Below are 72089 nucleotides of genomic sequence, written 5' to 3' on the forward strand. Positions count from 1 at the left end.
AATCCAAAAAATAAAACTATATTAATTTCGGACATTTATGATAAAAATCCAAAAAATCCAAGCATATCTATAAATCTGATATAGAAAACAATTTCAAAGATTTTATTTATTTTAATTGGGTAAAAAATATTTAAATTAATATAAATATGGTTTTAAAATTTTTATGCTTTTAATACACACACAATTATTTGGGGAAAAAATAACAATACACAGATAATTTCTGTAATAATACTACTATCAATTTGTTGCTACTATTATTATTAAAAATCTTTTAATTAATACTAATATATTGCTAATAAATTAAAATAATTTGCCTAATTTTCTTCCTTTAAGATATTGATTAATATTGTTTTCTTAATAAAAGTAATTTTTTAAGCAAATTTAATTTTGGTGACTGAATATAAATAGTTCAAGCGAAAGCCAAACCTCATTGTTTGCACATTATTTTTCTTTTCGGGTTTTTCTCTTCATTTTTTTCGGTTTCTTACAATCTAGAATTTTGTTGTCTAATTTATTTTTATTGTTTGTTTTGCATGTAATCAATAGGTTGCGGTGATGGGAGGTCAATATTAATATTTTATTGGTGGTATGTTTCTCACCCATTTTCAATATAGTCCATGATGTTTATGGGTTTGATCTTTTCAGAAATATCAAAATATTTAGTTAACCATCTGGGGTTAGTCCAGTTGGCCAGGAGTCTGACTCTCAAGTAGGAGGTCAACGGTTCGAGTCTCCTCTCAAACATTGGAGATCTCGTGTAATTATTACTAACTTACTGTGGAGAAGGGGGGCGAGTTTGCTCAGGGGGAGTAAACCGGTGGCTACGCTGCCAGGGGGCAGGACGGGCCTATGCCTAGTAAAACCTAATAGTGGTACTCGATTTTAATTTATTTTTCTCAAATCCAAATATATTTTAAAAACCAATTCAACTAACATAACTAACTGTTTTTGATTTTAATAATATACTCCCTCCGTTACTTTTTAATAGGATGGTTTGTTTTTAAAGAAATTTAAGGAAATTAAGAGAACTAATCATTGAAAGTGGTCCTCATAACACTTGTCAATAAAAGAAGTGGAGTGAAATGGTCCCCATGACACTTGTCAACAAAAGAAGTAAAGTGAAATGGTCTACATGACACTTGTCATCAAAAGAAGTTAAGAGAAAAGTGGTACCAGAAAATTAAAATAACATTTGACTTTCCCAATTAGGAAACCAGCCTATTTTTTTGAAACATTTATTTATAGAAACCAGCCTATTAAGAGCAATTCCAATGGAATGAACAAACCTGGAGTTTGTTCATTTTGCTCCCATTATGGAATGAACAAATATGAAAAATGGATGTTCAAACCATCAGATTTGTTGGTTTGAACATCGAGTTGGTAGAACCAGCGCGTGTCTGTGGTAAAGACGGGCGTCATGTCTAGCAACGCTGTCGTCAGATAGAAAAACGCCAGCTTTCATATAACCAACGCGCGTCATCAATGAGGACGCCAACATTTGTAGTAAAAGCGCCACGTTCTTTGTATGAGCGCCAACTGCTACTCCCATCCCAGCGCCATTTTTCCTTTCCTTTCCCTATAAATTCAGTTCGTCTACATACTTAGACTGACACCTTCCTCAACATTACACAATTTTCATACCGTCTCTAAATTTTTCTTTTTAAACAAAACTATTCATATTAATTCAATCTTTCAGAAAAATTCTCAAATATGGCATCCTCACAACAAGGATCACAACAACGATCACAACAACAAACATAAACACCATAAGAAACAAAACAAGAAACACAACAAAGGAACACAAGAATTCGTAGTCCCAAGTATACAATGGATGAAGACGAGTCACTTTGCAGAAATTATGTATTATATACATTAGATGAAATCAATGGTATTTATCACGAAATTTTTTTTTTTTATGGTAAGATTTTGCAAAAAAATTTGTGAAGAAACCGGTAACATTCGTAGTCGTGATGCCGATGGGTTGTCTCATCGTTTTTGCACAATTTCAGCATCCGTTACCGAATATGTATCTTCGATCACTCAAATGTGGAACAACAGAAACAGTAGTGAATGCGAACCGGATGTGGAACGAAGATGTCGGGAAGAGTGGCAAAGATCCCACAAAGGTTCAAGCTTCCAACATGAAACTTTTTTCACCATTTTGAGGGTGCTTAACAAGTTTAATCCATACTTGCTGGAAGGTCATCAAGTGCCTGGAAAATCACCACACGGTCCAATCTCACAGGATTTTCAGAATGGAGGGCTTGCTTCCTCACCTGATGGAACTCCAGGTAGTCAGGAACAACACAACACTAATCTAGACGTTAACACCAACTTTAAGAGAAGAAGAGGAGGTGGTCAGAAAGTTACAAAAGCAGTGAGAGACGCATCCCAACGAGCAGCATAAGGAGGTTCAAGCGAGTTCAACTATGCTGATCACAAGGCAATGGAGATGCAAATGGAGGCAGATAGAGTCAGGGACCATGCCATTTCTTTAAATAATCAACAGAAAAGTCGTCTTACGCGAGAACAACACTACAAGGATTGTAATCTAAGAAAGTTACTCTCCTTGGACACCGACAAAATGAATGAAAGACAATATGCTATATGGACTAAGCAAATGGATGAGACCGAACAACAACAAGTCAAAGCCCAAAAACAACAACACTAACAAACTGAAGTCACCCCTCAACAAACTGGCCAGTGTGTGAATTTGAAAGAAGACGAAGATGATGTCTCGGAAGAAAACGAAGAGGAATTCAATCTTGCTAATGAATGAACACAATTTTAACAATTCAATGTAGTTAAGTTTAATTCAATTCGGTTTAGTCATTTTAATTTAATTTAGTTTAGTATAATTGCCTCAATTTTAACAAACAACTTTCAATTAAAAAACATAATAATTAAACAACAACTTTTAAATATAATTGCCTCAATTGTACACGTTTATCTCCCTCTTCCTCTCCCTCTACCTCTCCCCCCAGCACCGTCCGCTGCTCCTTTTAAAGCCCAAAGGTGCTTTGTTAAATCTTGTCTTAGTTGTGTATAGATTCCCCGATTGTGGAGTCTGTCAGTGGCAAGTCTATATTCTCTTGCCGTACGCCCATGCTCCACCACAAGATTCGGCCTCAAATCTTCATCTGGAAAACTAGTCCAGGTTGGGTCACGCTTGGTTTCTGCAATGACCATGTTATGCAGAATGATACAAGTCAGCATAATTTTGTTCATTTCTTGAATATTAAAAAAGCGCGTCGGGCCAGCTATGATGGCAAACTTCCTTTTCAATATGCCAAAAGCGCGTCGTCCCTGAAAATTCTCATTGGAATACACACAGTCATGATTAAAATAATCATGCATCATCTTTTCGTGGTAAAAATGTCGATTCCGCCACGTCCATCTTCTAGTCGCAACTTCATATGGCTCTAAAGGCTTTGGTATGATCCGGGTTTGTAATTGCAACATAAAATTTCATCTTCTTCTATCTTGATCTGCCTCTTCATCCATTTGATGCAAAAACTCCATACACATTTCTTCATCTTCTTCGTACAACATGTCATCCATCTCCATATCCTCCTTTGAAGAATCAAAATCAGAATTCATGGTTGAAAATTGAAAGCAATTGACAAAAAAGATTGATCGGATGAAATATTGTTGTGAATTTGTAAGATCAAAGTCGAGCCATATTTATGGAGGAAAAAACTAGAAACTAGCCGTTCCGGTGGCTGTTGAAAAGTAGTCGTTGACGACCTTGGTTCAAACGCCAGCGTTCATGCGACGACCGCCGGCAGTTTACCTACGATCGCTAGCGTTTCTATTACGGTCGCGCGCTTAGTTGTCTAACGTCCAGTTCTTTACCATAATGGAAAACACAGTTTGTTCATCCACGTGGCCGAACAAAAAAATGGATTTGTTGATTGCCATAGAAATTGCCCTAAAAAGGAACGGAGGGAGTATCTCCAAAAACAAATTGAGACGACCGTCCAAATTTGAACCAGAATCTCAATTTGATCCGCTCATCTCAGATTGAGACGCCCGGTTCAACCTGATATATTTGAGGATTTATCCGTCTATTTTACTTGTTCAATCCGGTTGTTTACTAGACCCACTGAACCTGTTCTAGGTCAATTTCTTTTCATGAGTGTCAATTTTTTTTGTTTGACCCAACCCTGAGTTGCCCTAACCCCTGATTGGCAGCCAAAAAGGAAAAAAAGGAACAAAAAGATCGTATACTGCTCTGGCCCGGTAGCTTCGTTACTCCGCCTAAACGTGAGCACCTAAGAAAGGAAGAATAATTGAAGATTCAGCGTGGTGATGGGATCACAGCATACCCAGAAAGGTTTGAAAATGTAAAGCAAATCCAAAGTCAATAGACCAAACTCAACCACTGACACATGTTTTAATAGATGACAAAAACAATATACTATAGTAAAATATAAATAAAACTATGATATCAGCAAAGTACAGACACACGTTTGTTTTTTCCTTGACCTAAAAGACCAAAATACCCATGATCTATGTGCCATCATAGCTACCTTTTATTGACAACTGATAAAAACTTTCAGGTATCTACTCAACTTCCAAATATATACTACTTCCTCACTTTCTGTTCAGTCAAAATTATCACATTCTTCATCTAAACTCAAAGCAGTTCGTATCATTAATCAATAAAAAAAAACACACCCACATTTCATAACTCCTGTTCTGAGTTCTGGTGCTGTGTTTTCATGATATTTTATTTCAGAATTTCAGAATTTCCAAAACAATGGGGATTACAATTAATTTCAGAAAGAGCCCAATGGTAATATTTCTTGCTAATCTTTACTTGCTATCTTACTATCTATTTCTAGTTTGTTATGCAGCTAATACAATCGGAAAAGGAGAATCAATTAGAGATGGACAAACCCTAATCTCAAGAGATCAAAATTTTGAATTGGGTTTTTTTAGTCCATCACATTCAACTAAACGTTATGTTGGGATTTGGTATTATAAAATCACAGAAAAAAGTACTGTTGTTTGGGTAGCTAATAGAGATAATCCAGTATTAGATAAATCTGGTGTGCTTACACTAACAAATGATGGTGATTTGATGGTCTTGAATGGGGCTGGAAAATCAGTCTGGTCTACAAATACTACAATTGCATCAAGAAATGGTGCCCTAATTTTATTAGATTCTGGAAATCTAGTTTTGGAAAAAAATGAAGCTGAATTTGATCCTAGTAAAGCTTTGTGGCAGAGTTTTGATTTTCCCACCGATACATTTTTACCTGGTATGAAAATTGGGGTTTCCAAAACTGGGTTAAAAAAACAAATATATACTTCCTGGAAATCTAAGAATGATCCTTCAACTGGGAATTTCAGTTCAGGTATTGATTCTTGGAGATCGCCGCAAATTGTGATTTGGGAAGGTTCTAAGCGTCTTTGGAGAAGTGGGATATGGAATCAACAGATATTTACTGGTGTTCCGTCCATGAGAGCTCAGTATTTGTATGGGTTCAGGTTAATTCCTAGTGATGAAGGGGATATTTATTTTACTTACTCTTTGCCGGATGCTTCTGTATATATGAGGTTTCAAATTCAATCGGATGGTACAATGGAAGAATTGCGTTGGAGCAACGACAAGAAAGAGTGGACTGTTTATTGGTCACAGTCGATTGCTGGATGTGATCTTTTTAGTAAATGCGGTGCTTATGGGAGTTGTACTATGTTGGATTCAGTGAATTGCAATTGTTTAGATGGGTTTGTACCGAAATCAGATGGTGATTGGAAAAAAGGAAATTGGTCAAGTGGTTGTCAGAGAAAAAATGATTTACAGTGTGAGAAAAACGGTGGGCAAGTGGGAGGAGATGGGTTCTTGGAATTGGATGAGGTCAAGTTACCAGATTTAGCTCAAATAAAGAGTCAATTTAATAACAAGGATGATTGTGAAAACGAATGCTTGAACAATTGTTCGTGTAAAGCATATGCTTCAGTTAGTGGGATAGGATGTTTGACATGGGATCAAGATTTGTCTGACATTCAGAAGTTTCAAGCTGGTGGAAGTCAGCTCTATATTCGCCTCAACAAATCCGATATAGTAGGTAAGGTTGCTTTCGTTAAATTAAGGCCAATTGGTTTAGCATACTTGAGCTGTTTTAGTTTTTTGTTTTTAAATTATGTTTCCAAGAATTTTGTCTATACAACACATCCATAACTCTAATTCTTATGAACCATTGGCTGTTTCTTGGCTTTCTGATTCAAATTTTACCTGGTTTGTTAAATTTAGCAATAGACTAGGAGCTAAACTGTGAATTATTTATTTGTTCAGATGGTAAAAGCAACAAAAGAAAACTCGCAATCCTGATAAGCGTAATACTCGGTGTAGTATGCTTAAGCATCTTTGCTTACTTACTGTGGAGAAACAAAAACAAACCAAAAGGTATACTAATTTCATATTTTTCCTGAAGTGTTCGATGGAAGCATTAATGCTTTTCTTAGAAAGTTCTCATAAAATTGTATTCTCAGATCCATGTAAAAGGAAAAGAAAAGAAACGGGAAGTTCTGATCAGTTAAGTAAGAGTAAAGAAATGTTGAGAGACTTCTCAGGGGAAGACGTAGGTGAAGGCGAAGAAAATGGACCCGAGTTACCTCTGTTCAGCTTCAATACTATTGAAACTGCTACAAACAACTTTTCTGTTTCAAATAAACTTGGCCATGGAGGTTTTGGTGATGTTTACAAGGTAAGTCTCATAATAATATCTTCGTTAAATACACTGAATCATGTGTCCTTTTCTGGTTCATACTTTGGAATTCAAATGGGTGTATATAATGTTGTTTCACTGATTGGAAAAGAGGAACTTATTGAATGGCATGGTGGTTATTGTTTTCTAGGGAACCATGCCTTGTGGAGCAATAGTAGCTGTTAAGAGACTTTCAAGGAAGTCAGGACAGGGATTAGAAGAGTTCAAAACCGAGATTATCTTAATTGCCAAACTACAGCACAGAAATCTGGTAAGGATTTTGGGCTGTTGCATTGAAGAGGAAGAAAAGATGTTGGTCTATGAATACATGCCTAACAAAAGCTTGGACGCCTTCATTTTCGGTTCGACCTTTGCTCTTCTTTTTCCCTCTATATTTTCGATAGTGTAATTTCATCATGGCATCATTAATAAATGTAAACAAACTTTCAATTATCATTATGAGCAGATCCAACAAAACAAGTGTTATTAGATTGGGGGAAACGTTTCAATATAATTGAAGGAATCGCCCGAGGGCTTCTTTACCTGCACAGGGATTCGAGGTTAAGAATAATTCATAGAGATTTGAAAGCTAGCAACATTTTATTGGATGATGAAATGAACCCGAAAATTTCAGATTTTGGAATGGCGAAGATCTTCGGAGGGAATCAAAATCAAGCAAATACAACCAGGGTAGTTGGAACATAGTAAGTCTCACTGATAAAACCGTAATTAACACTTGAATAACATCATTTTGACTCTTTACTAATTTTTCTGTCTTATAATGTAGTGGCTATATGTCTCCTGAGTATGCAATGGAAGGGCTATTCTCCATAAAATCTGACGTTTATAGCTTTGGAGTACTACTTCTTGAGATAGTCAGTGGCAAGAAGAACTCGTATTTTCGTCATACTGATAAACACCCAAACCTTCTTGTACTTGTAAGTTTACATCTTTTAAAACCAACACTCTTTGTCTACTTCTTCTTTAACCCCGCTCTCTCTGTAAAGACTTTGACGAATAAATCCAATACTGGAGTATATGAGTGATAAGTTGGTGTCTTTCTTTACAGGCATGGAATCTATGGAATGAAGGGAAAGTAATGGAATTCGCAGATCCATCTATAAGCAATTCATATACTTTATCAGAGGTGTCTAGGTGCATGCACGTAGGAATTTTATGTGTACAAGATTCTGCTATCGATAGACCTGACATGGCTGCTGTTGTTCGAATGTTAGAAAGTGAAACTGCACTTCGTCCTGCACCAAGACCACCTACATTTACTATTGGAAGAAGACCCTCGGAAATGGATTTATCCATGGAGGAACATGAAATAGTATCCACAAATGATGTAACAGTTACTGTCATTTTAGGAAGATGATTATTTTTGTTGATATACAAGATTTTGGCAAATCAGTTTTAGGCCATCTCATAGGGTTGTATTATAACATATAGATAATTTGTATAGCTTCCTTCTTTTTTTCCTCTTCTTGATTTTTGGTTACGATGGATAAAGTGCAGTGTCTATATTTATCAGGGCTGAATTAGGGGCCATGGAAATTAATCGGGGGCCATGACACATTTTATACTCACACCCAAAAATATATGGGGGCACCCAAAAATATATGGGGCTTCCAAAAATGAGGGTGAAATGCCTATTTTATCCTTCTCTAATAACTAAACCTAAAATCCTAATACTAATCGAGTGAGGGCCCCATTCTCTTTCCAAAACAAAACTCTTCTCTTCCTCCCCTCCCCTCTCTCTGCACCTCCATCTTCTCCATTAACGGCTCGGAGGAGAATTTTCTTTTTTCAACCGATTCTTCGTGTAATCGTCGATTAATTTTAATCGACGATTAACGATTAACTTCTTCTAAAAACATGGCTCGTACAAAGTAGACCGCTAAAAAGGCAAATCAAATACCTAATCTGGTAGATGCAGTTAATGCAGCGAAGGAGCATCAGAGACTGAGAAAAAAATCAAATCAGCCGGTGAAGGAAATGGCTCCAATAAGAAGGTATGTTGACTAAAACCCCCAACTGTAACTTGGGTTTGTGTTTAATTTGATGTTCTACTGAAAAATTAGGGTTTGAATCGGGAAAATAGGATTCTCAGAAATTGAGTCGTTAATCACTGGGTTTTATTTCTAAACGATTTTGCGGATGCATGTAAATTTCATCAAAAATCGTTAACCATTAGGGTAGCGGAGAAAACGATCCTTGCTGTAATTTTTCTTAGAGGTTAGAATCGTTAACAAATATTTTTTTTCTTAACGATTTTTGATCTGCATGTTAAGTTAATAAAAAATCGTTAACCATTAGTAATATGTGAAGACGACTCTAGTTAGGTTGTGTGCTAGTTTCTATAGACGACCATTTTTATTCATCAACGACTCTATGATATGCCTAAACACATCTCTGTCCCAAATAATGAAAGGGTCGTTTATTTTTTTTTTAAAATCCGACGACCCTATGGTATTCCTAAACACATCTCTGTCCCAAATAATGAAAGGGTCGTTTATTTTAAAAAAAATATTCTGACGACCCTTTGATATGAGTAAACAGATCTCTGTCCCAAATAATGAAAGGGTCGTTTATTTTAAAAAAAAAAATCTGACGACCCTTTGATATTTCTTGTTTTGTTGTCTTTGACCTATAGTAGCAAGAATAATAAAGATAAGCTTGCACTGGTAACTCCTCCATCCAGACCTCCTCGCAACACAAAATACCTAAATGCCGGTCTATTACGAGGAAAAACACCGAGTGAGGTAGCCTTACTTATCCGCGAACCCAGAGACCCATGTGATGATTCGTCTGAATTGTACTCTTCATCCTCTACTGTTATATCTGCAACTGGAAGCATAGAAGAAGAAGTCGCAGAATATGACGAAATTGCTTTAGGAGGTGAATATGTTGCTTATGATGATGATGATCATCATCATCATAAGCAAATGTGGTTGAGGCAGTTGGGTCACTCAATTTTATAAGTAGAGACCCATATCTCACCTCTTCCTTATCAAAACCCTAATTATCAACCTTCTCTTCTCCTTCTCAAAACAAGAGAAAACACCATGACTACTCCCTACACTTCCGAAGAGAATTACGCCATTGCGAGAGCTTGGTTGACAGTCACAAACCACTTTGAAAGTCTAGACAAAGACATTGATGAAACATCAGATGCTTGGTGGAACAGCGTATTCATCGTTTTTGTGGCATTGGACGGAAATCGCAATTCAAGGTCTTTGAAACAAGTCAAGGAACGCTTCAAGGAAATAAAATTCGAGTGTGATGTTTTGAAAAGAGAATTAACGGCCGTAAGGGAAGCCTTTCCGGATATGCTGAGTGTTATAAGAGTAAGTATTTAAACAAGAGGTATAACTTATCCAAAGCTTTGATCGATACTAACTAAGTATCTTTCCGTTTGCGTTTTCAGATGAAGAAGGCGTATGCATACTACAAGCTGCTTCGTGGAAAAAAGTTTGAGTTAGACGATTGCTACTTTATCTTGAATGGAACCAAGTATAATTACAGGCTTTATGATTGAGTGTAGAAGTGTACCGTTATCATGTATTGTATTTAACCATATGAAAGATGAATGACTTTTACAATTCAATGAAATGGTTCTATGAAATCAGAAATTATTAAAAAAAAAAAAACACTCTCAGTCGTCAATATTAGAGATGTGTAAAAAAACGACTCTCATTTATTATGAAAGGGTCGTCCATATACAGTAATGCTTAACTGACGACCCTTAGAGTGATAGCTACAGAGAGTAAAAGGTTTTTTAGTCGTTCGTAACTAAATATATAGAGTTAACGACTCTATATGACCTAAAAGATGGAGTCGTCATCTTTTAGGAACCTCATTGACGATTTTTCATAACTGAACAATGGAGTCGTTTATTTTGGTGCCAATTCATTGATGACTCTAAAGGGTCGTTAGTTAATTATAATCACGACCTAACGACCCTCACACTGAGCTGTTGCATAGTGACCATGAATCGACCACTTGGAGCACCATTCATGCGATTTGAAGAGTATAGGAAGTTTACCTGATTGTTTAGAGCTTGGAGTTCCTCATTTTGAGTGTTGGTTCCTTCATTTTGAGCAATGGGATATTCATTTGCACCATTGTTCATAGCTTCCTCTATCAACATCTCCTCATCAAACATCCAATCCATATGATTAGTTGAGACAATCTTTCCATCAACGCAATCATTGTTTTTGTTTGAAGCTTCACCAACATCATTTCCTCCACTAGAATCACTCATTTCAAATAGCCCTAAGTTTTCCCCCAAAACTCAACTTCTTCTTCTCCACAACACAAAAACACAATTTTTCTTTTATCAATTTTTTATCCCTAAATCTGATTTTAATCTACCCAAATTAATTAACATCTAATCAACACTCAATTAACACTAATAATCCAGAGGTAGTTTAGCCATTTCTTAAAAAGTGGGATAAGGGATAACTCCCAATTACTATTTCATGACCTTTTTTATCCTGTAGCTAGGGGTCCCCAATTACTATTTTAGGACCCCCAATTCAGCCTTGATATTTATCAATAACATTATTTGATTAACAGTTGGTAATCAGGTAAATGGGTTTTTACCAAAGCTTGACAATCAGGATTGAGTTTCTTTTGTTGTTGAATGGAGAAGGGAGACTGGTTTCTCTTTATATTATTCTTTCGAAGTAAAAATAAAATGAGTAAGAAAACAAATGACTTCCCACTTTTCAAAATTTCATTTTCATTTTTACAGTGCAATTGGCACAGTTCGGTAACCACTGGATTGGCAAACGTTTTTTATCCTTTGTTGCAATGAAAAAAATATTTTGACTGGAAGAACTTTCAGAAAGTTATGTAGAGTATATACAGAGCTCCCTGATTATACATGTGATTCCTTATTACCGACCTACCTGGTACAGAACTTGGATGGTGCTTATAAAAGTCATGTATTTGGACTCTGTTGCTGCGGAAGGACGGAGACAATCCTCAATTGAGTACCAGTTTACCATAACTAGTTCTTCAAAATGGATAAAATTCATCTTTGAATGGGAACTAGTACAGGGACCAACCTGCCTGATATCCTCTACTTCAGCTTCAGGTTGGTCTGGCCAGTTTTTTGTACCCCATTAAAATGGTGTATGTGTGTACCACACAAGCTATTCCTAAACGGTGAAACACGGTTTATCGAAGAAACCCATATGTTACTACAGAAACCCGTTTGGTTTATTAAAGAACCCCATGACCTATTATAGAAGTCCAGTTGGCTTATTTTGGAAACACATTATGTTTACCAAAGAAACCCATGGCTTATTATAGAAGCCCAGTTGACTTATTTTGAAAGCTCATTCGGTTGATTGAAGAAACCCATGGCTTACTATAGAAGCCCAATTGACTTATTTTAGAACCCCATTTGGTTTATTACAGAAATTCATGGTTTATTATAGAAGCCCAGTTGGCTTATTTTGGAAGCCCATTCAGTTTATTGAAGAAACCCAAGGTTATAAAAGCCCAGTTGGCTTATTTTGGAAGCCCATTCGATTTATGAAAGAAACCTAGTTGGTTTGTTGAAGAAACCTAATTGGCTTATTTTGGAAGCCTGGTCTGGCTTATTATAGAAGTCCAACGGACTTATTAGGAAGTCATTTCGAGATAAACACAATTCTGAAGATAGAATAATGTAAAAAGTGTTGAATTTGCAGGAGTGGCGATGGTTCCATAAAATCTACAAGGGCGTAGTTATATGGTAATTCACAAATTTTGGATACACAATGGTAAAAATGAGTATGTGAAACAATGTTTTTATATAAATTATCCCTAATATTTTCTTCCTATGTTACTCTAGAGTAATAGTTGGCCACAAAAACAGTAACATAGGATTTTGTAATCCAGATAATGATTTTAACCTTCTTAAACATGTAAAAATCATAGTTAAATTCAGCCTACAAATTTAAAATATTAATATCTCGAAAACCCTTATTTTTAGAAACAAAAATTATAAACAGAAGGAGTATTCAACTAACATGGTAATGGGTCCCATGACAGAAGGAGTATTCAACTAACATAGGATTTTGTAATCCAGATGATGATTTTAACCTTCTTGAACATGTAACAATCATAGTTAAATTCAGCCTACAAATTTAAAATATTAATATCCCGAAAACCCTTATTTTTAGAAACAAAAATGATAAACAGAAGGAGTATTCAACTAACACGGTAATGGGTCCCATGTCATTCTGTTGGGACCCCCAATACCTGTTTTCCATTCCTAAATTAGGCTTTAGTTTTTTTATTATTGGAATTTATTTATTCTTAATTATTTTTTTGTGGCGGTGCCTTTCTAGACCGACTATTGTGGAAACTAGGAATAAAGGCATCTACATAAAGTCTGCATATAAACGGTAAAAAGTAGTTTGTCCTCCACCCTTGGTGGAATGCATTGATGTAGGATTTTCCTGTATCCAACAACATCTAGAGATAGGCCAGCTATCTCATCCTTTTTTTTTACTCAAAAGGGCTGAATATATTGAAAATAAAGACCTGGCTTCCGTAAAGAAAGCTATCAAGAAAGCGTGTTACAAAAAAAACTACAAAATAGCCGTGAACACCAAATAAACAAAATAAAAGATAGTCTGAGCTAGATAAGAGAGAGAAAACCAAAAACAATGTTGCCAATATGTTTAACTCATACCCATCACCCTTCCCAGTTGAACAATAAACTGTTTAGTGAGATGTTCTCAAAAATCTTGGTACCTAAAGACCAATTGTATGAGCAAACACTTTACTTCGTTCAAGAGTTAATTACTTGTATCTTCCTTGATAGAGTCTTCCATTTCTCTCGTTCCAAACAACCCACCAAATAGCAAAATGAATCATACTCCACAATTTATTCCCAACGGTATTACCCTTTTTCATATTCCATTCCCAAATAGTTGTTTTTAAATCATTCCTAAAAACCCAAACTAACTTGAAACTAGTGAAAGAGAAGTTCCAGAATTCTCTTGTCTCATCACAATGAAGGAACAAATCTGAGTTGGACTCAGCATTCTTCGTGCACATAATATAACCATTTATAACAATGGAATTATGAAGAGTATCTAGTGTAGGGGATGCATTATAGCATAAGTTCCAAGTAAAGAGAATCACTTTTTATGGAACTCTCGGATTCCATAGGCTTTTTGTGAGGAAATCTGATGTATCATGCAAATTCAATAGCATCATAACAAGATTTTACAGAAAAATTATTACTAGAATTCCAGAGAGGTAATCATCTCCAGACTCAGTTCGATTGGTGCATTAATTTGACCCAGCAGTTCTGCAACCATTTCCACTTCATCGTCCTTAAGGTTTCTCTTATAAAAGTAGGTTTATTTATGGATAATCTGTAAAGAAAAGGATATAACCTTGTTAATGTATGTTTTTCGATCCACACATTAGTCCAGAAAGAGCATCTATTGCCACTCTGAATGTGCACTGTAGAGTGTTGCTGAATAATGCTTTTGGGTTTTAGGATGCATGCCCATAAATTTTTTCCCACAAAACTTTTAGAATCATTTGGAAGTAGAACATTGTCTGAGCCACCAAAATTTTGGTGTACGATTGACCTCCAAAAAGCCATTCTCTCTGTATTATATCTCCAAATCCACTTAGCATGTAAAGCTCTATTAATGAGTCTCAAATTTTTTACACCAACACCATCTCTTTGCTTATATATAGAAAACTTTGTTCCAACCCACCAATCCTTTCTTTTTTCCAATACCCCGTAGGAAACTTCTCATAATGATGTCCATTTGCTATTCTACAGAAGCAGGAATTTGGAAAAGGGTCACCTTGTCTTACCCCTTTACTGCTTCTAAATAACTCAGAAAAGGAACCATTCAAAGAAATAGAAAATCTAATATTTGAGATACACTAGTGAATCCACTTCCTCCAAAAATTCCCAAAACCAGACCTAGACATTGTGTATTCTAAACAATTCCAATTTATGTTGTCAAAAGCTTTTTGTAGATCCATTTGACTACTAAACCTGGAGTATTTGATCTTTCTCTTGCATCTATATGGAAATTAGGATTCCATCTATAATCTGTCTCTCATCTGAAAAAGCTCATTGGAATTTAGAAATTATAGTTGTCAGAAATTATAGTTGTCATATTACAAGTTTTACTCTATTAGAAAGATACTTAGAGATCATCTTATAAATGCCACCAATAAGACTAATGGGCCTGTATTTGTGCATAGAAATTGCACCCTCACACTTTGGTAACAGAATAATGTTGGTGCAGTTGAGCCCCCAATCCAGAGTACCAGTAAAGTGGAATTCATTAAAGACATTCATTAACTCAGGTTTGATGATATCCCAAGTAGCTTTAAAAAGTTCCATTATGTACCCATCAGGACCTGGTGATTTTTTCAAACCATAACATTTGATCACATTTTAACTTCTTCTTCAGTAAAAGGTTTCCCCAGCATAATGATATTCTGCACACTTAGAAAAGGAAGAGTCAAGCCATCAAAAGTTGGTCCTAGAAGAAATTCTTATGTGAATAAATCACTATAAATGTCTTTGCTTCAGTGTTGCTAGAGTCCATGTCATGACATACAGTATTATTTATGACCAGAGAAGTAATTCCATTTGCTCCATATCTACAAGAAGCATTTTTGTGATTTTTTTTTGAATTTCTTTCACCATCCATGAGCCATTGAACCTTAGCTCTTGCATGCCATTTTCTTCCTAGATTTAGAGAAGCAATCTTATTTTGGATTCTGAAAATCCTCCCTTTCAGCATAATCATCTTGTGATAACCCGTTTATCTCTTCTAAATTATCTATCATATCAATAAGATTTTCTAGTCTATCCACTTCAGCTTGTAAAGAGCCAAATGTTTCTCTCCGCTATTTTTTGATAAAGAAATTAAACCTTGAAGCTTTTTTGCAAGAATATAACTTGGCTTACCAAAAAAAGTTAGATTGTTCCACTAAGACTTCATACTATTTAAGAAATCTAGATGAGATAAGAAACAATTCTCAAATCTAAATGGAGATTTGAAAAAAAAAAATATCTCAATTACAGCTCAAAAAGATAGGAGCATGGTCAGAGATAGGTCTTTTGAGTCTTGTTTGTACCAAACCTAGACCTTTATCCTCCCATTCCATTGATATGGCAAATCCGTCTAGTGTTTGAAGAAGCGGATGATTTTGAGAGTTTGCCCAACTAAACCTTCCTCATGCCACTAGAATGTCCAGCTGATTCTGAGAATTTATAAAATGTCTGAATTTTTTCTTGTTTCTTTTTGCACCACCAACTTTATTTCTATCAGCCTGACACAAGATAACATTCCAATCACCACTTATACACCAGGGTTCATGCATTATAGTTCGAATATCTTCCAACTCTTGCCAGAATTGTGCATAATCAGCTGGATCAGATGCATTATAAACTGAAGTGAAAATCCATATAAATCACCCTTGGTATTCTGAATCTGATTATCAAAGAGAATTCCCCTAAAAGAACCTCCTTCATAATCACATTACCACTGTTCCATAGAGTTATACCTCTAGAATTTCCTTCGGAAGGTAAAAAAGCATACTCACAGTTGTTATTGCCCATAAGGATCTAATAAGAGCAGCTATCTCACCGTTGGTTTTAATGTTCGATAGTAGGGACAACATGTTTAAATTTTAGTATGTAGATCAAAACTAATATGAGTATCATTGATGATCAACAATAAGATAAATCAATGATTAAAAGAAAACGATATAGAAGAAATAAATCTACATACCAAAACTATAAAGGAAGACGATGTTTAACGTGGTTCGGTCATCTCGATTTATATCCATGGAGGAACCCCGTAGAGATGATATATTATTGATACAGATATAATTGGATAATTTATTTTATATTCACACGATACTCTTATATATAAAATTGAGAAGATATCCTACAATTCAATGAAAATAATTATCTATGAATGTAAAATATTACAGAGTATCTTCAGGATATTTGACTTATTTTTTTCTTCCTAAATATCTTTTATGTATGTGCCTTGATGCAGATGAAGTACCTTGATTCACATGAGTATACAAGACATATTCATACAAACATTATCGTAACCAGGTTTCTATGGTTTCAGGTTACGGTAATTTTGACATCAATGTCTTTTTTTCCTAAATGTGTTAATTTTGACACCAATGTATTTCTTTCCTAATACGGTAGAAATGTAAAACCTACTTTGGATCACAAAATTCTCAAGGACGGTCTTGTCTAAACCTACATGTGCCCATGTGCGCCTTTAGGGAGAGTATATTAGTTTATGCCGACTCTGAAAGACACTTCCCAACTTTAAGAGTACGCTTCAAAAAAAAAAAATCCTTTAGGGGTAAGGAGGAGTCGAACCCCTGAGTCCAACTTGGGCACTGCCAACTAACCCAAGTGTGTTAATTTTGACACCAATATTTTTTTCCCTGATACATTAGACATGTCGAACCTATTTGGGGCACCAAATTTTCAGGGACGGCCTTGACTAAACCTATATGTGCCCATGTGCGCCTTTAAGGAGAGCATATCAGTTTATGCCGACTCTAAAATACACTTCCCAACTTTAGGGGTACGCTTCGGGAAAAAAAAAAGAAAAAAAAATTAGGGGTAAGGAGGAGTCGAACTCCTCGAGTCCAACTTGGGAACTGCGAGTTAACCCAAACGTGTTAACTTTGACACCAATGTTTTTTTCCTGATACAGTAGAAATGTAGAACCTATTTGGGGCACCAAATTCTCAAGGACAATATTGACTAGACCCACGTCTGCCCTGTGCGCCTTTTGGGAGAGTGTATTAGTTTATGCCGACTCTACAAGACATTTCCCAACTTTAGGGGTATGCTTCAAGAAAATAAAGTTAGGTGTTGGGAAGAGTCAAACCCTTCGAGTCCAACTTGGTCACTACGAATTAACCCAAATGTGTTAATCTTGACACCAATGTTTTCTTTCCTGATACAGTAGAAATGTAGAACCTATTTAGGGAACCAAATTCTCAGGGATGGCCTTGACTAAGCCTACATGCACCCCTGTGCACCTTTTGGGAGAGTGTATCGGTTGATACCGATTCTAAAAGACATTCTCAACTTTATGATTATGCTTCAAAATAAATAAATAAATAACGGATAGCTAGATCAGCTGGTCAGCCCCGATGGTGCAATATTACAGAATTTGACATGGAAGGTAGAGTTAGGTTGCACCCTTGCTGACATAATCATCCTTCTATCCGCTTCGGTTTCCTTGGCTGGTTTCTCATGAGGCACGCTGATAGGCTAGCACGACAACCTGTTAAATTTAGTAGTGCGTTGTCGGAACTTATCTTGTTAGGCTTCCAACTAGTTTCATGTAAAACGGGCAGCTAGCTCAGCTGGTCATCCCCGTATCCCAAAGTTTCATGCGCTCCAGGAGGTCCCAGGTTCGAGCCCTCAGTGACGTAATATTATAGGGAATTAACATGGAAGGTAGAGTTAGCTTTCCCCCCTTGTGACACAATCTCAGCCCCCTCATTCCCTTCAGCTCCCTTGGCTAGGTTACCCATGAGGCTCGCTGGTAGGCTAGCACAGCAACCCGTTCAATTAATATAGTAGTACGTTGTTGGAGCTTAGCTTGTTAGGCTTCTAACTAGTTAATGTAATAACTCGGTATCTAATAAAAAAAGAATTATTGCAGTCGGAATATATGGAAGATAAAGAGGCAGAGAGAAGTTTGTATTGATCTTAATAATCTGTGTTACATAAATATATTCCTTTATATACAAGTAGGAAGAGAACCCTACATACTATATTGGGACGCACATCCATAGGCTACAACCCTTACAACACTCCCCCTTGTACGGTCCAGTAGAACTTCATATGCAATGCTTCGAATATAGTTCTTCAAATGTCGTCCTCTCCTTGATGACTTGTGCCGAAATCAATTGCCTCATTAAATATTTGACAAGGAAAAATCCAGTGGGACAAAACCTTGGTACATGTATTCACATGTTGTCTCGTATTTTACATATAGTTCATTACATGTAATATGATCTTCAAAGATCGCTGAGTCTAACTTAATTGTCTCGTTAAGACTTCGTCAGGTTGACCCTAAGGGACAAAATCTGAACTAAAGAAAAAGAGTAAAATATTACGTAAACTTAGAACATAGTTGGATGCGTATACATTGCCTCATTAAAACCTTGACGAAGGTAAAAGAGTACAACGTGACAGGTGCAAGTAAAGGTGATCCATTGTAGATGATCAATTTGCTCCGTTGAAGTTGACTAGTTGCTTCACAACTCCTAAGGCAGAAAATCATTGTGGGAAAGAAGGTTAGAGCATAGTTCGGTTGAACCCACCAAGTGTTGGTATGTCAAGTTTGGTTGTCATATTTTAGTGAACCAAAACTCATTTAAAGAGTCGTTTGATTATATGCTAGAGTCAACTTCTTATAGGTTAGCTAGAAAGTTACTAGGATATGAGACTTACAAGTATTACATGAAGACGTGAAGAATGTGAAGAAGTAAAGAGCTACAACGACGAAATCATCCTTCCTCTTGAGGTTAGTAATGTTTGACTTGAACTGTTTCATTCCTAACGTATCTTTTAAGTCATGCATATTGAAAACATAACTGCGGAGCTGTGAATATTATACTCTAGTTAGACATCTTATTACGGAATTACAATACGAAGTATAACGTCTATCGTTTGAACTTCGTATATAAGACATCAACATAATCATATGAATTCTATTGTGATTATGTATGAGTATGGGTGAAGATTTCATCCTACGAAACAATGTTTTACATTCGTTTAAAGGAAGTAAATTCATAAACTTGTTTTGTGAATCGAAAGGGAAATCACTAGGCTTATTGGTATTATTATTCATTGCAAATATTTTGAATTCCCAATATGTGTGTTTAGTATAACCGCTCATAACTTGTTTATGTATCTTGGTAATACTATTCACAAGGCCTGACTTTTGTATCTGTATGACTTTTATTAGTAAAACCGACCTTAAGTAATCACCTGAGATGGTAAGATCGGTATCTTGAAATTGGTGTGACCGATCACAAGAGAGAGTGTAATTGATCCTTGTAAGAGGTTTAACAAGTTTTATTAAGTTGGTGTAACCGATCCTATAACTTGGTCAACCGATCACAAGTTTTACCATAAGAAGTGATAACCGATCCTAGTACTTAGTTAGCCATTTTATGGTAACTAGTGTAACCGATCCTAGTACCCACTTGGAGGTAGAACCAGAACTTTATGCTGAGGTAGAACCGTGAAACCCATTAATGGTGATTTGATAGGATAATCAATCACATAGTTCTTGGAAGTCAGATGAACAAATTCTAAACTTGTTTGGAAGTGTGGCAAATCGGTTCCAAGATTTTAAATATGAAAAAGGATTTAGAAAGTAAAGATGTCGACATACTTTGAACATGTGCAGTAAATCTTATCTTTTATTGTTCAAAGATATTCCTTAATAGCTAAAGGAGAATCCCGGATCGAAATAAATTGAGAATCTTTTAATTAAGGTTTTTAGTTTTATATGCTTTTAATTTCCAACAATTAAAATGCACATCTTTAGAAAATAGAAATTAGTAATGTACATTTACTAGTTGGGGGTTTTCTACTGAGTTTTCAGTCAATATTTGGACAAAGCATTTCCAGGAATTATGAAAATCGTTTTTGCCCTTATTGCATATCTTTGAGAATATTCGGTTTTGGAAATTCCTTGGTGTCCAAACTTCCTAGTCTATAAATACTGAATTTTGCATTTCAAGCAAACTAATCCTCAGAGCCAGTAAAACTACCTAGTTGTGTTGTTACTTGTGGAGCCGTCTATTTGGAGAGGAAAGTATCCTAATTAGGAGAAATCTCTTATGGCAGCTCGTTTTAAAGACTTTTTTGGAATTGGGATGCTCTACGAGTACCGTTGGTGGGAAACTAGATAATTGTATTTTATTATTAGTTTTCGATTGATTTGATTGACTAACGGTTGTTGAACTTTGATTGCACCTCGTTTGTTTATGCTAGAGAATCTTCTCTTCTAATATAAGATTCACTCAAACTAGTTCGAAGTTTCGACGGGGATCTTTAGACTGTTTGTAGATCTAAAGACGTCTTATGATAATCCATTGTTACAGACTTCGTTTTGTGTGTGATTGATCATAAGAGATTCAAGTTGATTGTGTGCAGGAGTTTATTGAAGATCTATGAAGATGAAGAAGATGAAGAAGATTTAGGATTTGGGTTCATAATCTTTGGTGTGCACAAAATTTGATCTGCTGGGAATCCAACTATAATCGGTTTATCTTTGTGATAACCTTGATTGATTAGTTGAGTAGATCGACATCAATACGTTTCTTTGTGATTCGAAGTATTGATTGCAAAGTCTTGACAATTAATTTGGTAGTTGTTATTGGATAGATCTAAGAACTTGACAAAGGAGTTTATTGCGATAAACAGAAGAGCCTTTTGTCAAACTCATATCACTTGTTTGAAAAGAGTTGTTACCGAACAGATTTGTTGTTCCCTGACTGTTTGGAGTACGAACCAAAGGAATTGTTCCAAGTGAGTGACTTATTGCAAGTTGGAGGCGCAGGGATACATACGGAACTAGGTAAACTATAGGTTTAGTTGCTTGGTCTCAAATATATGAAGTTGGTTTAGATTTTGTATAGCGGATTAATCGTGAGAGTATTCAATTCTGGACAAGGTCCCGGGGTTTTTCTGCATTTGTGGTTTCCTCGTTAACAAAATATTGTTGTGTCTTTTACTTTTCTATTTCCGCAATTATAATTGTTTTTATTATAATTATAAGTAAAATATACAAACGTTAATTCCTATTTACTTGATATCAATCCTATTGTGTTTGGTTAAGTCCGAACCTATTATCAAGTAAACATACTTCGTTGTTGTATTGTCTCGATCTTGTATCCATAGTCAATCACACAAGTTATTTTGTTGTTGTATTGTCTCGATCTCGTATCCATAGACGATCACACGAAGTATGAACCGATTAGTTGTATTGTCTCGACTCAGTCCATAGACAATCACTTTCGGAGAAAGGACTTATAGGTGGAAAAGTTTTATATTGAGGTATATTTGGGTACCCTCGTCTTTTCAAAGACAATAGCCTTATCTTGGAAATTACATTTCCGGTGTTTGTTTTTGTCAAAACCTTACCGAGTAACAAAACCCTGTGGAACAAAGTAACCTCAGTGGAGAAAAATAGTTTAACACACCATTAGGTGCCCCCCTGACGTCAGACAATTTTCATTAGTCTAATGCAGTCAAAAGGAGTTTATCACACTTTCCTTTGGTGACTTGAATGTTTATAAGACCATGTTGTTGATTCTGGAAGTTACGTTGCTTAACAGACTATAGCGTTTCATTTCTTTGATTCAGATATTTTCATTAATATCAACACGATCTTTATGTCTTCAACGTTCAACATACTTGATGTTTTTAGTGTTGTCTCGCGAAAACCTTGTCGAGTAACAAAACTCTTTGGGAAAAACTATTCTCGATCGAAGGAAAAAAAAAGTACAACATAGCATCAAATTCGAAGTAAGATATGTCGACATCATATCCTTGGATCCTCCCCCTGATGTCGGCATATCCTCCTGATTACTTTCAGAGTTGTTCCAGACAGTTCCTTTAGTCATATACCTTTCGAAACTAAATATCGGTAATGACTTAGAAAATAGTCTACTATATCTCCCCCTGATTACTTTCGTTGTAGAAGAGATATTGTTCTTTCATAATCAACAACTTTTGAATTGCACTTTCATTAGCATTACTTTTAATGTCTTTGTAGGGATAAAACAAATTTATGTCAACGGTTAATTTTAAGTACATGATAACAATAATCTTAGTTTGTTCATGATAACATTCACTATACCAATCTAATGACGTCGCGTTGGCGCTGAGCTATATCTAGCTAACAAGTTCCTTGAGAATGTAAAATTTAATCGAGTACATTATTATTCTAAGTACAAAAATGCGTCTATTGTACTTATATATAGGAATTTCATCTCCCAACACATCTTCGTTTAGACGAAATGGTCATTTACTTACATTTGAACCTCGACTAATCATGGGGGTGCCATCAGGATGCATGTCTTTGTTAAATTTCCTGACAACTTTAGACATATGCAAACTGGTGGAGTAATATACCACAAGCTCGGTATTCGGTCGAGCTTTCCCCATATTTTTCATCTCAAATTCGGATTTCAAATAGCTTTTAAGGTCTCTTATTGCATCAAGAGTACCCATCGTGTTTGTACCATCGACATAGATAACTACAATTCCAAATCAGGAACTTTCTTGTGAATACGCAAGGAAAAATAACTTACTTGTCTATCCCCTCCAAATCAAATAGTCACTTAGACGGGTATACCACATACGCTTGATTGCTTCAATCTATAAGTGAGCGTTCTATCTAACTGTAAACGCACTATGTGGTTTAGAGTCACTTGATTTGGGAAACAAAAGGCTATCAAGTACTTTTGTAAATATCTGCTATCTCTTGATTCTTTCAGAGATACATAACAACCACATAGATATGCTGCATTTCAAGTCCTTTTGAAATTACCAAGCTAACTAAGTAACGGAACACTATAACGTTCATTACAAGAGAACAATTCCAGGGATTATGAGAAACTTCGCGCCACAAGGAGAGTCTTTATACTTTAAGACTGCTTTCTTCTCATTATGCTTTGTGACAAATTAATCATGTATGTCCAATAGGTTTTACACTTGGTTGGTTAGCACTACCACACCAAATACATGTATATTTGTCAAAGAACCAAATTTTACCTGGATTGTATATGCCAAATATGCTCATCCTTGAAATTAAGCAACAAGGAGCTTGGTTCGATCTCATCTTGCTCTATTTCCTTAAGCAAGTGTATATGAAATTAATCATCAATATGCTTGCAAGATTTTTCCATTGACTCGTGCGCATTCTCATAATCTACTTGGGATGTCATTGTTCTCTGGAATCATTAAACTTCGGAGCATTCTCCAGTTTGATTCATGGACATATTCAGAGACAATATTGTGAGATGATTTCTGATGATATAAGTAAGTTGTGCCTTACTCACCTACTTCCTTTCTAGGTGAGCATTGATCGAACCTGGTGGTCTCTCTATTTTCCTTTATGGAGCCACGACCTTAACTACACTTCCACCAAGTGTTGTCGCAACAGCTTAATCTATGGTGTACCCCATACTGAGGATTTCTAACCTTGCAGGTAGGTTTGCAACAGGTATATATGATATCATCACTTTAGTGACATCAATGTTTATTCTGAAAATCGATTATTCTTTGTCACTTCACATTTACATTTGTGTAGTACAAGAATCAATATGATACACAGTGGGAACACATCACGACAATTCCTGTAGTTCCCTTAGAAAATACTTTTTCTTATCTTCCCCTAACAACGGGAAGACTGTCTTATTAAAGTGATAACCCGCAAATCTAGCGGTAAGGGATCTCCTGCCCAAAGTTTTAAAATGCGGATAATTGTTGGGAACTCATTTCCAACATAACTACTTAACAGTTTTGAAGACCCATCATAGTATGATGTGGATTCGTAATGGCACATATATAATGCAACCAAAAATGCGTAAGAACACAAATGTCAGGCTTAAATCCAGTTACCAACTGATACGCAAAAAAAGGTTGACTAATATTAGGTTTTAAAACGAATTAAGTAAAGATGTGTGACATATTGCATATTCCCAAAGAAATAAAAGGTAGGTTGGTACACATAACCTATTCCTTAGACACCATCTGTAACCTTTGATGGTAGCTTCTACGAAACCATTGGGTATAAGATTCTCTATATTGATCCTATTAAACATGCAATATTTATCAAGTCCTTTTGATGTAAATTATTTAGCATTAACAAGGGTGGTGAACCTTTGCACTTCGCATTGTTGTGAGCAATAACTGATTCAATGCATCGAATCATCCACCAGAGCCATAAATCACTTGAATGGTCCGCATTCTGCATGGATATATATTCACTAACAACACTTTATTTCTTTGAAGAATGAGTTATTCAACATTTGCATCTAAGTAAAACATGATGGTCTCAATCATGTTTTACTAAAGAAAGACTTTATAAGATGGGTGACGTGCTTTCTTATTATAAAACATAATGGGGAGAGGCAGTGCAAATCTAGTAACTTTAGAAATCACTGATTGTGATAGATGCCGTAACTTTGCATTATATTAGTTCATTGTCTTGTACATTCAAAAGAAGTGATGCCCGTGTTAGTAATTTCAAAACGGAACATCGTGTCACAACTAATGTACCTTATGGTTATGTCAAAGTCTTTATGAGTCAATCCCAATCAGTTCATTGTTGGGGTTAATATGGATCCAGTAATTCAAGTTCCAGTGATTTACAATTCGCTAGATTAACACATTAATTTTCTAAGAATATGCTTCGTTTCACATTCATTAGAAATGGTTTATAGATGCAATCAACTTCATTCTCACTGTAAGTTTACAAAAAGGTAAGTAATCGTGCTCGCATGAACATCCTTTGCACTTAAAAAGGTGTGATTAGCCCTTAGTACATACAAAGCTTGACATTGAGTCTTGAGAGATTTAATAAGTGGTGTGGCCTTATTACGTAATAAAAGTCGGATTCAACTTAATTACTTTAGATCGACTATATGTAACGTTTCATCCAGAAATATCTCAAGTGGCTTTAGAGAATCTATGTCTCATGGGAATAATGTACTTTTCATTCCATAAGTGCAGACATTTGATCTAGTTCAATTATTGGCCAAACAAAGTTCTTCTTGTCATTAAAGTTGATGTCTAAAGCATGACCTCCTTTAGAAATTGGTTACTACTATGATACACACATTACGTTGTATATACCAACACCCATGACCAGGTGCATTTCCAACTCTTTCATTTATTATGGGAGCTAGAATTACATTTTAGTTGATCCCATGTTCGATTGATACTTGTGTGTTGGTGTTATTACTACCGAAGACAAAAGTACATTTTTGTCTCATGATACATGTCCCTCTGCACATATTTTACTATGCCAGCAAGTGGATTACATCCCACGAAACACTCAAATTTGGGGGAAATACCAAGTATCCAATAATGGTGCTCAAGTACTTCTAAGTCCCAAATGAATACGCATTGGAATTGAGTTGGTACAACCAATTGAACAAAAAAACATCCTTCAACTATAGCCAATATCATATTCAAGAGAACAAAATAACAATAAAACCAAAATTCTTAACGGTAGAGATCGACAATCATAGATTACGTTGACCGTTTATGTGATATGGGCTTATCTTAAGACAAAAAAATAAAAATAGAACTGCGCATATTCTAAAAAAAGATAAATAAGCCCAACAAATCTTCAATATAAAACCCCACATTAGTTACATATCTCAAACTTTAGTTCATGTTATATATAGATGGAATCAGGATAGCCCTGGTCGCGCACATCCATAAACCAGAATAGAAAACGGGAACACAGCTGAAACGGTTCGGAACATGATAGGACAGGTCGGTTCGGAACAGGACAGATTGGACCGGGTTGAGCCGGGATTTTTCCTTTTGTGTACTTGGAGAGAGAAAAAAGGAAAGAAAAGAAAAGATAAGAACAATACAAGCTACAATGGATCTTCCCGGATTGTATTTACTAAAAAATTCTCGCGGTGCATTGCAGTCGGAATGTATGGAAGATAAAGAGGCAGAGAGGTGTTTGTATTGATCAGAATAATCTGTGTTACGTACACATATTCTTTTATATACAAGTAGGAAGAGAACCCTAGATATTATATTGGGCCGCACATCCATTGGCTACAAGCGCTACAACAAAAATATTATCGTTATAAAATAAACGGTCCGCGAGTTATAACCCCAAAGGTATCACTATCCATCCACAAAAAACCCATCAAAACAAAAATAACACAAAAACCCAAAAAAACAAAAGTAACACAAAAACTCCAAAGAATTTGATGAAACATCATAAAATTTTAATGAAACCAATTTTGAAATTTGGGATTTTTATATCAATTTTTTAAAAATTTAGGGGTTCTGTATCAATTTTGTTTAAGATGGAGTTTTAATGGATCCCAATATTTAAATGAGGTTTTTGTACCACAGATTTGATCACCTTGGATTTTTACGACTAGTTCTGTAAAATAAAAAATGAAATCAAAACTTTAGGGGTAGGGAGGCGAACCCCTCTGCATCCAACTTGGGAGTTGGGAGGTCAGTGAGAATCCACTCCCAATTTTCACAACATATTGAAGTCCGAAAAAAGCTCATTCCTGCTTCACCTATCCTTCCATAGAAATAAAACCGAGGTGCGAAAGCTGCTCGGTGTAGAATTCATTTAAGAGTAAAATATGATATCTGATTTAAGCATCAAAACATGTTCAGCAGTCGCAGTATTACTTGTACCAGTTTCCCCAGCACAAGCAAAAAACAAACACCAGAATTCAGATGGCCAAGGCTATTTTAGATTGAATGCTCTGATAAATATAACCGGGATTCTTACATTAATGAATGCGTCCATGACTCCGTGCTATGGAGGGTATATGCTTACAGAGTTACAGTACAATGCCAATACATTTACAAGAAAAGATCAACATAATTTCAAATCATAATTCTATAATCCTCCGGAAAAATAATAGTAGAAACATTACGTAGAATAATTTTCTCATGGATGCGAGAAAGTCAAGACCTGTTCGTCCACATATTTATGTATTTAGCTAATAATTGAACCAAAGAAAAATCTTCGAAATTTCAAAAAAAGGTTACTTGGTTGAATAAGGTGGGGTTTATCACTTAAGAAAAAACCAAAGATCTCAGCTTGAAGTCTTTGAAATAGCTTCAAACATGGCCACCAAGAACTTTGTCTTATATAGACACTCTATATTTAGAGCTGACACTAGTAAACAGATAATACATCAAGTACTCTCCAATGGTGATCTTTCCAGTCCTAGTTCTCAGTTACTGTTTCACTTTGTTTCTCTTCTTAGAAATATCATGTGCAGTAGACAGCATAGCTTCACACCAGTCTATCATCGATAATGGTCAGACTTTAACTTCTTCTGGTGGTCGTTTCGAATTAGGTTTCTTCAGTCTTGGAAACTCAAGAAACAGATATATTGGTATATGGTTTAAAGATATACCATCTACGGTTTTATGGGTTGCAAATAGAAACAACCCAATTACTAGTTCATTAGGAGTTCTAAAAATGAATTCAGATGGAAACATTATAATTTTCAGTGGAACAGAAGATGTGATCTGGTCTTCAAATTCATCAATGACAGTGAAGAATCCAACTGCACAACTCTTGGATACTGGAAATTTTGTTCTAAGGGATGACAAAAGAGAAAGCTATATATGGCTTAGTTTTGATTACCCATGTGATAGTCTGATTGCAGGAATGAAACTTGGATGGAGCTTAAAAGAAAACCGAAGCTGGAGTATGTCGTCGTGGAAGAACGCAGATGACCCTTCTCCAGGAGATTTCACTTACAAAGTTGACCATAATGGGCTTCCTGAATTCATTCTTCAGAAGGGATCAGAAATTCTGTACCGAAGTGGGAATTACGATGGGATCAGATTCGGTGGAGATCCTGAGATTAAGAGTACCCCTGTATATGATCCCATGTTTGTCTACCATGCAAATGAAATGTATTACATATTCGAAGACATATATCCAGAAAAATCAAGGTTTGTCTTGAATCAAACAGGTTCAATTGATCATCTTAAATGGGATGATATTAATCAGGAGTGGATTGTTGTTATAACATTGCGTAGAGACAGCTGTGATAACTATGATCCATGTGGTACACATGGTACATGTAACATCAATAATGTGCCGCCATGTGAGTGCTTAAAAGGCTTTACACCAAAATCACCACAACAATATAGTGATGCATTTAATCCATCTGCAGGATGTCTTCGAAGTTCTCCATTAGCTTGCAGTAGGGAAGAGGGTTTTGTAAAGTTTACAAAGGTGAAATTACCTGATAATTCACAAGTGCTGAACACAACGAACAGCTGCGAGAAGGAGTGTTTCACAAGATGTTCTTGTTCCGCATACGCTATAACAGATGTAGCTAGTTGCATTGTCTGGTCAGGAGACCTGCATGACATAAGGAGTTACAACGATGGATGGTCAGCCAATATTTATGTACGGATGTCAGCTAATTATCTCCGTAAGTTAAATTGCTTTTATATTTTTGTAAAGAATGCCAATTCAAAATTCAGATACATTCATGTCTAGGGCTGAAAAGGGTGTAAAAATTTTTTGACTAGGTGATATACATGTAGAATCAAGTAACAAGAAGAAGAAGATCATCGTATCAGTGGTTTTAGGAATATCTCTGTTGGGTTTAACTGCAATCAGCTTCCTTATAATTCGACAGAAAAGAAGGGCAAGAACAGGAGGTAAATACTTCAGTAAAATCACAAATATCTTTCACTAAAAGAAAACAGAAACAGCAGTGACTTATTAGATAGGTATCTTGGGTAGTACAGAAAATGAAAAAGAAACCAACCTGCTGCACATAAGACTTATCATCTGAAAGTTTAGAGGCTAGTCCCAGTCTCCAGATAGCTCATCAAGCTTCTTTTTCTCTAATTCCTAAACCACCATTTTCTGTTACAGGTATAAACATAAATAATCACGACAGAGATTATAACATGAATGGAAGTCAGGAGGAAGATCTAGAATTGCATGCATTTCACTTGGCTACCATTGAAACTGCCACTAATTACTTCTCTTTTGCAAACAAGATAGGCGAGGGTGGTTTTGGTCCTGTTTACAAGGTAATGTTTTCCAAATATGGTGACGAAAAAACACAAACACTAACCAACACCGACGCACGTGAATCAGGCACTAAGCATTATTTTCACAGTAATTCCTTCAACATATTAAAACATATATGAGCATAGCACGTCACAATTGTTTGGTAATGATAAACAGGGTCAGTTGTCTACGGGACAGAAAATTGCAGTAAAGAGGCTATCTACAGATTCAGGACAAGGCATAAGTGAATTCAAGAATGAAGTTAAGTTGATTGCCAAACTTCAACACCGCAAATCTTGTTAGGCTTCTGGGTTGTTGCATTCAAGGAGGAGAAAGGATGCTAATCTATGAATACATGCCAAACAAAAGTTTGGATGACTTCATTTTTGGTAGCTGTCTCAACCTCTCACACCTATATTTCATTGTATTTTTCATGTATGATCGAGTGCAGTACTAAATCCAATCCAAATTGACTCTCAGATAGAACAAGAGATATTTCACTAAATTGGCTGAAGTGCTTCGAAATCATTGTTGGGATTGCCCGAGGACTGTTGTATCTTCATGAAGATTCAAGACTAAGAATAATTCATAGAGATCTCAAAGCCAGTAATGTTTTACTTGATGGTGACTTGAACCCTAAAATTTCAGACTTTGGAGCTGCTAAAACTTTCAGAGGAGATCAAACTGAAGGAAATACAAGGAGAGTGTTCGGAACTTAGTAAGTATACAGAACTTTATAAGCATTATTTCACAGCAGAAACAAAAACTAAAGAAGGGAAATGGTATCTTCTTTAACCTTAGTATTTTTTATGAAAAAATGTAGCGGTTATATGTCTCCGGAGTATGCAATAGATGGACTGTTTTCAATGAAATCAGATGTCTACAGTTTTGGAGTTGTAGTATTGGAGATAGTAAGTGGCAAGAAGAACGGAGGGTTTACTCATCCAGACCATGATCTCAACCTTCTTGGACATGTACGTACCATATTTGACACATGTATTTTTCATTGCATTTGATTTGTAGAAATTAGGCTCAGTTTTTTTCAATTATGCACACCTCTCTACTTTAATGATAATCTCTTAAAAGTAAAAAACCTGCTATGTGAACTGCTCAGGTATGGAAATTGTGGAATGAAGATAAGGCCATCGAAGTAATGAATGGAAATATGGAAACTCCTTTTCCTGTGCCCATATCTCAAGTTTTAAGATGCATCCACGTGGGACTTCTATGCGTTCAACAGCGTCCAGAAGACAGGCCGGCTATGTCAATGGTGGTTTTAATGTTAGGAAGTGATGCTATGACTTTACCACAACCGAAGCAACCTGGGTTTTCCTCAGAAAGGTTTCTCACTGATACCGAGTCATCGTCTCGTGAGAAAAAGTTTCACTCTGGAATCGAACTAACAATTACTACAATAGAGGGCCGATGAAAAGATCATTTCTGGAGTTTCCTACACATACAATTTTTCACTGTTGTACTATACACCAACTATATAAGAAAAGGAAATTTCCACTTCAGGAAATACCAAAAGCATGTCTCTCATGAGGATCAATTTCATCTCTTAGTCTGAAAAATGAAAGGAGTTCAACTTCACTGGCAAAGCATACAGATGCAGCAAAAAGAAAGCACCGACACAACATCTATAAGTTGGCGTTTGTCAGACGACATTTTCACGGAAAGTATCTACGTCATACTCCATACAGTCTAAACATTTCCATCTAAACATGTAATCCCTATTGCTAAAAACATCTTTTTTCTATGAAGAGTTGAAATCAAATCTATTTTCATTTGAGTTAATAACAAAAAGTTGAAGTGCTGATGGAAAATACAAAAATTCAAAGATATAAACACACTCACCACTGATGGCTGAATTTTCATTTTTATTTTGTGATGCTTTCCTCCACCATCGATGACACCGGAAAGGATGCAACAACTGGATGTCTTCAAACTCTGAAAATTTGCAAAACATTATAATTATTTAAATGGACAAGGCCCTCAAGGAAAGTTACACCCAACACCTCCTGATGCAGCCTGTGCTGTCTATTGTGTTCTTTAATACTTCCTAATTAACAGTGACCTTGTATATTGATAGAGATCAGCTTGTCCAAAATCATGGTTTAAGGCAACAGAAATCATGTTAATGTTCTTGCTCTCGGGGAATGAAAATACTGTAAAAAGAAAGGAAAACTCTCGGCGACATAATTACTGTATCAAATACCCAGTGATAAATGGGTCTCAAAAAAATTTAAAAAAAATCTGGGTTACCATTCTGGGATGGTGATTTTTATCGACCTCGGTAGCCATGGTGGTCAAACACAAGTTATAAAGAACAATACCATTGAAGACATGGAACGATATGAAATTCTTCTTCTTCTTTTTGCCTGTTTTTCTTTTTTTACATTTGTAGGAGGGACATTTGAGATCTATGAGCAATTTCCAATCTATGCGGGAGTCGATACTTCAAAATTAATGGCGTATGATGTATTGAGCTTAGATTACGGGGAGACTTTTTTTTTTTTTTTTTTTCTTTGGATCCCTATACTTGCCATTCAAACTTGGATAAGAGCTCTGAGGATCGGCGATATCACCGAGTTGACTCAGTTTACAATTTTTTCTCAAATCTCCTGCTTAATTCATGTTTTAACATTTAATCTATCCTGTTTCAATCCCTCTTACCACTTCTTCATGTTCTAATTCCAATATTTGTCTAGTTTTTTAAGATTTTCAAAATTAAAGTCCATCTTGTTTCACTTTTTTTTTAAATTTCCACAAATGAGAAACTAATTTCTTCCTGTTTTTCTCTACAATGTGTTTACAGATTGAGGTATCTCCAATGACGTTTGCCTTCTTATGTGTAGTGATCATGGCGTTTGCCGAGTTTGATGTATATCGTTTGGTTGAAAAGGAATTATGTGGAGAACATTATGGTACAAGGTGGATGAAGAACCAACTCAGTTCCAAATCGGTGAGCGATATCATCAATGAAGCCCGCGTCTCACTCCTTTCAAAATTTTCAAAATTCAAATTTAGAAGAACCTACTATTTATCCTTAGCCTGATTTTCCTCTGGTCAAAATATAGCTATAAAACTTGCCACATAGAAAACACACTAGTCATATTCGGTTGCAATTGGAATAGCCTAAATATATGAGATCATAATAACCAATTATATCCTAATATATCCTCAGCACCTATATCAACTCCAAAGAAAGTTTCGATCTTAAGAAATAAGTTTTTTCTCAATACAAAAATGGAAGGGGAGAGCTTTACTCAAGTTGGAGACTTAGTTAACAAGTTCAAGCAAGCAGTCCTAGATCTGGGTGATACTTCTGAAATAGCTGTTATCTCTCAAGGAGGAGACAAGGAAGGAGATGAAGCAACTAAGTGGGAATCAAGTGCCATAGGAAAGATTATTACTGAAGGAAAGATGAAGGCTGACACTATGGCTAAGCATCTTGGATTTACTTGGCCATTCATGAAAGCAGAAGATGTGAAAATCATTGAGACTATCCCAACATTATGATTTTCAAGTTTAGCAATTGGACTTTGCTAAAAACTGTTATCAATGAGAGACCTTGGAGCATCAACAAGAATCTTCTAGTGGTACACGATTACATCCCTGGCATAGTATACACAGAAAAGCATTGGGGATTCCAACAATTTTGGATGCACTTGTTTGGATTGATGCCAGAGCATATGAATGTGGCTGCAGTAACAAAAATTGGAGAATTAATGGGTCAGGTCATTGCTATTGAACCCAAGGATGTAATCCCAAATGGCAGTGACCCTGTCAAAGTATGTGTCAACATAGATTTGACAAACCCTTTAAGACGGGGAGTTAAGGCTGTAACAAATGCTGGTCTCTCTCACTGGATAAATTTTTTTTATGAGAGACAACCAAGTGGCATATGCAAGGAGTGTTATGTGATCAAGCATTGCAAGGTAGCATGTAAGGAAGCAAAAATCTTTCTGGAAAAGGCTCATGAGAAACCATATTTCTTTGGGAATGTGAATAATGTAAGGAAGAACATTGCAATTTCCTCTACAAACAAGGCTCCTACTTCAAAGAAGAATACCAAAGCTATAGTGAAAACTGTAGTTTTTGTGCCTCCTAAAAGTGGAGTTGCAGTCAACTTGGACTTCTTATTAACTAAAGCTACAGAAGGAAGTAATGAAGAAGAAAAAAGACTTGGTAAAAGGCAGAGAGCTGATGATGGAAAAGCTGCTGATCAAAACTCCGATAGTCTGATTCCACCAGTACCATAATGGATCCAAATGCAGATTCCTCAACAGCTCACAGGGTCACTACTGGAGATAACCAAGCAGTGAATGCAGAGTTAGATAATCAGGTATACACTCTATATTTTTTTTTACCCATTCCTTGAATTACTTTGCCTCTAAAATCTTTTTATCTACTATATTATCTGCTTTACACTTCTCATTCAGTATACTCTGCATACACAGTATTATAAGAATCCTTACAGGTTGACTTCTGTTTTCATTATTATCATTCTATCAAATATGAAAATCCTTTCATGGAACGTTCAAGGTTTTAAAACTTCTTGTACTAGGAATCACTTAAGTGATTTAATCAGAGCTCAGAACCCAGACATTATTTTCCCGTGTGAAACAAAAATTAGTAGTACTAAATGTCAGCCACTCTTAAAGCAATATCAATATCCTAATTGGAGATACATTGAACCTGAAGGTCTATCAGGTGGTCTTGTTTTACTATGGAATAATGGCTTCTTGTGTGAAATAGTTGATAATCATTATAATAGTTTAATGCCATAGTTCAATTTGATCCTAGTAAACAAGAGTTTTTATTAACTTGCATGTATGGTTTTACCAATTACACTAAGAAGAAAGAACAATGGAATTACATCCAGCAAATAAGTGAGAACAATAGTAATCCTTGGGTAGTTATAGGGGACCTAAACTTTCACTTAATTGACAATGACACTGGCATTTATTCTTCTACGGATGGTTGGGTGAATAGCATAGTATCCAGTAGTGGCTTAGAGGACATAGATTTCATTGGTAAGGATTATACCTGGAACAATAATAACATGGGGACTGGTGCTATTAAATCTATAATAGACATGGCATTAGTTAATGGTAGCTGGAATCTTAATTTCCCAGATACAGGATTACTGCATCTTACACAACTAGGAAGTGATCACAGCCCCATCATGCTAGACACTGATATAACTGTCCCAAACTGTTGGAAGCCCTTTAAATTTTTCTTAACTTGGATCAATGATGAATCTTGTTCAGTTGTTATTACTAATGCTTGTCAATCTAGTGTTTCTGGCTCTCCTGGTTATCAGTTAGTAATTAAACTGTCCACTACTAGAAGGGATCTATCTTTATGGAATAGAGAGCATTTTGGTAACATCAACCAAAAGGTAGATAATCTCCAAAGTGAACTTAATCAACTTCAAGAGCTTCCTCAAAATTCCAACACTGAAGGTGATATCATCAGAATCAATAATGAGCTCAACAAGTGGCACAAAATCAAGTCTGAGTTCTATCAGCAAAAATCCAGGGATCACTTCGTCAAAGACATGGACTCCAACAACAAATACTTCCATACTAAAGTCAACAAAAGAAGAACCAGGAACAACATAGATGTTATTCAAGATAACAACAACAATTGGCTGCAAACTAGAGAACAAATTGCTTAGCACCTGACTCAACATTTCAAAAGTATCAACACTACCAGCAATCCAGTACTTGATGACAGTCTCTACACTGTTTTTCCTTCAATTATTACAGCTGAGCAAAATGCATCACTTACCAGAATACCCAGTAATGAAGAGATCTTTACCACACTCAAGAGAATGGAGAATTGGAGCTCTCCTGGTCCAGAGGGGTTTCAAGCTGGATTTTTGAAAAGTCGGTGGGAAACAGTGGGAGAAGATGTTTGCAACATGGTCAAGAAATTCTTTGAGAATAAATATATCCTTAAGAAGATCAACAAGACATATATCTCTTTGATCCCAAAAAAGAAAGAAATGCATATATGCAGCAGACTATAGGCCAATTGGACTATGTAACACCTCCTACAAGATTGTCACCAAGGTTCTAGTAAATAGAATGAAGCCAATAATGGAGAAGCTCATCTCACCTTACCAGGCAGCTTATGTTTCAGGGAGGCTTATAAGTGACAACACTGTCATTGCACAAGAAATTATACACTCGATGAAGAAAAAAAGAGGAGAGAATGGATGGATGACACTCAAACTTGACATGTCAAAGGAATTTGACAGGTTGGAATGGCCTTTCTTAATTAAAGTCCTCTCTTATTTTGGTTTTAATGAGGACTTTTGTGACCTTATACAACAATGTATCAGCACAACTCAACTTTCAGTAATGCTCAATAGGTCTCCTTATGATTCATTCACTCCAACAAGGGGTATCAGGAAAGTCAACTTACTTATTCATTCTTGCAATGGAATTCCTCTCAAGACAACTCATTGCATCTCAGCAAGAAAATAAAATCAAAGGTATTAAAATGCCTGCCTTATCACCAGCCATTAATCATCTGCTTTTTGCAGATGACTGCTTGATCTTTACTCAAGCAAATGTCACCACTGTTAACAATTTATTTGAATTTCTCCATAACTTTAATTCCCAATCAGGACAAGTTATTAACTTTTATAAAAGTTAAGTCTACTTCAGCAAGAAAACCAATCCAGATGATGCAGATGCTATCAAACAGATGCTTGGAGTTAAAACAATGAATTCTAAGGAGAAGTATTTGGGTTCACCACTTATTATTGGTCATTCAAAGCAAGATTCCTTCAAAAGCATAAAAGAAAATTTTGAAAACAGATTTAATGCTTGGTCTTCTATTTCCCTTTCATAGGCAGGCAGAGGCACAATGATTAAACATGTTCTTAACGTTGTCCCCATCTACCAAATGGGAACCTTTAATCTACCAGCAAATCCACTTCAGCAACTCACAAGCATTGAAAGAAAATTCTTTTGGGGATATCATAACAGCAGAGGATACAATGCTACAGCTTGGATGAATGTCTGCAGACCCATTAAAATGGGTGGTCTTGCTTTCAGAGATTTAGAAAATCTCAATTTGGCCTTTCTCACCAAATAGGCTTGGAGAATATGCAGTGAACCTGACACATTATTGGCCAAGACTCTCCAAGCAAATATTTCAAAACTAGAGATTTGCTTCACCAAACTGTCACAGCTAAAAACTGCTCATATACTTGGAATGGGATTTCAAAAGGGATAGAAATTGTGCAGTAGAATTATTTCATGGAGATCAACAATGGTAGGAAAACAAAAATCTGGAAGGAAAAATGGATTCCCGGTATGCTTCATCCTCCTGCTTCTCAAAATGAACTTTTTAGATTTTATGAATTTTTGGAAGAATTGATGATCCCTGAATCAGCACAATGGAATATCCATCTTATCAATTCCTTATTTGATACTGACACTACTATTAAGATTCAAGCACTCTACATAGGTACCAGCAAGGAAGATTCCATGATCTGGATGCCTGCAAAAGATGGATTTTTTTCTGTAAAAAGTACCTACAAAATGCTGACTTATAATGATAGAGAAGTACAGGTGGAAGGGAGGATAGTTGATAGGAAAGTATGGAAGGCTCTTTGGAGTTGTAAAGCAGCTCAGAGAATAAAACTCTTTGCATGGAAATGTATAAGAGGTTTGCATTCAACAAAATATAAGAGGGCTTTGTTCAACAATAACCTTGAATCCAACTGTGATATTTGTGGTCACAATGAAAAAACAATTGAGCAGTTAGAGCCAACTACAATACAGTTTCAGAATGGGTTACTAGTTGGGTTTCTCATCAAAATCGAAACAAAGAAGAAAGATGGTTTTATTACCTTATGATTGGAGCTTGGATAATTTGGAAAGATCGTTGTGATGTTGTTTTTCAGGGAGTTTCTCTTAACCCTTGCAATATAGCATACATGATACATTATCACATTTCTTCTCATATGCATGAATCTCATACTGTTGTTTTAAATAATACTCATGTGTCTAGATGGAAACCTCGATTAGATAATATTTTGAAATACAATATAGACGACTCTTTTGATCATGATACTAACCAATTTGGTACTGGCATTGTGTTGCGGTATTCTACAGGTCACTGCATCGGGACAAAAAGAACTTATGGAAATGGAGCACTAAGTCTAGAGTTTGTCGAGTGCATGGCTATACGTGAAGCGTTGTAATGGGAAAAAAGACTGAATCATTCAAGGATCCAGATAGAGGAAGATGCTAAGCTCGTGATACAATCCATTAATAGTCATTCACTTTTCATCCAGTGGAAGAATAGGAATTTAGTTAAGGATATTAAGTATTTAAGTTCTTGTTTCAATTTATGCACTTTTGATTATGTCAGTAGAGATGACAATCAGGTGGCAGATTCATTAGCAAAGTCAGCTAGAGAAACTAAAATCTCCACTGAATGTTTTAAAGATTTTGACCCTACCACATGTAAGATCCTAGGAGGAGATCAAAACTCTATTCACTAAATAAAATTTATTTCTTTATCAAAAAAAAAAAAAGATTCCGAGGACACTTAAAAGATAATATTCCAGAAGGAGAATTCATTTACACTGTTACTTTCACACGACTAGCATTATTACTTTCTCACTATCTCACATTTTGAACATTATTGTTTCTTAAAGAAAACCAAATGATGGCGGATTTGAAGTTAACATTATTGGGATGTTTTCCTCTTACAAAGCTATATATACCTACCAAAAATAAGTGCGTTCCGAAATACTAAACCTCGCTATCTACTAATCTTAATTTCAACTAACTTTTAGTGACTAATTTTCAAAGTAGTAAATGGTAACGTATACGTCTCGAAATTCTAATCTTAATTTTAGCGAACTTTCGGTGACTAATTTTCAAAGTAGTAAAGGGTAACGTATACGTCTCTAAATTTGCTCATAACATAGAGCTTTGTAAGAGGAACATATTCTCGGAATATTAGTTTCAAATCCGTTAAAGTTTAGATTCATAAAAAAAATGGCATCCAAAGTGTGAGTTAGTGTGAGAATAACATTGTGAGTGGATTCTCCCTCCCATTTAAAACATCTATATTTACTAGTATTATTATAAGGTCTGTTCCTATGGGCAATAGCAAATTTTTCAATTTTCCAAGTCAGGTGGCCTCGCAAACTTGCTGGCCCACTTTGGGAAAAGAGTTGACAGACAGAGTCTCTATCGTCAGCGACAAGGACAGAGACTCTGTCACCAAAAATGAACATTCGCAACTCCAGTCAGCTATTGCAAAACATGGTGTAACAAATTTTCGCAACGAAAATGTAGTTGTTGCGAATTTTTGGTGGCAACTGTTTTTACAACAGCTCTGAGCTATTACGAACCTTTTGAGTAGCAACAACTCGTAAGCAGTTGCGAAATTTTTACTATTGGTTGCAAAACCTTGACTAAGTCAACGAAGACGGGCAAAAAATTGATATGGTAAAAAATTAGCAACAGAATTCAGGTGTTGTGAAATTTTAACTATAGTTGCTAACATTCTTGACTTAGTCAATGAGGACTGATGTCTATTTTCCGATATAAATTTAGCAACAGAATCCAACTGTTACTAAATTTTTGCAACAGATAAAAAAAGGTCGGTCTTTATTGACCTTGTCAAAATCCCCCCACCCCCTATCCTATTTTATCCTGCAAACACCCCATGACCCTGAATTCAATCAATCGAGCAATCAAAGCAATCACATTGTGAACCACTTATATTGATAATGATATGTTTAATGATACATGAAAAAAGAGAAGGAAACAACTTATCACTTAGTTTCAGAATGACTCCAACTTAGTTTTCTCTAGATTTCACGAAGACTTTAACTTAGTTTCAGAAGCATAGTGAGTGTCTAAGATACAATTTTCTGCATTAAGAGACAACCTACATTTCAAGAAGAAACTCTTATCTGTAACCTAAATGAAGCATCTGATATCAATGCATGGTCAGTTCAACTCCTTTGCGTTATGCGACAACCCTGCAACAGAAGTAGAAACCATAGTTATTAGATATGTAAGATGAAGAAATGCATTATACTAAATGATATATCATCAAATTATCAACCATACATGTTTTGATAAAAGGCAGAACCAAAATTTGGTATATAGTGTGAAACAAATTTCTGTAAGTTTTGACTTATATTGTTGATATATCCACTAAGTAACATGAGCATGATTACAGGAATAAGAAGATTATAAAGAGTGTTTTCTGCCAAATTTTTCTCTTAACCATAATTACAGGAAAAATATAATTATACTTGCCTTTGATAATAATGAGCATACTGAGGATGTCATTTCCACCAACTGCTGAACTAATAGAATTTGAGTGATTTCTTTCCAAATGTACCCACTCTTCCAAATCCGCAGAATTGTTTCAGATAAAATAGTCAGGACTAGTAAATAGAACTACAAAAAAAAAAAAAAAAAGGAAAATCTGAGAGATCCAACTTACCATGTTGTTTCGATATTGTGAACTGGTTCTTCTGATGTCTGCATTTCGGCTTCTAACAACAACATTGTAGCTTCCTTGAAGACTTGGTATAGATTCAGCACTATAATCTTGAGTCCCAACCTCCCTCCACCAACTCCAACCTGACAGATTTCAAAACACAATTCAAGTCATACTTACTTATACCAGCATGTTTCTTTATAATGCATGAATAACAATCAAAATGATGTGATAGAAATCACAACGGAAACTTAAGAACATACATATTATTTTTTATTCTTTAGTATGTTATATTAAAAGGTGATTGCTTTACCAATCAATTCTCATGAGCTCACGATCATTTTATTTGTCATTTTTGTGAATATTCTGTAAGATGGTTGTAATATAAGTCCTATGCTCATGATTACGGTTTTATGAATGAATACAAGTCCAATTTTCAAAAATATTCTCATAAAATTTGCATATAGTTTTTCTACATGGCATTATGAATTTATTCAGATGCTTATGATTGCAGCTGTTACATATGGATTTTATTGCCGTTAAACATTAGGGGCTACTACAAGCAAAGAAAACTTTACGTCTTCTTTAATCTCACGACATTGAAACACCTATGTTACGTACATAAATTCTTAATGTGGATCAGGAGGAAAAGGTGGAGGGATTTTGAGATCGTTGATGTAGTATACTCCCATAAAGCAATTGCACCACTCGCGTGAACATTGAGAGACCTGACAACTCCCAGTTGAGGAATCTCAACACAACCATCTAAAACATGAATTATATCTACAAATATGCCTTCCTTTTCATAACCAAGAACCAACACTTGTAAAAAGTTATGGAGCATTTTCAGGTAATGAAAGAAACATCAGCTCAATTTCACTTTTTTAATCCCAGCTATGGAGTACGACCATGTTGGCACTTCGTTTGTAGCATACAGAACATATTCGAGGAATTCAGCCGTGGAAGTTCTGCGACTCAAGGTAATATTCCAGATATTATGCTTCTGGTAATTCATAATAGTGTAGTATCTTATTCTGAATATTTGTAATTGCAGCATCAGTTCAGAATGATCAATGCACGACAATTCATATGGTGGTACATAAAATAATGAGAGTTCAGCTGGGTGAAGCTCTAAAAATCGTGCAGGCATATTGAAGGCCGGTATGGCCATTAGCAAGATACACATTCTCAATTCTCTTGTGGAATATGTTTTAGAAGTACGAGTATATAATTCTGATGTCGAGTCAGGAATTTATACATATTTGTGTACATATATAGAATACCGAGAGTTCAACTAGGTGAATCTCTAGTACATATATGATTATAGATACGTCTCTGTGTAGGTTCAGAGGCGATTTTTATAATTTTTTTCCTTGTCAAAAAACCATCATCTACAATATCTTTACCATTTGTTGAGCCACCTATAAAACTTTTGGAGTTGTATGGTGATCAGGGAGCAAGAGGGAAAGAGTTTTGGATCAACATCAGATCTTATAATTTTTGTTTTACTCTTACTTCAATGGGGGTTTTATTTGATAAGGATCTCGCAGATGGTACTGAAGGAGTTTATACTTTCCGCATTCAAGGCCAGCTTTACCATAGGATAGGTATCCTTTTACCTCCATATAAAGCACCTCGGCCGCGATATGTACAAAAATATTTCTATGACACAGATCAGGAGATTAAGTGGGGGATGAAGGAAGGTTACGAATGTGTTGGATAGAGATGTGTGGAAGATGTTAATGGAAATATTGAGTAGACACAATAGTTTTATCCATGTTTTTCGTCAAGGTTCAGAACGAGAAGATCTTTTGAATTGACAGTTGATTATTAAAGAGCAACCTAAAGATCAGTTGCAGTACACTCTTCTAAGTGCTTCCCAGGTTGCAGCTATTGTGCCAATAGGTGATAAAAGTTACCAACATACTGAACATGAAATAGTAGTGCAGACAAAGGCTAGGAATCTCTTACAGGTCTTTGAGACAGGTAGTAATTACGATCCCATGTAATATCCGCCTTTACTCCCTTATGGAAGCTACGGGTGGGACATAAATAGCAAAGATGAAAATGGAAGAAAGATGTAATGTCGTGGATACTATTTGTACATTCTGCAGGTATTAATACAATATTTAATTAAGAAATCTTTTGAATTCATGTTTTTCCTGAATTTTGACACATCATTCACTATATCCTGCATCATATCTTCTCTAATGTGTTTCCGAATATTACTTATACATGTATTAAGTAATATAACCTATAAATCCAGAGACCTAAACTCATATTTTTATAGTATATTTAATCAATTTTTTGGGTGTTTTTATATCTTTTAATTGTTTGACAGATCCATAACAATCATGACTCGTTTTTTTTTTGAGGTGGGCGATTGTTGTAACAGTACATTGTGGATAATTGGGTTAAAATTGACTCCGCTAGGCTCAGATGGATTACATGTCATCAAAAGGAAATAAGGGCTGAAATCTACGAAGGATTACAAGATGCTCAAAGAGCGGGAGAAACCAGCGTAGGTAAGTTATAAGTAGATTATATATGTACATTCTTATTTTTTTTCCTAAAATCAAATTCAAACTCAAAGCTTCAAAATCCACTTAAGTTTTAGAAGAAAGCAAAACACTTATTATGTTTCTAATTTTATATCCTAAGTACATCAAACATGCATGAATTCTTGATACGTTTTTTTGTCTCAATAGACGAACTAGGCAAGAAGATAGTACTACCTTCTTCGTACATTGGTGGGTCGCGTGATATGTACCAGCGATACCAAGATATGATGGCATTGGTACAAAAATATTGGAAGCCTGATATATTTCTTACAATAACTTGCAATCCACTTTGGCCCGAGATTTTAGCTAGGTTACGTCCCGGTCAATCTACATCAGATAGACCGGATTTAACAACTAGGGTATTCCATGTTAAATTTCAAAAGTTGAAAGAAGATATATTTAACAAGAATATACTAGGAAGAGTAGTTTCCCATGTCCACGTAATTGAGTTTCAGAAAAGAGGTCTACCTCATGTCCATATGTTGATCATTCTGGAAAAAGAAGACAAGTTACATGGTCCTGATGATTATGATCGCATAGTTCGAGCAGAAATCCCTGATAAGAAGAAAGAGCCTGAGTTGTATAAGTATGTGAAAAAATGGACGATTCATGGACCGTGTGGCAGCAATTGCATGAGGGAAGAAAAGTGCAAGAGAGGGTTTCCGAAACAGTTTTCTGAATGTACCATGCAAGGCAAGGATGCTTACACAGTCTAACAGGGAGAGATGATGGAAATATTATACCAATGAGTAAGAACATCATAGCGGATAACAGATTTGTGGTGCCTTATAATCCTTGGATTCTTCAGAAATATGATTGCCTCATAAGTGTAAAAGTTTGTTCCAGTATCTAAAGTGTGAAGTATCTTTACAAGTACGTCTATAAGGGCCCAAATTGTATTTCTTTTCGAGTGCAGCCAAAATCCGTGAATGACGAGGTAGCACATTATATCAATGCAAGATGGTTGTGTGCTCAAGAAGCAATGTGGAGAATATACAAGTTTGCGACGAAGAAGATGTGTCCATGAGTTCAAAGATTGCAGTTGCATATTCCCAAACAAAATAGTGTCATGTTATACGAGCATCAAACAGTAGATGAGGTCTTGGCAAATGAAAGGAATTTCAAAACGATGTTGACTGAGTATTTTGTTACAAATGCATGTAATCCTATAGCTAGGAAATGGTTCGGGAGTTTCCTGAACACTACAAATGGGATAAAGCAATTATGAAATGGCAGAGAGAAGAACAAAATAGAGGGTCATTGATAGAGTATATTTTGTACCCCCTATTGCATCCGAAAGGTTTTTTCTGAGGCTCATACTTATGCATGTTAGGGTTTCCACTTCATACGAATATTTGTTGACAGTTGACGGAAAAATATGTCAGACATTTAAAAGTGCAGCCGGGGCACGAGGATTGTTAGAGAATGATAACAGTCTGAGGGCATGTGTGGTCGAAGCAGCAACAAACAAGATGTCATCTGCTTTGAGAACTCTTTTTGGTAGCATATTGGTTTTTTGCAACTCGGTTGACACTAGAAAGCTGTGGGAGGAGTTCTTCAACGACATGGTTGAAGATTATTCAAGTTCAAGTGACACAAGCTCTGTATACTTATCAGACCGTCTTCTTAGAGAGTTGGGTCAAATGCTTCATCAACATGGAAAGCGTCTAAAAGATTATGATCTTCCAGCAACTGTCGGCATATTGGATGATAACTTACATGTGTCTGATTTGATCGAAGAGGAGGTATCCATTCTGGTTTCCAAAGAAGATATGATGAATGTGAACAAGTTGAATGAAGATCAGTCCAAGGCTTATGATGCAATTATGGGTGTCATTCGAAGAAAAGAAAGCAGAGTCTTCTTTGTTGATGGTCCTGGAGGTACCGGGAAAACTTTTCTCCACCGTGCTATTTTGTCGATCGATAGAAGAAATAGTGGCATTTCCTGGAGTTGCAGCTACTATGTTACCTGGTAGAAGAACTGCACACTCGAGATTTAAACTTCCATTTACCCCAGCAGCAATATCTACATGTGACATCTCTAAAAATGACAAGTTCGCTAATCTTCTTTGCCAAGCTACTGTGATTATGTGGGATGAAGCTATCATGGCACATCGATATTCTGTCGAGGCATTCGATATGACTATGAGAGATATAACGGGTAATGGGAAGACGTTTGGTGGTAAGATTGTTATCATGAGAGCTGATTTCCTCCAAGTTCTTCGAGTTGTACCAAAAGCTTCAAGGGGGAAAATTGTTGATTCGTGTCTTACCAGGTCGCCTCCGTGGAGACATGTAAAGGTTCTTTGTCTGGAGAAGAATATGCGTGCAGTGGGAGATACGTCTTATTCTGATTTCTTGATGTGATTTGGTGATGAAAATGAACCTTCTGCGGCAAATGACATGATAAAGATGCTAGATGATATGGTGATACCCTGGGCTGGTAAAGATTCGGTGTCCCAACTGATAGATGCTACCTTTCCTGACTTGGCAGATAATTCTGAGGATCAAGATTACTTGCTTAACCGGGCACTGATCACACCACTGAATGAGAATGTCAATAAGTTAAATGATCGAGTGGTTATAAGGTTTCCCGGAGAAGAGCATACGTATTATTCATTTGATTCTGTGGAAGATGATTTCCAAAACCTTTATCTTCAAGAACACTTGAACGAAATAGCCCCAGGTGGTTTACCTCTTCATGAGTTGAAACTGAAGGTAGGAGCACCCGTTATGTTACTGAGGAATGTTAGTGCCAAGAACGGATTATGCAATGGTACTAGCCTTATCATAAATAATTTCTTTCCAAATTGTATCGATGCAGTGATCCTTAGTGGAAATTCAGCAGGTAAAAGAGTATCCCTTCATAGGTTGCCAATGAGCCTGCCAGAGAATCTTGAGATGTCGTTTAAGATAATTCACAAGCAATTCGCAGTACATATGTACTTTGCATTCACCATCAACAAAGCACGAGGAGAAACAATTGAAAACACTGGTATTTATCTTCTTGAGCATGTCTTCAGTCATGGACAATTGTATGTTAGGCTTTCAGGGGTGTTTCCGCAACAACACTAAGGTGTTAATCAAGAAAGGAGGCATTGCTGATAAAGTTGGAATGTTCACCAAGAACGTTGTGTACAAGGGAGTTCTTACGTCATCTTAGCTTAGGTAAACAAAAACAAATATTGTAATGTCTTACGAATTGATGTTGTCTGCAAAGTTCTTAGTTGTTGTATTTGTTTTTTACTTTATATTTTTTTTCTTTTCCTCTATTGTTTTAGTTTTGGTTTCATCTTATATTTTGGTGTCTATTCTGTATGAATTTTTCACTCGTTAAAATATATAACATATATTTTAATTGATTACAAGAGATATAATTGTGAAACAATATTTTTTATTTTGAAGGCGGATTTTCCGCCTTATTATTATAGTTTGTTACCCAGTAAGTTTTGTAACGGAACGACAAGTCGGTAGGTGCGTCGCACATGCGTCTTTGCTAGTAGAATGGAAACAAGTCAAGTCTTGTATTATTAACCTCGATTAGAAGGATGATGTCTTCGCTGATGTCGATACATCTTCAGAATCTTCAGGTCTTCAGAGTAGTACTTGTATGTCTCAACAATTCTAGACTTCCTAGTCTAACCTAACGAAGTTGACTCCAATGATCTAATCAAGCGACTTTTGAGTTTTGATACTAAAATATGGCAACCAACCTTGACATACCAATGTTTGGCGGGTTTAACCGAGCAATGCTCTAACATGCTTTTTAGTCAATCGAGGTTTCTTTTCTAAAAACTACAAAACTATAAACACCATCAATTATGTACAAAATAAAGAACTAATAAATACAAATTAAGATGTAAAAATGATTTGTTTACACACTCATCAGTACCAACAGGAAAGTGACACCACTGATCAGAATCGAAGGTTTACAACTAAAAGCAATTGCAATTGGAGAAGAGAAAAAAAAAACACAAGACCAACTACGTACAAGGACGATGTAGACAAGGTCAAAAGCATATTATCATATTTACATTAGTTGCTAATGTTTTTATCCTCTTTCCTCCTCCTATATACTTTTGGAAAAACTTATTAAAAAATGGTTCCACAGATGTCACATGAGCTTATGTTTGAGAATATTTGTCCAAAAGTTGACTTGCTAAAAGCATCAGGAATTAAAGTTACATCATTATCCCCAAACTTCTAACACATGATTCTTCTCCTTAATTCCTTTTTCTCCACTCAAATCTTCATGTGCATTTTGAGTGTAAAGCTTTATTAACTAGCTATAACTTCTTAATTCTGACTCCTCATATCTGCTTAAGAAGAGTCACTCTGGATCAGTCACCCAACTCTTCTTCCTATACAGTATTAAAAGAGCCCCATAAAAAACTCTTCATTATCATTTCCATTTCATTTGATTTAAAAGCTAGCAGTTGGAACATGGATAAATAATAGATTGGAAGATAGGAAAAAACACAAATAGTTAACCCCCAACCTTTAAAAAAATAGCTTATTTTCTAAGCGGAAAGCCTCTGCTGAATTTTTTTAATTTTATTCCGCACCAGTTTACTTTTGGATTTATTGCCTAAAGGAATACCTAATAATTCTTTGGCAATCGAGAATTTGAGATAACCGTAATACTTTTTTGAATATTAGTTGTAGACTCATAGAGTATTTCAAAGGCAAGTAAAATATTATTCAGATTGAGTATATACTCTTCCTCATCATCTAGAAAAACTATCTGACCATCAAATTGCAAATGAGTTTTAACTATACCATTCTGAGCAGTTTTAAAATCATTTATCAAAATATTTGTAGTCGCATTTTTTATCATTACAGAAAAAGCTTCAGCGGTAAGAATGAAAGTAAAGGGGAAACTGGTTCAACATGTATGATACCCTTCTGACTTTTGAATAACTCAGTGGCTTCACCTTTAAGAAGAACAACAAACTTTGGACTAGAAATACACCATTTAATCTAACTTTTATATTTAGCTCCAACCAAATCTATATAGGATTTTGTTATCTTGCCACCCATGCACAAGATAAAAATCATTAATTCGGAGAATGTAAAAGATAATTGAAAATTAACATCATCTCTCCTATTTTATTTTATTTTACATTCTCCAATTTAAAATATCGGCTTTTATCTTGCGCACTCATGCACAAAATAACATAACTCATCTATCTAACGTAATGAAATGTAACTCCAACTCACATTGTCAAAAGCTTTTTCAAAATCCACCTTACAGAGTTGCCTGCCATGTGTAAAAGCACCTTGAAAATCAGATATGATCAAGGAAAGAGCTGGCTTCATTTTATCTGCGCGCAACTTGGAGGCAATCTTATGAACACGGGCCTGAAATTAAGTAGATAAACAACACAACTGCATTTAAGAATTAAGGTAATGCTTGTACAATCTATCCTCTGATCCAACACACTAGTATCTTCAAATTCTTTCACCACCATAAGTCATGTTTAATCATGTCCCGAGGAGTCTTGATACCATGTTCGACCAAAGATATTTCTTAAGAAAACTTGGATTAAAGTCCAAAGTTATGTTGTGCTAAAGTTTAAACCTCAAAGAGGTCTACTACATACAAGTCCAGGTAGCTAAGAAAATAAAGGAACAAAAAACAAAAATCCCCCAAACCCTTGATGCTGACGAATTCAGAACTCAGGTCGCTGGTATCATCAACCAACTGATTTTATCGATGTACCACAATAACATATGCATGTTCAACCAAAGATATAATCCACCCATAACTAGACAATCCATCCATAACTAAATAATTGTAAGACACGGATCAACCAACCAACTATGTAAGAAGATAACCAATCATTATATAATCTATTCTCCCGTCCCTAGTATAGTATATAAGCCGAACGTATGAAAATATTAAGAAATTACCTGGTTTTTATAAATTTTTATGTTTTTACCCTTTGTCTTATTTTCGGTTTTCATGATTTTTATAAATTTTCGTGTCTTTATTCTTTGTCTTATTCTCGGTTTTCATGTTTTTACTTACTCTTTTGTCTTATACTCGGTACAACTGCCCATGCAACATATGTTATGTGTATGTATATAAAAAAAATAGAAAAAATCTTAGGGATTAGAATTTCGCCTGTTTGGTGGGACTAAAACTCCACCTTTATAATAGGGACACCTTTATAACGGGACGGAGGGACTATTAGACAATCGTAAGAGAACAAGGAGCAATTATATAGGACGAATAACCAAGTGGACTAGGACAAGAAAAACTAGACTCTACCGGCAGGAGCCCTTTGTAGGCAGCAAAAAATTAATGATATTTCCAGCAAGAATGAGAACTTAACCAGCCATAGTGTAACTAAAACAGCTTAGTAATATATAACTGATACTATTATGGAAGCAAATGACCAACATACAGCCACTTAATTACCGTGTCCTAAAGAGTAGGTGCTTGTCTAGGAAAAAGATTAACACAAAAAAACAAACAACAAAATTATAGTAAAATGCACAAGTATTCATCTCTCTCTAACGGCTCATGGTTCATAAACAGAACAAATAAATGATTCAAAATTCTAGGCTCCTACTGTCTTCCATAGAGAAATATCCATCAAAAAGATTTACTACAGGGGGTTTATAAGAAGCTCTCTTAAAAACGGCCAACTCCCCAAACTCTAATGGCACCATCAGAGTACCCAGTGAAAAGAGTACTTCCATCTGAACTCCAGTTCAAGCTTGAGCAGTAAAATGTCTGGAAAATAAAATAAAATGAACAGTTCAACGATGTGAGTATAAGTACACGCTGAGAAAAAGATCAGCAGGTTTGGAAACAAAACACTAAATCGCACAGAAATCAAGTACGCATGCGAAATAAATATTGACATAATCTCAATGCAGTGTATGTATAATGCCGAAAATGCTTCTTATCACCCATTCCTTTCCCCCAATGTGTCGTACAAGTAGTGATATATGGCATTCAGAAAGGGACACAATGCTCCAAAAGGGTTCCCCATTTCCCAGATCTGGGGTTTATATGGGGGACACGTGTTGGGGGAAGGGGACAAGAGTGGGGGATATGAAGCACAGTCGTTATAAAGCAAGGGAAGTTGTTCCACCAGCAGCAATCATAAGACATCGAAAGCAGGCTCAACTAGGATGCAAAGCAGGTACAGCATAATACTCTACAGGTAACAAGGACTTCTCACTTTCAAGTTATTAGTTAACGGCATGAAAGCATATGCAACAAGTTCATAGATAATGGAACAAACTATAACTAAGCAATAAGGCAGGTATTAGGTAGACAAGTAAATATGTATAAATACAGGACTACCACGTTTGGGATTCATCTAACCATGTCTGAGACTTCATACCAGTGTCAGGCACCAGAAACTAAACCTTTTCCGATGTTAATAACTAAGAGATCATATATACATAAAATATAAATTTTAGTGTGAGAAGATCATGCCAAGAAGTCATTTAAACAATAAAAAAAGGTATGTTTCTGGTGCCTGACACTGGTATGAAGTCTCAGACATGGTTAGATGAATCCCAAACGTGGTAGTCCTGACATGCATGGCATTACCAGAAAGAGAGTGTGCGCGAATGTGGTGCGGGAGAAAGTGAGAAAACAATATTGTATGCTTCAAAAAAAATGTGGAAACATATTGCTGGTTCCTGGCTCATATAGTCATTTGGTACTGACTGCAACATAAAAGAGTAAACAAAAACTCCCCTGATCTTTCAAACGTTTACGTCTACAAATAAATTATTATTTTAAAACAACGGACACTTTCCACCTAGCCCTTGTTTACAAATCATGGAAATACTGAGGGAATTATTGCACCCAGTTTGGCTAGTGATACACAGCGTACCAATTATCAAGAGACGTACAGTAGACTTGTCCATTAGACTGAATGTGGAAAAAAAATATTGCGACCAGTTTTTGTGGAGATGTTCTAATAATTGTATAGACTGTCCTCATAGAAAATCCATTGATTCTGTGATGGCTCAGTTTTAGGACTAAATAATAAACAAGCCACAAGATGGAGCTGCAAATTTCAGAATTAATTGAATACCAAGCAAAGATAGCCTACATGAGAAGTAGAATACCTTCACAAAAAGCCAGACCTTAATTCGACTCGCAGTGAGCTAAGCAGCTCGTTGAGCAGATTCTACTTATTATTTTCACAATTGTGTATGCAGTAAACAGAATGAGAGTCACGAGACAACAGTATCTGGGAATTAAACTATCCGCCTAAGCCACAGGTAAATTGTTGATCAGTTCCAACTTACACAAAATTCTTGGCTGCCTGAATTTTAACCTGAACCTACCCAAAAACTTCTCTTATTGTGGAAGTCTTCCATGTGCTAGTGGGGCCAACCCCACCAGCACATGGCATTCATGCCCAAAAGGGTTTTGAGCTGCTTCTAGCTCGGGCTGCACTTAAAACTCCCACAGAAAGGTAATTTATGAAAGAGAGATGAGAATTAATTAGTGATCCCAGATATAAAATAAACACCAACTAAAATATATATCTCAGAAAATATATATCAACATAAAATTGTTGGAATGAATGAAGTGTGGACAAAGAAATTCATCTTCATTATCCAACAGTAGGGAGATAGCAAACTCAAACTTAGGAGTTCAAACAATTACATAAAGAATGTAAATTGTTCAGGTTTCACTAACTACAATTGAAGACATAAATTTGATTAAAGGTAAATTAAGTTGCAAAGATTACTGAATCTAAATAAACTCTTCAAGAAAAAGTAACAAATCACCAAGCCGGGAAAATCATGGAACATTGAAAGTGCATACACAAATGTACACTCACAAAGGCATTTCCGAAACAATTAAAGAACATTCATTTCAGTCCTGCAAATAGAACCAAACTATTGGCACACCTCTATTGAACAATATCATAATGTCAGTATATTTCAATGTCACAAATACAATGCCATTGGCTAGTGACCTACATGTGTCTAACCTAACCAAAATTATATTCAAACAGCAAACAACATACCATCCGAACATCGCACAATCAGCAGAACATCAAAACATGTAATCACTGAAACATAAAATGAAATCAGATATAGCAATGTTACCTTGTTCTTTCCTGCATCAGGTTCAAGCTTCAACTCCTGAACAACACTCTTACTCTCAAGATCCCAAATCTTAACACCTTCCTCGGTAGCAGCACAGAGCCAATATCTATTTGGACTAAAACACAAAGCATGGATAATACCACCAGCATCAAGTGAATACAATTTCTTACCCTCAGCCAAATCCCACAACAAGGTAACACCATCTTTACCACCACTTGCACATAATGAACCATCAGGTGAAACAGCAACAGTGTTCACATACCCACCATGTCCAGCTAAAGTATTCCTCAACTTACAGTTAGTCAAATTCCAAACCTTGACGGTCTTATCCCATGAAGCAGAAACAATAGTTGGTTGAAATGTATTAGGACTAAACCTAACACAACTCACCCAGTTAGTATGTGAATCACCATCCTGAATCGTATACTTACATTCACCCAAAGTATTCCACAGCTTAATAGAACGATCCCTTGAAGCAGAAACGATCTGACGGTTATCAATAGAGAAAGCAACTGATAACACATCTTTAGTATGACCGACGAATCTACGTGTAGTAACACCAGTGTTGAGATCCCAGAGACGAAGTTCACCATCCCATGAACCAGATAATGCAAACTGACCATCTGATGATAAAACAACATCTTGAACAAAATGACCATGACCAGTAAGACGACGTTTAGGAACACCATAGTTTTCTCCTCCTTGTTTGTTAAGACTCCAAACAAGGATTGATTTGTCACGAGATGATGAAACAATCATGTCGGAGTTGTCGATTGGACAAGCAATGGCTGTAACCATGTCATCGTGACCTTTCAACGTTCCACGAAGGAATAGCTGTTCTGCCATTGTTGGAGAAACTAAGAAACTGGAAGCTGGTTGTTCTCTAGGGTTTCTAATAGAGGCTGAAGAAATGTGGCGCACAACCCTAATTTTGCCTTTGGCTGTAGTTTTTATACAGGACCTGTTTGACTCTTTTACCCCAAATTTTATTGACAAACACTTGGCTTTGGCTACCATTTTTAAGGGTCAACAAATACACCAACACCTTGTTTGATCTGAGTCATCTGGATCTGACTAAACTCACCTGACTCATCTGGATCTGACTCACTAAGGTCTGAATCAAAACATATATTTGTTTTATGAATAAGACCTGACTCAACTGACTGATAATATTTGGACAGAAAATACCCTTAGATGCATAATTGAGTTAACTTTTCACTTCAGTGATAAGATTGAACTAAAAAGAAAGTTGTGGACAGGAGATTTATACATAAATGAAAACAAAAAACAAAAAATACTACCACAGTAGTAGTAGTAGTAAGATGAAATCAGAGTCTACCCGAGGACTACAACTTGGATTCAGCACACATAATTACACTCGATGGTTAACATAGATGTAGGAGTTAACATGGATGTAAAGTCGCCTGCAACCATGTTATTTGACTGCCCTGAAAGCATAAAAATGGTGATTGATTCATATAAATCCCGAATGACAAACATGTAGTCAACACTTCCTTGGGTTACAAAAGTTATCAGCAGCATAACTCCTGCAATGTAGTTACCTTTCTAATATAGAAGCAAGGAATGCTTTAAATATACAGTTATATACACCTTGATCGGGCACTTCAGAGATATGCAAAAGCAGCAGAAAATACTACGACAGCTAAACAAGCCCCAGCTGTTTCTGTGATCTCTTGTAAGTCCATCTTTTGGAATAGCGAGTTTCCCGTGATAGATTCCACTGCCAAAGTTGTAGCAAAAACAACCTATAGCAAATCAAAACTAAGAAAATTAAATCTTATTCATAGAGGATTGCAACTCGTATCAGATGATAATTGAAAGGTGAAAGTAAAAGAAAACATTCTAAAACATGATCAGATCCTAGTCAAAACCCGAGCCATATTTCAGACCTTGAGTCGAATAATATACATGTTTTAAATGTAGAACGATAAACAACAGTTGAAGATCAAAAATTACCATTGAGATACGACCAAAGATCATTTCAATATCCTGACTCTTTCTCGAACTCTCGATATACTCTGATAAATTGGGGAAAAGCGGTGACCCTCCATCGTATTCATCAGTTTCAGCGTAATCACCGTTATCAATGGTAGTGTCGATAGGGAGGAGTCATCCACTTAGGATCCAATCATTTAGAAGAAAAAATTCATCAATTCCAAATACTACTCAGGCATTGCCTTAGACATTCATTTCATCACGCATGAATTGAAAAATACACACTCCAAATACAACACAACAAATGCAAAGGTTGCCTACAGAGGTTAGCTACGACCAGCAAATGAAACATACATGGAACATGTACCTCAACACTATGAATTAACTACGACATTTACCTTCAAGATACAAGTCTATAGTAAAATTTCTCTAACCATATTAAGCGAACATTAAGCTCAAATCAACGATTATTTGACCATATCTTTGCAGGAAAACATGTTATTGTTTGACTATTTCTTAGTCTTTTAAGTTCTTTTGTTGCGCAAGTTCAAGGATACCGTAAGTTAAATCTGCCGGTTTGAGCAGCAGTCTTTTGAAGGAGGGAATCAAAATAGTAAAGAAATTTGAAAAGCTTCTGTCGCACAAGTTCAAGTGCTTTCCTGAACTTACAGTCACTATATCCTATAAATCCTACTCTGATTTTTTCTATTTTGTCAAGCGTTGTTACAGACTTTTAAAGTTTGCAAATGATAACAACTACATAGGAATGATTTTGAATTCATCCTTTTCGAGTTCTTCACGAAAATGTTGTTGAATGACTAACACTGATGCAGTGGTAGAAAAATCAGAATCAGCAAGGATTTCTCCAATGGGTCCTAAATCTGGAGCTTCTTCTGAATCACTAACCCCAGACTCCAGAAAAGAAGTTACCCGGCCTCCGCGTCCTCCTCGGCCAACAATGAAAAAGGAATGTTGGCTTTCCAATGACTTCAATATAGAAACCATCTATGTGCCACTTTCAACATGTTTTTCTGAGTACCCAACCTTTCTTAATGCAACTTGTTTCTCATAAAAGTTTGCAAAATATTCATTATCCAGATTCAATTCCTTCTCGTCCATTAAGCTCAAATCAACGATAATTGAAAGGTGAAAGTAAAATTTCTCTAACCATATCCTTGAACTTGTACCCTTACGGTGCTACAAGTCAACGATTAGTGTGAGTAACAACAAAACCTCACTAGAGTACTACACTTACATTATGCTTATGATCCCACATTAACAAAATCTATGTAATTTCACTGTAGGCAATAAAAAATTTAATAACGGAGGAATCATTAACTATAGCAACTTAACCAATGAATTAATTCTCCTCCAATCATTAACTATACAAATAAATCATCCATTATTTACATAAAGAGGGTCTAAATGACATTACCTCAAGTGATCGGACACAATCGCTCAATCCACCCATTTTCCATTCTTTGTGGCCTTATATCAAATAACTCGTGTGCAGTGGTGTTGGCATTTTTTCTTGTTGTATTGAGCTCCTTTCTTAGCTCCTTCACCTCCAAGTTCAAGTTTTAAGCAGAACCCAAGTTTTATAATCACATCAAAACTCTAAAACATTCAATATACGAGTCATTCATTACTTGAAACCAACGACAATGATTGGAAATATGAAAATTAAGCAGCCAAAAGAAAAGCCAAAATGAATTAACCATGTGATGCTAGGAGGTCGAGATTAAGGAGAAGTAGAGATGAGTTAGGAGATCAGCTGAGAGATTAAGTAGATCTAGGGTTTTCTCCCATTTCTGCTTCTGCTCTCGACGAAAGAAATGAAAAGAGATGAAAATGATATCTTTGATATAAAATGTCCAGTACTGTTTCGTCAGTTCCAGCGAGTCAGTGGTTTGAGCCATGACTCAGGGGCATTTTTATGCCTAACTCCACAGAGCCCGAGTCAGGGGTTAGGGATGACTCAGATGCCGAGTCAGGGGTTGCCAAAATCACAAAGCAAACAGTCTGACTGCTGACTCGGTGCGAGTCAGGGGTTGACTCAGACCCAGACACCGAGTCAGCTGCAAACAAACAAGGTGCAAGTCTACCGATTTTACCCAACCCAATGCGGATTTTAGTGGGTGGATACCTGATCCATCTCTTGAAAGGTTGGACGTGGGTGGATCTTTGAGACCCTGAATTTTTACGGGTTGGATATGGATGGAACATCACCCATTCATTGGACAGCCAACCCTAATAACACATTCATTGGACACCCAACCCTAATAACAATGTTGATTATTAGAGGCTTTTATGTTGATAAAAATTATAATTTTGATTGTTGGAAAGACATTACGTTACTCTTGTTATCATGCAACTACTCATATTCGGTATTTTAAGTTTTAAAACTAAGTATAATTATTCTTGTCGAGTACTTACTTGCTTTCATTTACTGTTTTTCAAATCCGTAGATCCATCTGCATCCAATTCGCTCATTTGTTCCATTGATGTCAAATCCAACAGGTAGTGGATTTGATGTGGATGAAAATCTTAAATTCGTCATTTAGATGGATTGGACGGGGTACCCACCCACCCGTTGATCACCATTGACCATTTTGTTTCAAGAATTAACCCCTTTGAGTTGGGTTGTGTGTGACGGTTTTTTGTTTTTTTATGGAAATACGAATATACTACTATATTATATTACTACTTAATACGGGTGAGCAAAACACCCAGATCAATGGATTTTATCCAAGTCAATCCGTATTTTGGAAGGTGGATACCCAATCCGTCTCTCGGCTGATTGGACTCCGATGGGTTGTTAAAACTCGCAGTTTTCACGAGTTAGACGCGGATGGAACATCACCCTTTCGTTGGACATCCAACCCTAAAAATAATGTTGGTATTATATATATATATATACTATCGGGAATTTGTATGTAATATATGTAGTTTCATGTCGTTGAGGCCTTAGTTTCTTTTCTTCAGAGTTCCTACCTATTAAGTTTTAGTTCTTTTTGTATATATACCTAATAGGTTTTCATCTTACAGATGTATTGGAAGTCCTTAAAGGTATTCCAGAAATAACAATTTGAGAGTGATTATAGGCCTTTGTATCTATGCATATTTTAATTTTGCTTGTTTAAAAGATGTTTGTTACTCTTGTTATATTGTAGTTACTTAAGTTTCAGTAATCTAAGTTTTAAAGAAAGTAAGCTAAGTTTTTTTTGTTTTTTTTTTAAATATGCAAATCCATCTGCACTCAGTCAGCTCATCCATTCACCCGTAGGTGTTAAATCCGACGGGTAATGGATTGGACGTGGGTGAAAATCTTAAATTTACTGTTTAGGTGAAATGGATGCCCGTGATACCAAATATGCATCAATCCTTCCGTTGCTCACCCCTACTACTAAAGAGAAAGAATCAAATGATGGTCATTTTTATATAATCTTGTTTTCTGACACCAATTTGTTTTAAAAATAAATTAAAATGGTGATGAATTTGAAGCGAATGTTTTGTTGATATGTTATTATGATAATACTTTACAAATATACTAAGAATGAGCAAAATTCGTAAGGTACATCCAATGTTTTAAGAACTGGACCAGCCAAATGAGCCCGAAAAATGGTTACCCAGTCACGTTTCTAGGTTGGTTCGACATTGACCTATTAACTTTTTCAAAAACCACTTTAGTATGTGCAGATCGATTAAACTAGCCAATGGACTAGTAATTCCTACGAACCAGTCAAGTATGAAACTGGTTTGACCCAGACAAATTAAATATTAGTATTAATAGAAAAAAGAAGGGAACAAAAAAATAAAGAACAACTTGTATTGATATTCTTACATATAACGTGAATGCAGTGAATCTTCTTCATTCAAGCATTAAAATCTTCGTAAAAAGAGACATGCATGAAAATATCATATTTTTTTTGTTTCTTTTCATCTAGTATTTCTGAATTTCGCTCTAAATGTCTTCTTTTCTCAAGCACTACGAAACCCTTTTTTCCCTCGCCTTAATCGAAGAGACTAGAACAAAAGATAAAAAATGAAGAAAAGGTTGGAATATTAATTTAAATTTATAGAACAAAAATATATAAAATTCATGATTAAATACCTTGAGGGTTGCAGTCTTATAGATCGATTAAATCATTATTACATTTTATATTAACAAGTGTTCGATTCTTATAAAGGTGTGGTTCTTTTTGATAGATTATGGCGCGGGTTAATCATGTAATTGCGGAAGCATGGAGAATTGAGCAATAACTAAGTTAGGGAGAGAAGTGTGGTGGGTGAGAACTGAGTAGGCAATGTCTGCTAAAAGTTAAAAAAATTGGTGCTTTGGGTGTAAAAATAATAAAGTGAGAATATGGGTACTTATATGAGTTTGAGATATCAAAATCGTTTGGAACTCACCTAAACCAGGAAATGGTCGTTCAAACGTAGCTTCATTCACAAGGAGAGGAGATATAGTTATCTTTAAGAGGGAAGTAAATGAACAGTGGGAGATCGTGGAGGTGATGTAGTTGATGTCTTTAAACTGTGGAGATCAAGTTCTTAAACTTTGTTATAAAACTGCTACATGAGAGTTCTATGATCTTGTCGAGAGATCCACAAATCATCTCGAAATATATCAAAGTAATCTTCAAAGTGGTTGTCATAATTGTCTTTTATGCACCGATAAATTGAAAAGACTCAATATAGTTATAATCGGATCAAAGGTGTACCACATCGATGATGAGTCGAAATTGTGACCCGGTGTGGGTATCAACACTTTTTATGCTCTTTATGGAGTTCTCCCTGCCTATCTGACTCCTAAGCATGAAACGAGAACAAGACCCATTGGAATTTCTACATAATAAGCTAAGAAGGATATGCTCTAGATAATCTATCTAATTATAATGTTGATATTTAAACTTAGGTTACGATTTCTGGGTAGGACTCTCAAGACATGATAATCATACAGATCATAGGTACATCGTTGTTCACCATTAGTTAAGAGATAATAGATCAACGACGAAGTACTTATAATAGACAAACCGACGCGAATAATGATTTATATACCTTAAGTATGATTCATGTTTAGCTAACTTGATTTGTGTTCAAAGATTCTTAAAAGTGCAAGTTAAAGAAAGTTATATATTCCTTTTAAGAGTAAATCAAAATCTTGCTAATGCAAGTTTGTATCTTAGTAAAGATGATTGTGATACTTGATCTTCATGATTATGTTGTGTATTGTTTGATTACCATGATATAGTTCTAAATTACCATTTATTTTGGTACTTGATTAGAAACACGATCTCATGAAAAACTTTTGATGATTGATTCTTAGCTTTATATCCTTGTGAGATTGCTAAAATCTAAGAAAAATCATTTTCTTTATAAGAAAGGTCGTTTTTATTATTATATTTGAGAATGACATAAATGGGGGAGAGTTCAATTTGAACTCGTGCTTAAACGCTATATCTCTGGGGGGTGGGGGGGAGGTGGAGGAGCGCGATTGTGGAATTATTAGGCGAGTACAGTATCTTTAAATAACCTCTCCTAGATGAAGTACTAAATTGCAAAACTTAGTGGTATCAAAAAAAAATTGGTATGATTCTTTAGTCTTGATAACTTCTTAACGCATAGTTTATTACGATTCTTATTCGGAACTTTTGTGAATTTATGACAAGAAGGGAGATAATGATTTGGCAGAAATCTACCAAGGCATATGGCTTTAGTGAGCAATGTCTAAGGACATGGGCGAAGGTGAACTTCAAATCTAGCAAAAAGAGACAAGTAGATACTAAGAGGAAGAACATATCACCATAGTATTGTTTTAAAGTCTTGGTATAATAGATTTTGAAGTAGATAAAAATACTATTTACCGGAATAACAACCATTGAGTATATTAATTATTCGTTTTAAATGCTCTAACTTGAGTATTATCATAAGTTGTTATAAGTTGTGGATCATTAACAAGAAGATGTTGAACAAACACATGTTGAACCATAGAAGAACCTGAAGAACGAAAAATTCAAGAGTGTTGAAGATTCAATAAATCAAGATGCATTATGGAGTAGGAGTTGAAAGGTTTATTTATCTTTTAATCCATATGTAATTCATAGTTTTGTCATTAAATTAAAAAAGGGGAAAATTTTAGAGCATCGCTTTGTCAAACTCACAAGTTTTGGTATGTCAATCTTGTTGTCAATTTTAGTTGATCAAAACTACGTCTTGATTTATAGTATACTAAAGTCAGTCTCGGGCTAGGAATAAAGCATGTCATTTTAATATCAGAATTCGACAATCGACCTTGAAGATTGAATACTGAAGAACAATGGTATGTGAATACTGACTATCATATTTATTCATACTATCTACCACCCTATCTACTGAGATAAGTCTACTTTAGGGTTTCAGAGTATATTACTATATATAGTCGAGCGGAGCTTAAAAGTGCGTATGTTATCAGACGTAGGTATAGTAAGGAGTGGGGCGGATGTTATACATCCGTATGATGGTGAAGCGAATATTAAATTTCTATATGATGGTGGGGTGAATATTATACATGCGTCTCAATTAGGGTCAAGTATAAAGTGGGGCGGGGTATAATGTTCGCTTGATGACAAGCGAAGATTTAAACTACGTTTGAACCAGGCAAACATATTATGTGTGTCGACCAAATTTTGCTCTTGCACCGTAGCGTGGCAGCACGGAATAAACCAAATATTTTTAGTTTTTTTTGGTTTTTGCTCTTTGGTTATACTCGCACCACTGGAGTTGCTCTAATCATTTTGTTTTAGGTTTTTGTAGTTAAAAATGTAAAATCTTATTTTATTAGTTAGGATTAGAGATTAAATTATATAAAAAAATGATAGCATTGATAATTATCGAATTGATTAACTAGAAATTATTCACATTTCCATGTTCCCTTGAAATATACAGTTTTGTGGAATCTGGAGGTTTGGCGGGTAACCCGCGGTTTAGGGAGGCGGGCCAACCCGTTTATGAGCGGTACCTAGAAAAACCAACCCTAATCTAGCCCGTTTAGTCAGCTGGTCACAACACTTCGGATTTAAACGGACCGGGTTAGGCTCCGTCCACGAGTTTCAACCTTAATTGCCAAGTCTAGTGTAACAATTCATGTCACTGGCGCATGATTATGAAAGGAATTGCAAGTGATTCTTAGTATTGACGTATATAGTTGAAATCCTTAGTTGTTGAATGCTCGTAGCTCGAGGTATTGAATCCAAGTACCAATGAATTATGACATCAAATAGAAAAGCACAAGCACCCAATGACATGCATGATGCATCGAGCAAATGAGGCATCAAAAGGGAGGTAAGGTCATTTGTGTTCCAAAGTACAACCCAACAATGAGAGGACATGTTGTTGCTACAACACCAGCGAAAATAATTGACAGTGGTAGAAAATTGGTTAAGGGATGGTAAGATAAGCACCGACGATTTTTCCTCTGCCGCTGGAAGATTGATTAGGTGTTGGTGCTATAATCACTAGTATCGATATTTCCAGAGGTAGAAAAGTGCAACATGCAATGCGGTAGGGTGAGGCAATATGTTCATACTCTACCCTTTGGCTCCTACGTGCACGTAGCACTTGATTAACAACATCGACAACTGTATTTAAAATGACGAGGGTACCGAGTACACCAAAATCTTTTCAATATCATTGCGCCAGGAAGTATCACCAGTTGGGGAGAAATGATTAATGCTTTCTACCGGAAGTACTTCTTCGTCTCGGAACAAGTTACTCTCTCTGATCTGGGAAGGATATTTTAGAAGAATACTAAACAGCCGAACGTCTATGTGACAAGATTCAGAGTCCAAGCTTTGGATAGTCATGATCCAAATGCCACTGAACAACAACTTGTAGACTTATGAATTAATGGAATGATCCCAGTATACAGAGATTTGCGGGAGAATCTTCGATTCCAGACTTTCTCAGAGCTTTATGAAGCATCCAAACGGTCAGCGACTACTGCTCCAGCCTTACTGGAAAGAGCAAAAGCTACAAAAGTCGAGGAACCACGAGGAACTCAAGGAATCACCAGGCGCCAGATCAATAAACAATACAACCTTCAACCCTCCACAAATGTTGTTGTTGAAGGGAGCCAAAGAAAGGCTGATACATGGCATAAGAACGCTTCTCCAACATCCCAGGCCCCTGCAAAAACATTAAAGAAGGATAAACAAAATCGAAATGCACAAGCACCGACTCAACGTCAGCAAAACGACCATGCGGACCAGACTTTCCTTTTCCTATTGAAGAGGTGATCGAGCTATTAGAAGTCTGAATCCAAGACGGTGTGATCAAACTGCCTCCTGTCATGAGAGAACCAACTGAGGAGGAGATGGAAAATCCACTTTATTGTCGTTTTCATAGATTTTTCAGTCATCCAACAAGCGATTGTAGAATCTTGAAGCGCATTTTCAAAGAAAAGGTTGACTCAAGAGAACTGGGGACTGAAGGGGTGCACAAAAATCCTCTCCCAATCAGTACTTTCACCCTCTCTGAACAACTCGTCAAAGAAAAAGTTCAATCCTTGATTGAGCATATGTGTGAATTGCTCTCAGAGGAAAGATATGTTCATGGATTTGAATCACATAGTGTTAGGGAAACGCTTGTCCATTCCATAAATGCTCCCTGAACCTCCAGCCACAGACAAGGAGATGTACGACCGAGGACTTCTTACCACAGTCCATATCAAAGGAAATGAGTTCAAAAGAGAACTAATTGATGTTGGCACGACTGTCAATATTATTCCTTTAAAGACTCTCAGAGCTGCGGGCATTACTCGACAAGAAGCTACCCATGCATGCTCCTATCTCAGTCAGGGATCATGAGGGTATACCCAGAGATGCGTATGGCTACATCATTCTCAAAATGAAAATTGGTTCAACCTGGGTAGACACCTAATTTCATATAATCAGGGAGGATCCTGGGTATGATATGGTCCTTGGACGAATGTGGATTCATGCTGAAGAGACGACTACTGAGGAAGTGCCTTCGGTTGCACATTTCTCTGATGTGGAAAGCTCTGACTCATAATACATGGAGGACACCCCATCAGAACACCTGGAGGAATTCAAAACTCTGATGGATTTGAAGAAAGAACCTGGAGAAGATGCGTTAGCATTTTTCAAGAGATTCCGCACTTGGGAAAGTATCATCCCTCATCATGCGCCCATATTATATATTTTCAAACATATTATCCTTGTCTGAGGACTCTATTCCGTCAACAACCTGGCTGTTGCAAGATGCTATGAGTGGGTAACCTCACCTCAGCAATATTTTACTAAGTGGTTGAATGTGGATCCTCTCTGAATCGAGCATCTCACTGAGACATTTATTGCTGAAATGATGTCAAAGAATTACCTTGGATATTCTCCTATAACCTTGCACGAGTGTCCACATGTGCCACAAAATTGGAAAGCTTCGATGCCTGCACAAGCATGGAATCTCACTGTGAAAGGAATGCCTAACCAACATAAAATATTCAGAGCACGAACGATCAATCCTAACAAGTTTTATGAAGGGGATTTGGTTCTCAAAGCAACTAAACGTAATCTTCATTCTGCAAGGAACTCCAACTGGGAAGGGCCTTTTATGATTATTAAGTCGGTTGTTGGAGGATACTACAAGTTGGATGATATGAAGGGAGAGACGAGCGTGCCAGTAATACAATAAAATTGGCTCAAAGCATTTAACGTATGAGACATTCGATGTTTGAGGTGTTAGACGTTCGCACGAGCATCTAAGACATCTGAAGTTTGCATTTTAGGATTTTATTTCATCTATATTTTCAATTCCTCCAACACGTATGCAACACTTGCATCCAGTATTTGAATTCAACATTCTATCAAAGTTCATTTTGCTTAAAGAAAAAATCTCTATCAAATCCAAGAGAAAATCCTCAATCCACTTATCCAAAACCAATTAATCAAAATCAAAACCAAAAATAAAACCTCACGTCTCTCATAAGTTTAAAGTCAGGGTATGATAGAAGGAAATCTAAAGGAAACCGGCAAAGTAAGATTTCTGCTCCTCTGCATTCTTCAATACTTGCAAAGGCGCCTTCTCCAACTCCATCTATTCGATCGGTCAATCTAACAATCTTGGCCTCCTTCTCCACCACAACATCACTGGGAAAGGGTATGTTCTTCTCACGTGTGTCATTGATAATGTTGATTCTTTGACGAAGCCACTTCATATATATTGAAGCCAATTTTCTCAGAATTCTCCAAATTGTACTCCCAATCAAAAAGTACATATGGAGTAACATCACTTTTATCTCTGGTTCGTATATCACTTATAACACACAAGATAGCTCCCACTTGCATTCTCAAGAAGTAACTACGTTTGGGGTCTTTGGTAAAGACAATATCACCATAGCTCTTCCACAACTCCTCATACATGCCGGCATATCCAGTAAGAACACTAAATCCGCCAACTAGCTCATGGTATAGGAGTAACTCACCAAATGGAGGATCAAAGGCAATCCCTGCATTAGGGTATTCGTGCACCACCATATGGGTATCAATCATTGGAACAACTTCTTCTATTAATTGGAGAAACTTTTGCAATCATTGAAGCAGTTTCTTCTACCGCTGGAGCAGGAGCAGTTTATTCTATCACAGTTTCTTCTATTCCTGGACCGGTTTCTTTTATCTCTAAAGTAATGGTAACTTGAGCCTCGTTATCTTCAACAACTTCAGTAGAAACATTCTCATGGCTCTGAAGAACGGATATGGTAATATCATCATTTCGATTCACCATGTTGTTTGAATCATCATTATTGGTTTCATAATCCTCAACTTCGTCATTTGGCACCTACTATGAGGATTACATGGGATTAGAACACTCCAAGCATGGAAATCAAAAGACATCATAAAATTCAGAATGTAAGGGATCTAACATCATCAAAGTTCTTCATTATGCATTCAAAACACGAGCAAATAGTGTAAAAGTCATAAAAAGACGTTTTACAACAAACTCATCTGAGGAGATTTTACACATCCCTGTATAAGATGACGAACTGGGAGTAATTGGTAAGGAATCTAAGGTTGAGTCACATTTAATTCTCTTCGTATGGATGTTCTTTACAACATATCCAAAATTCACGGTAATTGGATGAACGAGCAAAAGGATACAGCCGAAACATCCGACTACATGCCAACTGCAAATTTTCTGAAAACTTCCTGGAAGTTTACTGTTTCATCTATTTGACCCCTAAACATGCTCAAAACTCAAAAAATTTCTTTCATAAAGCTAGGAAATTTCCTGTGCATAATAAAACTGCGGTATATCGCGAAAATCTGATGTTGGATGAAGATTCTATAGTGTTTTTACTAAAAGACTGAATTCTGAATTTTCTGGTGACGTATTTCGGCGAGACTTCTCATTTATTCACATGGATTGTCATTCATTCATTCATTCATAAATAAGCAATTTTATACTTCTATGAAGAAAATACAATATGGACACTTACTTTACTGGTCTTTAAACCGTTCGAGCGATCGATATTGCCGGCGTCACCATTAAAATCATTATTACCTTCATTCAGTTCTGACTCTTGATGATTCTCTTTATCACCACCTTCCGAAGACGAATGAGCATCATCAGAGCCTTCTTTATCCATGATGATCTTCTCCTGGATATATCGATAATAATCATTATTATTTCATTTAAGAAATATCATAATTGGTTATACAAAGAGTACCTACACCGATTCCTTCTTCGTCGGCACTGGGAATAGCTTGCTGAGGAGCAAGTTGAAGACCATCAATACTCGATGGAGCGAAATTCTGAAACAAATTAACAAATATTTGTTTTGTGATCCTAATTACACGGATAAGAAAAGGTCATGATGGAAGAGGCATTGACAACTCACCAAAAAACAACTGGGGACGTTACACTATTTCGTAACATCCTGTAATCCTTTACTTCTGGCTTCTCCACCCCGGGGACTTTCTTTCATTTCCGTGAAGTCTACATTAATCCGAGGTCTCATTACACGACCATCCTGTGGTAAAATTAATGAAATAATTAAGATCCGATTATCATATCTTTACAAAATTTATAAGAACAACACTTACTTGTGGACATCCTGGAAGCACTTTTCGTTTATCACCACTGGAGGGATACTTCAATCTTGGTCAATCAGAAATCATCTCAACAGAAGGAGGTTCTTGTATCAGAGGTTGAACAACCATTACAAAATTATGTAAACGCTTAAGTTGTTGATTCCAGAAAATTATATAACATGGGGTTGCGTAGGCGACTCGGTCAGAACAAGGGAATAGATATTCACATCCATTCAAATGTGTACAATCTAAAGAAATTTTAAGTTGGTCGATCGATGGCTTCCTCTTCCGAACATCTGAGACGCACTGATCAAGGCCCATTTGTCGAGCCGCTCTATCGATATTATATTCCTCCACCAGAAACTTTCCTTGTATTACTGATACTAAATAACCAGGAGTGCAACTCAGTATAAAGGATCTCTCACCATCGCTCAAGTCTGTACCAGATTCCAAAATGACGTTTTCTTCAGCAACATTAAAAGTGATCAATTGTGAGACGAAAGAAGGAACCGACACCCATGAACGAAAATTAAACTCAGACTCATTATCTAAAACATTGGTGATGCGTGTCTTGAGTCGAGGCTGCTTTGTGGACCAACGCATAATCCTGACGTTATCTTTCTCAGAGAAAATATGACGAGTATCAACATTTGGTCCTTGCAAGATGCTACGAAGGATCGGTGCATAATTTTTGAAGTGCTCCCACAGTAAGGCTTGGAAAAACATTGTATTAACGTATGTTTCAATTATCATAAAGCCATTGGAAACACTGGAATTTTTAACCAAGGAGTCTAAATTGGAGAATAGTGAACCCAAGAACAGGTTACCGATGGGAAGTTTCTCACCTTGAGCTATCTTAATGGCGAAAGGAATCACAAATGGCTTCAACAAGTGTCCACTATCTTCAAATACATTTTTTCTCGATCTCGATAAAAATTGTGAAAATCCTCCTTCGACCGAGCAAACAAAGGATCAAATTTATTGTTGTTGCAAATTGTGAAAATCCTCCTTGAACACTACCAACAAAGGATCAAGTTTATTGTTGTTGCACATTGCTACACCATCTTTTCTCGATCTCGATGAAAATTGTGAAAATCACACGATTACTTATAAGATATAAGCAAGTATTATGTGTACATATATGTGAGACCATTAATTTTGTTTCACTCGGGATTATTTCTTGGTGCGTCTAGAATCATCAAGATTATTATTAGCTAAAGATTCGGTAAAACCCATGGGCATGTTTGAATTCTAAAACCAGTATCTATTTTGTTTATTTCTGCTGTCTCGAAATCTTAAGATTCTGTATATCTGTCACTAATAGCAGTACTAAATCCTTAAAAGAGTCAAAAGACACAAGTGATGTCAGGCAGGCAGGCAGCCTTCATTGATAGTTTGTTAGAATTGATTATATTAAAATTTTATTTTGTACAAAAAAACAAACTTCATAAATCAATAAATATAAAAGTAATAAGTGGTGTTAGTTAGTATCAGTTGGCACCACTCACCTCCATAAATCAAATCCGTATCATTGAATTTATTGACAAGTTGAAAATCCTTTTCTTGTGGTTCCTTTCTGCCTTCTCACATGAAATGAAACTGAATGTAGCTAGCTAAGGACTGACTGTGGTTGCCGGTCTGCAGAAATGAATACCAGAAAAAGCTCATGGTTCTTTATTTTTGCTGTGTTAATCTTATTTTTATCAAAAACTCATCCTGTTATTGCTGTTGATACAATCTCTGTAGGTCAATCCATTACTGCAAAACAAACAATCATATCCAAAGGCGGCGTCTTTGAATTCGGTTTTTTCTCACCGGGTAAGTCTCAGAATTATTACATAGGTATCTGGTACAAAAAACCCACAGTTGAAAAAAGTGCAGTAGTTTGGGTGGCAAATAGAGATAAACCCATCCTTGATCCAGCTGTTGCAGAGTTCAAATTAATAGAGAATGCTAATTTAGTACTTTTTAGTGAATCCAAAATCCAAATTTGGTCTACAAACACAACCTCAAACAACTCGAAATCCTATGAAGCTGTTCTTGGGGATGATGGAGATCTCGTGTTAAGAGACAGCTCGAATTCAGCTGTGGCGATCTGGCGGAGTTTCGACAATCCAACCAATGTATGGTTACCCGGGGGAAAACTTGGATTAAAAAAACGTATCAACAGAACACAGACGCTTACTTCGTGGAAAAACTTAGAGGATCCAGCTCCCGGGATCTTCACACTAGAACTAGACCCAAGTGGGATCAGCCAGTATGTGATAAAGTGGAATCGCACCAAAACATACTGGAGTAGTGGGACATGGAATGGGGAGTACTTCAGCTTAGTTCCTGAAATGCGAGTAAAAAGTAATTTCTTTACCTTCGACTACATCGATAATGATGATGAGAGCTATTTCACTTATGATGTTGTTAACAAAGCATTAAATTTTCGATTCGAGATGGGTATGTCTGGGCAACTCAAGCAGTATCTTTGGTCTGAAGATACCCAGGAGTGGAATTTGTTCTGGGCTCGACCTTCTCGACAATGTGGGGTTTATGGTATCTGTGGCGCTTTTGGGATCTGCAACCAGAATTCCACACGACTTTGTACTTGTATGCAAGGGTTTAAAGAACGTTTTCCAGAAGATCGGAATCTCAATGATTCAACTGGCGGGTGCAAGAGGAAAACAAGTTTAAAGTGTGGGGACCAAGCTTTTTATTCACTGATGCGCAACATGGAATTACCTGCAAATGTCCAGTCTTTGGAAGTCGAGAACTTCGAAGAATGCAAATCAGCTTGCTCGAGTACATGTTTTTGCAAGGCTTATGCATATGCGAGTGACGGGTGCTCATTGTGGGACGGTGACTTATTAAATGTTCAACAACTCTCACCTGGTGAAACTGGTGGACGAGATTTTTATCTCAGACTTGATCCATCTGATATCCTCTCCACTTCTGAAGGTAAATTGAAGACTGCTTTTTCATTGGATTCTCTTCATTGATACTAATGTTTCAGCTAAGCTTCTTTTCTTACTTTCTTTTGCTAAGCTACTGCACTTTATCATCATCACATTTTGAGACTTCTTATGAGATTATTTTTCATTTTTATAGCATAATGGGTATACATATATTTGTATAGGACCAGCCAATGGCACCAGCAAGAAGAATAAAGGGGCAGAGCTGATGACAATCATTATCTCAGTTTGTACGGCTATGCTTGTCCTTGGTCTCATCATCTACTTTGCCATTTGGAGGAGGAAGACCAAAAAAGAAGGTAAACCGTAATGGACCTGTAGCCAGTGCGAATATACATTTTACGGCATAGTTTCTTCTTTGGGCATAACATTACTCCATCATTTAACGTATTAATAGGTAAGAATGAGGAAATCCATACACAAGAAGACCTTGAACTGCCTTTAATAGACCTGACTACCATTGAAACTGCTACAAACTACTTTTCTCAGCAAAATAAAATTGGAGAAGGTGGTTTTGGTCCTGTATACAAGGTATATTTTGATTCATTTGAGAACTGAGATTTAGTAAAAGCAAAAGAGGAATTAACATTTAACATTTCACACTTCTAGTTGTAGTGTATCATCTTCCATTTACAGTATCTATAACTTGTAGGGTTGTCTAGCAGAAGGACAACAAATAGCTGTGAAAAGACTTTGTAAGGAATCTGGTCAAGGACTGAATGAGTTCAAGAATGAGATCATTTTGATTGCTAAACTTCAGCATCGAAACCTTGTTAAGCTCTTAGGGTGCTGTATTCATGGAGATGAAAGATTGTTGGTCTATGAGTACATGCCGAATGGAAGCCTGGACTATTTCATATTTGGTTCGTCCTTCTAATCTATGCTTGTTGTGCTTTTTGGTGGATCACATTCTTGCTCATTTTTATGTCTCTAGAATCTTGTTAATTCTAAAAAGGACTTCTGTTGACTTGGACTGCCACATTGCTCAGATGAAAAGCGAAGCACATTACTCGACTGGAACAAACGAATGAACATTATTATGGGAATTGCAAGAGGACTTCTTTATCTTCACCAAGATTCTCGATTGAGAATTATTCACAGGGATCTCAAAACCAGCAATATTCTACTAGACATTGACATGAACCCAAAAATTTCAGACTTTGGGATGGCCAGGCTTTTTGGAGGAGATCAAACTGAAGGAATGACTAGGAGAGTAGTTGGAACATAGTAAGTTTTTTAACTTTGACACTGTGAATCAGAATCAACCTTTCACAGCTATCAGTACTTAACATGTCCTCTACCTTGTTGTTCAGTGGTTATATGTCTCCAGAATATGCGATAGACGGGCACTTCTCTGTGAAATCCGATGTCTTCAGCTATGGAGTCTTAGTCTTAGAGATGATTAGTGGAAAGAAGAACAGAGGGTTTTCCAATGACAGCCACCAACTTAACCTTCTTGGACACGTATGTACTAAATTCAATTGGCAATTTCTGTATTTGGTTTGTCTTGTAAATTACATTAGTATAGTTGCTTAATAACAAAAACAATATGATCTCGTTGTAGGCATGGATGTTATGGAATGAAGGCAAAGCTTTAGAGATAATAGACCCATGTTTGGGGGATGCACTCTCCGTATCTGCTGAAGCACTAAGATGTATTCAGGTGGGTCTGTTATGCGTTCAACAGCTACCAGATGATAGGCCGACTATGTCAGCTGTTGTTTTTATGTTGGGGAGTGAAAATGTTGTATTACCGGAACCTAAAGAACCAGGTTTTTTCATAGGAAGAAACCCCACTGATACAAGTAGTAGTAGAGAAAGAAATAGTGAAAATCAAGTAACAATTTCATTAGTAGAACCTAGGTAGATAGAATGGATTGTAACTGTTTCTGTTGGTATAATGGAAAAACAGAACAAGCTTGCCATCTTCTTTACCTTCTTCCTCTCTTTATTGGCTAGCTGTGATTTTGCATATATTAGTATATACCTGATGTAACTGCTGACTTCATTTGAACAGCTTGAAATTGAATTCGGTTCAAAATCTATAGAAAATTTCATCACACGTGTTTCGAAATTTATAAGAGTGGTTTTTGAAACATAACCTCTCACAAATTGGAAATGAGACTATTCCCTATTCATTAAGCCTAAATCGACCATAAGACATGTACCAAGGCACATGATCATTATCATTAGACAGATGACGGAAAATCGCCCTTCATTACAGTAAATGGAAGAACAGATGGAAACGAATAGCGATTAGAGCAGTGCTGTCCCACGCAGCTGCGTGGGAGAGCTTCAAAAGCTAGCATCCTATGACCGTTGGATTTTGCTGTGAACGGATGGATTAATTTGTTTTATCGTTCCTAAAAACTACAGCTGGTATAAGCAAAGGTATTTAGAAATAAGCCCTTTTAGTTTATCTTCAATTCATCTTATGTCCTTTTAATTCATCCAAAACTAAAACCAACCTCTTTTCCAGTATCAGGTACCGGGTCGAGCGAAGATAAACCGCATATCGATCTTATCTCCAAAAATGCGTCGAAAGTTTTTACACCGGCTGCCAGCCCGCCGAGACGCAACCCATCCGAAGGTAAGGACAAATCCTTAACACGTTCCGTGTCTCGTTGTGATGAACAGGGGGCGAGAACACCGCTCTAGTTGGGTTTACGTATTCACGACCGTTAAAGTAGCATTCTCACTTTATTCCTACCCAGAAGACAGGGCAAGTCTGCTAACTGGTTGTGTGACAAGTTCGCATGCTGAGGGCATGACCATCTTCAAAGTGGACCCTGGTGAATGGCATGTACATATGAACAAGAGTCCATGGATACAGAATACGAATGACCACCATCACCAGATGCTAAATCAACGGTTTTGGCGCTCAACATTGTTGGGTAATCGAGTCTGGTTGTTGAACTATCTTTGGACAGGGTCCATTGCAATGATCTATCCCCATCACGATGAAATTTTCGAAGATTATCCGGGCCTGTCGGCCAAGGTTATATACTCGTTGAATACATCAATGTAGCGCGCGTGCGGCCCGGAACATCTAAGGACATCACAGACCTGTTATTGCCTCAAACTTCCGTGGCCTAAACGGCTATAGTCCCTCTAAGAAGCTGGTCGCGGAGGGCATCCTCCGGATAGCTAGTTAGCAGGCTGAGGTCTCGTTCGTTAACGGAATTAACCAGGCAAATCGCTCCACCAACTAAGAACGGACATGCACCACCACCCATTAAAGGGTCTCCATTAATCAGAACTCGATGTTCTTTCACTGCAAAGAGAGAAAAACATGAAAGAATTCGCTCAAGTTCGAATCACCTGGAAAAAATGCTATCTAGGTTAGGTCAATTGTCCGCAAATCCAAACCCCACATTGA

The 72089-nt window shown here is 36.3% G+C and overlaps 5 protein-coding genes, 1 long non-coding RNA gene and 1 pseudogene across 9 annotated transcripts; 5 read left to right on the plus strand and 2 right to left on the minus strand.

The window, feature by feature from the left end:
• The first annotated feature begins 4567 nt into the window (after nucleotides 1-4567).
• On the plus strand, nucleotides 4568-8201 carry LOC113287786 (G-type lectin S-receptor-like serine/threonine-protein kinase B120). The gene is made up of 7 exons (XM_026536626.1): nucleotides 4568-6077; nucleotides 6305-6415; nucleotides 6502-6716; nucleotides 6868-7078; nucleotides 7183-7420; nucleotides 7504-7654; nucleotides 7786-8201. Exons 1-7 carry the CDS (start codon nucleotides 4763-4765, stop codon nucleotides 8092-8094), a joined length of 2550 nt encoding a protein of 849 aa, XP_026392411.1. The 5' UTR covers nucleotides 4568-4762; the 3' UTR covers nucleotides 8095-8201.
• A 19041-nt stretch (nucleotides 8202-27242) lies between these two features.
• Nucleotides 27243-31292, plus strand: LOC113287788 (annotated as a pseudogene).
• LOC113287790 lies at nucleotides 28499-32339 on the minus strand. Of its 3 annotated transcripts, none has more exons than XR_003330311.1 (4): nucleotides 31888-32339; nucleotides 31409-31501; nucleotides 29301-29401; nucleotides 28499-28885 (listed from the first exon to the last, which is right to left on the minus strand). It is a non-coding gene; the product is annotated as an uncharacterized LOC113287790 (long non-coding RNA). The 3 variants fall into 3 exon arrangements; XR_003330312.1 differs by having other exon boundaries at nucleotides 31817-32339; XR_003330310.1 differs by having other exon boundaries at nucleotides 31409-32339.
• A 2046-nt stretch (nucleotides 32340-34385) lies between these two features.
• On the plus strand, nucleotides 34386-35237 carry LOC113290868. The gene has a single exon (XM_026540457.1). The coding sequence runs from the start codon at nucleotides 34386-34388 to the stop codon at nucleotides 35235-35237; it is 852 nt and encodes a 283-aa protein (XP_026396242.1).
• A 9787-nt stretch (nucleotides 35238-45024) lies between these two features.
• Nucleotides 45025-45687, plus strand: LOC113290869 (ATP-dependent DNA helicase PIF1-like). Its single transcript, XM_026540458.1, has one exon. It carries the CDS (start codon nucleotides 45025-45027, stop codon nucleotides 45685-45687), a length of 663 nt encoding a protein of 220 aa, XP_026396243.1.
• A 3274-nt stretch (nucleotides 45688-48961) lies between these two features.
• LOC113287789 (guanine nucleotide-binding protein subunit beta-like protein) lies at nucleotides 48962-52645 on the minus strand. The gene is made up of 2 exons (XM_026536629.1): nucleotides 51709-52645; nucleotides 48962-49354 (listed from the first exon to the last, which is right to left on the minus strand). Exons 1-2 carry the CDS (start codon nucleotides 52552-52554, stop codon nucleotides 49253-49255), a joined length of 948 nt encoding a protein of 315 aa, XP_026392414.1. The 5' UTR covers nucleotides 52555-52645; the 3' UTR covers nucleotides 48962-49252.
• A 14639-nt stretch (nucleotides 52646-67284) lies between these two features.
• LOC113287787 (G-type lectin S-receptor-like serine/threonine-protein kinase At4g27290) lies at nucleotides 67285-70649 on the plus strand. Of its 2 annotated transcripts, XM_026536627.1 has the most exons (7): nucleotides 67285-68696; nucleotides 68875-69009; nucleotides 69108-69241; nucleotides 69363-69573; nucleotides 69700-69937; nucleotides 70024-70174; nucleotides 70275-70649. In XM_026536627.1, the coding sequence occupies exons 1-7, from the start codon at nucleotides 67397-67399 to the stop codon at nucleotides 70575-70577; spliced, it is 2472 nt and encodes an 823-aa protein (XP_026392412.1). In that variant the 5' UTR covers nucleotides 67285-67396; the 3' UTR covers nucleotides 70578-70649. The 2 variants fall into 2 exon arrangements, with proteins under 2 accessions (XP_026392412.1, XP_026392413.1); XM_026536628.1 differs by lacking the exon at nucleotides 69108-69241 and having other exon boundaries at nucleotides 69376-69573.
• The last annotated feature ends 1440 nt before the right edge of the window (nucleotides 70650-72089 follow it).

This window comes from Papaver somniferum, chromosome 6 (assembly GCF_003573695.1).
Source record: "Papaver somniferum cultivar HN1 chromosome 6, ASM357369v1, whole genome shotgun sequence".
NCBI lineage: Eukaryota > Viridiplantae > Streptophyta > Magnoliopsida > Ranunculales > Papaveraceae > Papaver > Papaver somniferum.

Coding starts and splice junctions, on each gene's coding strand:
- LOC113287789 (XM_026536629.1), bottom strand. CDS start 52,554: ATGGCAGAACAGCTATTCCTTCGTGGAACGTTGAAAGGTCACGATGAC. Junction 49,355..51,708: donor CTGATGCAGGAAAGAACAAG/GTAACATTGCTA, acceptor TTTATTTTCCAG/ACATTTTACTGCTCAAGCTT.
- LOC113287787 (XM_026536627.1), top strand. CDS start 67,397: ATGAATACCAGAAAAAGCTCATGGTTCTTTATTTTTGCTGTGTTAATC. Junction 68,697..68,874: donor TATCCTCTCCACTTCTGAAG/GTAAATTGAAGA, acceptor ATATTTGTATAG/GACCAGCCAATGGCACCAGC. Junction 69,938..70,023: donor AGGAGAGTAGTTGGAACATA/GTAAGTTTTTTA, acceptor CTTGTTGTTCAG/TGGTTATATGTCTCCAGAAT.
- LOC113290868 (XM_026540457.1), top strand. CDS start 34,386: ATGTATGGTTTTACCAATTACACTAAGAAGAAAGAACAATGGAATTAC.
- LOC113287786 (XM_026536626.1), top strand. CDS start 4,763: ATGGGGATTACAATTAATTTCAGAAAGAGCCCAATGGTAATATTTCTT. Junction 6,717..6,867: donor GTTTTGGTGATGTTTACAAG/GTAAGTCTCATA, acceptor ATTGTTTTCTAG/GGAACCATGCCTTGTGGAGC. Junction 7,079..7,182: donor CTTGGACGCCTTCATTTTCG/GTTCGACCTTTG, acceptor CATTATGAGCAG/ATCCAACAAAACAAGTGTTA.
- LOC113290869 (XM_026540458.1), top strand. CDS start 45,025: ATGCTAGATGATATGGTGATACCCTGGGCTGGTAAAGATTCGGTGTCC.